This window comes from Aegilops tauschii, chromosome 4 (assembly GCF_002575655.3).
Source record: "Aegilops tauschii subsp. strangulata cultivar AL8/78 chromosome 4, Aet v6.0, whole genome shotgun sequence".
Lineage (NCBI taxonomy): Eukaryota > Viridiplantae > Streptophyta > Magnoliopsida > Poales > Poaceae > Aegilops > Aegilops tauschii.
Genome location: NC_053038.3, coordinates 525,006,348 through 525,078,436, shown reverse-complemented (window position 1 = coordinate 525,078,436; position 72,089 = coordinate 525,006,348). Strand labels below are relative to the sequence as shown.

Here is a 72,089-nt window from a genome sequence, read left to right as displayed (position 1 = left end):
CACACCCGATTGGACGCGGTTTGCCTGCTCCGCTGCTGTGCTCCGATCCGTACTACCGCACCATCGAATTTTCATCCAGCGGCTATGACACATTTCGTCCCGGGCATCAATCCTCAACTGGAGTACTTATGTACTATAGGTAGTACCCGCCGGTGTGGCCATCTATGCCTCGTAACGCCCCGATGCCCAGCTGTGGCACCCTCGCCACGGCCACGCCACCACTGGCCGGTTCATCTCGAACGAGTGAGTCGCGAGCCACGCCACTACCATGAGAATGGCATGTGGCCCAGCCGCATTTAAGGTCCGCATGTCATTGACTCATAGGCCGGGCACTAAGCCATTGAAGTTTGGTCCCGTGGGCCTCGAGAGGGAAATGTAACTCCTGCGGCAGGCCTTGTGGTGCTTCCACAGTACGAGCTCGTGCCAAAACTGGAATTTGTTTCTTACTACTACCAACTAGTACTAGTAAGGTACACGTGCATTGCACGCATGAGATTCTAGTGGTTTGTGCATTATGCTTCTACATGTGGAGTTTTCTAGATTCTAACATGTGTCAAAATCTGGTGGAATGTAAGGTTAGGCAAGTTTGATTAACTTAGGTGAGTGTTTGGTTCAAGCCACACCTTAGGCAAGCCACACTAAGGCCCCACATGACATACACACAAAAAATGTGGCAAGATTCCCTTAGGCTTGCCAACTTGTGGCTCTCATTTTGAAGAACTAATAACTTTGCCTAAGCTTAGTTGTGGCAAAGTTAGTCATGAATTAAGTTCAACCATGGAGTCTTCTAGATTATACATGTGGAAGAATCTGGTGGATGATATTCAATGGCCAGTAGTGCTCGGATTTGCCATCTTTGTACCGTCGGATTGGCTTCATCCAACGACCAACTTTCAAAGTTTTTCACACACTATATAGGGGGTATAGATATAGATGTGCCGATCCGTTGCAATGGATCCAAAGTATATCTATTTAGTGGAGTGCACTCTAAACACATTATCTATTTATTTTTCTCTAACCTTTCGTAGCCATGCAACCAAGCCACATAAGCTTCATGGGTGCCCCCCACATCATATTATTCATACTACGTTGATTGAAAAAAAAGATAAATCACCCAAAACAAGATCTTCCCGTTTTTTGTTCCTACGATGTTGTGCCGTGCACGTACCTACTAGTTGTATAGTGGTAGTACTAGTAATATAGTATTAGGAGTACAAACTTGGTACTAGTAGGAGTAGTTCTAGTACGGAAAGCTCCTACTCTATCAACGAGCCCCATCTGACACCAAATTTCTTGGCTTCCGTGCTCCAAACCGACGGCTGGCGGGGTGTCGGTTTGCTCAACGGCGGTTCCACATGAAAGTGAAAATGCTAGGCAACACGCCTTCCCTAAGCTATGTGTCGTGCCGGACGGGCCGTGGAGTACTCCTGATTCCCGGGCGTGTGGGGGTGCGGCGCGAACGCGGCCGGCCTTTTCCTTTTACTAGCAATGTGCCCGTGCGTTGCGACGGATCCAAAGTAGTAGAATAGTAGTATTTGTTCACAAACTTGAAAGAAATCACTATTGTTTTGATATACTCCTAATATATTACTCCCTCTGTCCCTAAATATTTGTCTTTTTAGAGATTTCAAATGGACTATCACATACGGATTATATAGACATATTCTAGCGTTTCTAGAAAGATGCCCGCGCGTTGCACGAAGTTGATGGAAAAGGTAAGCACAACTTATAAATTGACGGATGGAGTACTAGTTACAGTGATGCATATAATTAAGCAAAGGGATCGCACATGTCAGTATTGACTGGAACGAGAATGCAACAGCACAATAAGAATTAAGGCCACGATGATGTGATCGCAGTGGTGGTTACAGAAGGCAAGAAGAAAGATGGATCCATGAACGTACGACCTTCTCCTCCTCAACTTAGTGCGCCGGGCCACCGACTGGCGGCTAAGGAGCGGCGGCTTTTGTGGCGAGGTCGAGGTGCTTCTCAGCAAAGGCATCCAAGGCTTCCAACCGGTTGAGGAAGGCCAACGTCGTAGCGTCCTCACTAGCCTTGTAGATACCTATGTACACGATTTGCTCGTACACGTGGATGTGTAGGTCGACGAATTCTTGCAGGGCGAGGCGCCTCGCGGCGAGCGCGACCTCCAGGTGGACATTCTTCATGGCGTCGGCGGGCAGTCGCAGGGCCACCAGTGCTTGAAAGAGGTTCCGGCCATGGAGGCCGATTAGGGTGGCAGGCAATGAGGAGCCCGGGCGCGCGGGCTGGAGGAGTACGGCGATGTCGTCCGCGAGCTTCTTGAGGACGGTGAACTTGTTGCTGGTGGCAACGATCATCTGGTCCAACTGAGAGTCGTAGTTGGCGTCGACGGCGGCCATCCACCAGCCGGTCTCCAACACCGTCTGGAGACGATCCTCGGCGCCATGCCGCAGGCCGGCGTCGTGGACCATATGGCACAGCCGCTGGCCGCTCACGCGCATCGCTGCCATGGGTCTGGAGTGAGCTCTTTTGCGCTTAGTGTAGGTGCTTAGGCAAATGCTTAGGTGCGTACGATGTGGTAGATGCATTGGAATGGAGGGGCACCTTTATATGAGGGCAATGAGGGCAAACTGCGTTGCATTCACATCGTGCGGCCTCTTTTCCCGGACCTCCTCCCATTACTTCCCTCATGCATTAATTGAAGGAGGATGCATTGGCCGTTCAACATATCGGGAACCGCTACTCCCTCCCTCGTCTGCATTAAAGCCGTATCGGGAATTGCGCCGCCCGCTGTCAAATCGAATACTCCCTCCGTATAGGTGAGTATTAAGTCATCTTACGAAAACCAAATAGTAAACACATACTCCCTCCGTCTAGGTGAGTATTAAGTTTCTTATTTTTTGACATAAATAGAGGAATCAACCAATAAGAGATGTGGGGCTTGTATGCTTTTAATGACTTGAGACTATCAAACATGACATGAAGTGGTCAGTTCGTTGCACAAGAACAAATACAACCCACGTCAGCACACACGCATCTTATAGCATCACATCCAATGGCTATAAAAGATGAATGAGACCAAATTATATCTCATCTAGATGAGTTCTAGCAAAACTGTATTAATAATACTTAGTACTCCTGCGCCATGTATCATATAGTACTTTATTGCCATGTATGACACATAGTACTCAACTCTCTCTCTTTCTTCATTTAATTCTATGACACCTCATCAAAATTGCTAAGGCTAGTACCATTACAACTAGCCTTAGCAAATACTAAACATTAAGTTCTCTCATTTTCCTCTCCACCTTGGTCACCTAGACGGAGGGAGTATACTGTGCGGGCTTTTCCTGCGCGGTAGGCGGGGCAGTTCCGCCTAGTCGGTTTGACAGAGACGCGAGAAGACGAGGGAGTAGGCTGCTGCAAACATAGGGCTGTGTGATTTGACATCGAGTTACTGCTGGACAGGTGGGGCCCCGTGATTTGACTTGCCATTATCATTTTAACTGCGGCACTACGACCGGCGTGAGTCTCCCGATTCCTGACCACCTCCATACAGGTGCCTCTCCCAATGCTCCACCATGTAGTAGAGGCTGGCTCTTGCATCAGAGCCCACTTCTCCACTTTTTCCTTGCCTCTCTTTCCTCCACATATGCAAAAATGCCATGTAAAGCGCACTATTGTACTTACTTGCTCCTACAGGTGCTAAGCTTGCCACATAGGCATAAAGTCTGTTGTGGCAAGTTAATCAAGAAGAGAGAGACTAGTTTGGTGACCCAAGCAAGAAACGGTGCTAAGCACGTGTACCTAGGTGAAAAGACAATTTTGAGTCTATAGATAATTAAATGAAGCAAACTTAGCAACAAAAAACTAATAAGCACACCATTTCATTGGAAGAGATCACTCCTTGGCAAATGCAATAAATACTAGTACTCCCTGTGTCCCATAATATAAGAATGTTTTTGGCACTACACTAGTGTCAAAAACGTTATTATATTATGGGACGGAGGGAGTACGAAGAAAGAGATAGAGAGGAGTAAAAAAATAAATACACTTATAGCCAACCTTATAGCTAACCTTGTTGTAGTATGAGTGACTAAGTGATGACTATGTATGACATGACAACATCAGATAGACTAACGCACCGTGTTAAATCTCCAAGGGCGCGACCGCGCGTGCGACGCGACGGTCGTGGTAGGCGCGACCATGATACGGGCTGCTGGCAGCCCTTGGATCTGAGATCAAACGGTCGCATGCTAAGTTGCTGAAAATTTGCAGAATAACCCTCCAGGATAGGATATTCACCCATAGGTCTAGAATCACGCCATGCAACCGTTCGATCTCAGATCCAAGGGCTCTCGGAAGCCCGTATTATGGGAGAATGGAAAGCCACTACCCTGCCGTTCGCACGCTGGCAGTTCGCTCCTACTCATCCCCGCACGTCCTTTAATACTACGGCGGTTCGCTCCTAGTCGTCCCGTCCTTTCACATTACGGCAGTTCCACTAATCCTAACCCTCCACCCAAATCCATGGCGTCCCAAATCTCCACGATCGGCGGTGAGTACAAGGTTAGAACCATCACCGACGATGAGTTCGACGTCATCTACACCCGTTCTTCCGCGACAGTGAAAGGATGCCTTTCTCGCTTCAGACGCATGTTCGAAGACTCAGATGATGAGTGGGTCGCTGGGCTAGATGTTGAGTACACCACAGTCCTGGGACGAGAGAAGGATCTAAAGGACGAAGAGAGGAAGAAGCCCGCCGTGATCCAGGTTTGCGTGCATGACTTATGCTTGGTCTACCACATATGCCATGCCGACGTTGAATGCCTGAATTTTAAGGACTTCCTCGAGAGCAACCTAGTCAAATTCGTTACTGTAGACTTTGGTAATGACAAAGAAGTCCTGGGTCGGATAGGCCTCGTTGTAGGAAACACCTTCGACCTCCAGAAGAATCGGCTGGTGTCCCCTCGTCAGCCTTCAATGCTGACCCTGGCAGGAGCCATGGTTCATCCTTCGTACGGTAAACTGGAGAAACCTCCATACACGTTTCATCGTTATGCATGGCAGCGGAATGTACTAGATATAAACCACATCCACTACGCTGCAATGGATGGCTACCTTTGTTTCAATATCTACAAGGGTTGGATGAAGAGCAAGAGCCAAGTGTGCGGTTCAAGCAAAGAAGTATCGGCCAAGAGGAAGAGGGACAAGGACGAAGTCGAGGACGTGGACGAGGACTCCGAGTAAGGTGGCAGTGTCGTTTCTCATGGTGGTTCTAATGCAGTGTCTACCGGAATAGTTGCAAAGTTTAATTTCAGGTGTGCTTAATTTAATTTGAGGGGTGTGTTGTGCTGAGCCCCCAGCAAAACTATGTTATGTTTCTTCTCGTTACTTTAACTCTTCAGTACGTACATACTAGTATTTCTTACATTTCATCTTTTAGTTGGTATAGTACTACCACTCGTTTCTTCACATTATATCCGTACAATATATATGGCCAACATCATATAGCCAGCAGTTTAGTTGTCAAAGAATTTCAGGGTGCTTAGTTCTGTCAAAGAATTCCAGGGTGCTTAGTTTTATTTGAGGGGTGGGTTGTGCACTTGTGCTGGACACCATTATTGTGACAAGCCTTTTTAATAGTACTATATGCATAATTTGGCGACGAGCGCTCTCTATATGTACCACCTTTTTTTAATTTCAAGTTTTGCTCCATGGCGCAATCCATCGATACTACTACTGTACAAAAGTGGAGTATATACATTTTTTAAAAGGCTAGAGGGCGGGGCAGTCTAGCTCGGTCGGTTTCACGAGAGGCGAGGGCCTTTGTGATTTGACGACTCATTACTGCTGTCAAATCGAATAGTACTGCGCCGCCCGCTGCACGCCCGGCGCCTCCATTAAACCCCTCCGTTAAACCCGCATGCAAACCGAGAATCCTACTCCGGCCACACGTCCGTTCATGAGCGGGCCGGAATTAAACGCAACACCGGCCGAGCTCCTCTCGTCCGCCCTCAGTTTAAACGAGGCCAGACGCCGTCCAAGCTCCTACCGTCCACCCTCTATTTACACGAGGCCAGACAGACAGCAGGCAAGAATCGCACCCCTCCGCCGCTCCCCCATCTCCTCCTTCACCATTTTCTCCACTCTTCCGATGGCTTCCGATGAGCCGTTCTCCGGCATATTACCCGGCTGGGTGGCCCGCCGTGCCCTCCGGATACGGGCGAGGCCGCTCGGTGCTTCACCAACCTCGCTTGGCCCGACGGAGCCAGTTGTCGCCCCAAGCAGGCGCATGGTTTAGCAACTCGCCGCTCCAGTTCAGCTCGATGAGGAGTGGCGAGTTGCTCCACGCCGGCACAGCGGCGAGCACGCCGGTACGGGTGTTGTCGCTGCCGCGTCGTACCGCGCCACCAGTGTCTGCGGTGGCCGCGCCTCCCGTGTCTGTGGGTGCGCCTCCCGTGCCTGCGGCAGCGCCATGCAGGCAGAGACAGAAGCCGGGTGCGTGGAGAGCGATGAGTCGGTAGCCAGTTTCTCCGTGTCCGCCGCCATCATCGAGGTGAAGTAGAACACGGGAGGCCGCCGCCACTTGGGACCCATGAAGGCCACCGCCGAGGCGACGACTGCGGATTCAGGTGGTTTCTTTTCTGCGTCGTCTCTTCCGAGGACCTTCGTCGACCCCGCAAGTGTATGACGGACATGAGGAAGACAAAGGGATCCGCGGGCGGCCATTTAGAACTAAAATAAGTCTAGATACATCCATTTCTAGGACAAGTATTTCCGGACGGAGGGAGTATTAATTATACAAGAGAGCCGGATTGGCACCTCTTAGTTCATGTAAATGTAATGAAATCCATCATGTTTATATGAAGATCCGGCTTTTTATACGAAATCCTTCATGCTTATATGAAATCAGTCCGTCTTTGCATGAATTTCATCTGGTTGGTTTGAGTTGTAAAAATGTATGCCGCTGGCGTTTGATGTCGTCCTCCGCGGAAGGAAGCGGGAGGAAATTTGCCGGCTGCCGTTGGAGATGCTCTTTATGCTGGAAATAATAGAGTGACATCCAATCCATTTGAGTTAATTGCCTGTATGATTGTCCCTCTATAAAAAGTTAATTGCATGTACAGTGTACACATGACTTGCAGGGTGGCTACAGCTTCGTACAGAAAGTTAAAAAGAAACAAGTCCATCCTTAATCTTGTATTCTAAGTACTCTGTGGGTTCCACTGTCAGTACAGTAGCGAAAGAAGTATATATATTAAATAAGTAGAGTAATATATAATATAAAAATCTAAAGTTAAAAGACAGAATTCGAACTCATGTCATCGCGTTGCGAGCATCCGGCGCTAACCAGCCCAGCACATTTTTGTTGTAGACCATGCTGGAGATATATCTCCATGTCTACTCTTATACTCCATTCATTCCTAAATATTTGTCTTTTTCAGATTTCAAATGGACTACCACATACGGATGTGTATGTAGACATATTTTAGAGTGTAGATTCACTCATTTTGCTCCGTATGTCTTTTCAGGAAGGGGACAGATTTGTCCTTGATTTATTTATGAGGTATCCAGATGGCACTGCACCACCAAGAAAAGAGGGTATCATCAAAATTATGGACTACTTTTTTGAGTATGTTGGTAAGGTCCGGTCATATTCACTTGTTGAAATCTCTAAAAAGACAAATACTCCCTCCGTCCGGAAATACTTGTCATCAAAATGGATAAAAGGAAATGTATCTAGACGTATTTTAGTTTTAGATACATCTCTTTTTATCCATTTTGATGACAAGTATTTTCGGACGGAGGGAGTAGAAAACAGAGTTGGTGATGATGGTGTGCATGCCATCCTGCAATATAGGCCGTCGGATTTATATCTAACGGATAGGAAAGAAACTATGGCAATTTTGCAAAAATATACCCACACGTCTCTCCACGTTCGCAAATAAGGCCTTCCCTCATTCAGCCTTTTCTCTCACAAGATAAACTACTCATACAAATGCATCTTGATGTTCCGTGCAACGCATGGGCAGCTAGCTAATTTCTTTTAAAATAGTTGATGCGATAATTGGGTTGAAGTGATATATTTTATGTCTGCCCCGAATGATTTCAGATTCACTAGTAGTAACAAAGAAAAGGTTGCCTTGTTAATTAACAAAAAACATGGTGACTTGAGGCCGGTAAAAATAAGGCACACTGGGTTCAGCGTCATCGTCACTACAGCTGTGCGCGCGCGAGAAGTCTACATATCGAGGGGGCTACCGAGCGAGGCACCGAGACACAATGTTTGAGAGAGAAACCAATTGACAGATTATGATTAGATCGAGTTGTCACCCTTCTGCTGTCATTGTTGGGGGGGGGGGTGGGGAGGGAGAGAAAGACGTATCGAGAGTGTGCGCGGTAGGCACAGAGGCACAACTAGCGAGTGTGTGTGTGTGTGTGTGTGTGTGTGTTTGAAAGAGGAGTAGATAGATCATTATCAAGATCGATGTGCCACCCTACTCCTTCGGTGCCGGGTAGTGTGTGTGTGTATGTTTGAGAGAGAAGCCAGTCGATAGATTAGTATCAAGATCGAGGTGTCACCCTACTCCTTTGGTGTTGGGAAGTGTGGGTGTGTGGGTGTGTGTGTGTGGGGGGGGGGGGGCAGTGACACTCACATATATCTACTCTTATAAAAAAACAGAGTTGGTGATGATGGTGTTCCTGCCATCCTGCAATATAGGCCATCCGATTTATATCCGATGGATAGGAAGGAAACTATGGCAATTTTGCAAAAAGATACCCACACCTCTCTCTGCATTTGCAAATAAGGCATTCCCTCGTTCATCCTTTTCTCCCACAAGATAAACTTCTCATCCAAATGCATCTTGATGTTCCGTGCAACGCATGGGCATCTTGCTAGTAGGGAGAAGGAGTTTGTGTGACACATATCTAGCTATATTAAGGGATAGGTAGATAGCATATGTGTGAGAGACATTATTATACTTTGAGACATTAGTGGCTGTGGGTGGGCGGAATTACAGGGGTGGGCGTGTTAGACATAGAGAGCATGTGTGTTTCTGTGTGAGAGACTTGTAGGACGGGGTAGAAAGACGAATTTAACCCTGACGGAGGGAGAGCACGAAGTGCGCGTGTGTGATTCCGATGCCTACAGGGAAATGAGATATGTATGCGTGTGAGAGAGATTGCACAATTCATTCACGTATCACTATCTAGCGATCGTGGACGTGCATCGCTTGAACATAAGTCAATATCTACTTCGTATTGTGGCCAAAGGTACAATATCGATTCAACGCTATAAAGATTGGACACTCACATATCACATTTTTTTCTATTTAAATAAACCTTTTCAGTTGTGCATGCCAAAGTTACAATGATGTTTCTTCAAACAAACAATGTAGCTATCATGTACATGCACCATTGTTACTCTTGCATTCAAATTCATTAGTCTTGGATGATTTAAGTTTATATTTTGAAGTAATATATGTAATATTCATATATGAATTCAACGGGTACGCAATTTATGAAATGGAGGCTATGTAATCATATGAGGTAACACTTTTAAGTAGCTGACTACAATATCCATTTCTTTTTGTGCGCCTCTACACTAACACGTCAATGCATTATGTTTAAAGTAAATAATCAATGGCACTAAATTATCTATTTACACGAGAAATACATAGGCTGAGCGTTTGATCCCTCTTTTTGTGAACGCGCCACTACACCCGTACGATTGGCCGTGCCCGTGTGAACGTCCAAGTTATCGGCGCATCATCCCGAGTTGTTGTCTTTTTTTTTGGGGTGGACTTCACACCAGTTATTAACTACTGATGCATGCCCCGTGTACACAGTCTAGCATGACCTTCCCGCTAGCACGGTCCAAAATTAGTTGAAACTGGATACGAACGATCCCGCGGGCGGCAAAATCTCCCGCATCCTTCTAAAATTTCCGCCACCTTAGTCTTTAGCATGCGAAATCCCCCTTTTGTCCTTGGTGCACGGAGACCAACCGTTACAATACCGCCCTCATCTACATGATGATAGGTCGGGGCTGCTTTGGTAACTTCCGGTTCCCCCCACTACACGGCACCCCCATTTCCTCTCCCCCTCCCGCAAAAACGACTAACTCCACAGCACCAGAGCATCTTACATCACGCCGTCCGTACTTCATCGCCCTCTCTCCCCTCCCCTCTCGAAACCCTAGACTGCTCATCCACCGGCGTACCATAGCCCATTCACTGCCAGCGGCGTCCACCTCGCCGGATCTGCTTCTGCGGCCGCATCTACCCCTCCCACCTCCCCTAGAAACAAGTAGACTTCTCATCCACCACTGTACCACAGCCCAATCAGTGCCGGCCTTGTCCACGGCGCCGGATATGCTTCGCCGGTACTCTCGTCAACCGCCGTGCATCTGCAGCGGCTCATTCATACTCCCCACCGGAGACGCTTCGTCCACACCCCCCAGAGCCGCCCCACCGACACCACCGTCGACGGCCTCTGATCCTCTTCTCCGACACCTTCCTCAACCCTACCGGAGCCGCTTCGCCGACACCTTCCTCAACACTACCGGAGCCGCTTCGCCGACACCATCGTCAACCCTACCGGAGTAGCTTCGCCTATACCATTCTCAACCCTACCGGGGCCGCTTTACCAACTCACAAGTCCACGGCCTCAGATCCGCTTCCTCGCACCCTCATCCAACCTATCGGAGCAGCTTCTGACGCCCCGTCCACGGCCACAGATCCGCATCGTCGACACCACCCTTAACCCAACCACCGGAGCAGCTTCTGATGCCCTGTCCATGGCCGCAGATTCGCATCATCGACACCATCCTTAACCCAACCACCGGAGCAGCTTCTGACGCCCCGTCCACGGCTGCAGATCCGCATCGTCGACACCATCCTTAACCCAACCACCGGAGCAGCTTCACCTACGCCCTCGTCCACGGCCACAGATCCGCTTCGCCGACACCGTAGTCCACCCTACCGGAGCCGCTCCACAAACACCCTACTCGACGGTTCTAGATCTCCTTACCGGACCCCGACAGCCAGCGCAGCGTCATCACCCTTGACGTTTCTAACCTGATTCCCACCGTCTGGAGAGATGCCAAGCACCCGCCACAGCCTAGGTACTTGTCACCTTTAAACCCGTCCAGCATCACCTGCCCGATGTACTTCAAATATACTAACCGGTCGCTGTTACCTGTTATGCAGCTGGCAAAAACTATAAGGACGATGTTTCTTCTGGATCTAACAGCTTGGCCAACCAAGATCCTGGACTGAGGCATTGCTATGATCTTGTAAGCGCGTCTCTCTCTCTTGTATTGTTCTGTGCCTGCCAGCGTGCTTTGCTAGGATTTTCGACTAGTAATCCCTTTGTGCAGACAATGATTTCTACTACTGGCTGCTAAATTAGATATGTAGATGTCATACATGATACTACCTCGTACCTCCGTTCCTAAATATAAGTCTTTCTAGAGATTCCACTATAGGCTACATACGAAGCAAAATGAGTGAATCTACACTCGAAAATGCATCTATATACATCTGTATGTGGTCCATACTGGAATCTCTACAAAGACATATATTTAGGAACAGGGGCAGTACATTACACAAAATCGTAGGTGGCATGTAGGAATTCCAGTGCACTACATTAGGCTCCCTTAGAGTGCCTGCTAGTCCAGCATACAGAGTCATGGCTAGTTTATGGTACGCACACAATCGTTAATTGATGGTTTAAATATGCGCAAGGGATATGCAATGTAGTATCATGTAGAGATGTTTGAAATTAGCCGTGTCAACTTGCAGATAGGGTTACACAATGAAAAAGTACAAGATGTATGTGGCAATGCCATGGAACATCGCAAAAAAAGAAGAGGCAGCGGTGAGCCTATACAGTGTGCTATGGTACGTCACTCCTCCATTGCAATCATCGTGACATGTTATTTGTATGCCAGTTCTATTAGCCAAGTTTCTTAGGGACAGTTATTACGAGTTATCCTAAGAAAATAAGCACCTGTGAATATAAGCTCCATGTAATAAGCCAACCAGTTCTTTTCATTGCGTTTTCAGCTTATCTTTGGTATGATCAGTGGAAAGTCTAGATTGCATTTTTTTTTCATTTTGCTGCCCATATGGAAATTAATTTGACTTGCAAACATCACAAATTGAACCCAGTGCAGTAATTAATATGATAGGAAAACAGACCATCACTATTTTCTCAAAATGCAAATACAAAGATACCATCTACTTGGCACAATCTACTTTGGTCAATGTTTTCCATAGAGAACCCATTGCCTAGTTTAAACGAAGAACGCATGACCCACATTTAAAGGAAGAACAATTATTTATTGAAATTCGATGGTCCAAGTGGCTGGTTATTATCATATAGCAGCACCACCTGAAAGCATCATATAGCAGCAGCAGCAGCTCATAGCAACTCATCATACAGCAGCAGCAGTCTGCAATTCATCATATACCAGCAGCAGCTCATAGCAATTCATCATATAGCAGCAGCAGGAGAAGCTCATAGCAATTCATCATATAGCAGCAGCAGGAGCAGCTCATAGCAATTCATCATATAGCAGCAGCAGGAGCATCTTATAGCAACTCATCATATCACAGCAGCAGCAACTCATAGCAATTCATCATATAGCAGCAGCAGCAGCTCATAGCAATTCATCATATAGCAGCAGCAACTCATAGCAATTCATCATATAGCAGCAGCAGCTCATAGCAATTCATCATATAGCAGCAGCAGGAGCAGCTCATAGCAATGCATCATATAGCAGCAGCAGAAGTAGCTCATAGCAATTCATCGTATAGTGGATCGGAATGAAAATTTAGCAAAAAACAGAGGAGATCCTCACCTTGTTGGATGAGCTCATCCTTCAACAGCACCTCAAGGCCATGGCCTGGGAGGAGGGGAGGGGGAATAAGGTGCCTTCTGCCGCAGTGTGGCATCAGCCGTAGTTGTGCAGCGCCCGCCGGAGTAGTGCGTTGGACGAACCACAAAGGAGCAACTGCTGGAGACCATGAGAATGAGGGGCGGCGCCAGAGGGAGGAGCAGTCAGGGAGATTTGCCCCTACCCGCCAGCCATGTAGCCTAGCTGGACATAGCATCGTCGAGGACCAGGCCAGATGGGACCAGTGGCGATGGCTCGCTGGAGGAACCCTAGTGCTGCAGGCAGGGGATCGAGGTAGAGGGAAAGGGGAGAGGAGATGCAAGCGGGCAGGGCAATGAACGTTTGCGTGTTTGTTTTTACTTGAGGGTCAGGTGTGACACGGGCGTCAGCAGTTGCATTTTGAGTGTAATATAGGTAGACAACAGAGTCATTTCACTATTCCCCTTCCCTTCAATTTTTAGTGAGGTTCTACCCGAAACACCCCACTCCAAAGCGAAATTAGTTAAGCCCAAACCCATAACTCAAAAATGACTTCTTTACATCTTTTATGGCTTATTTTGACAATATGCCCTGAAAAGGCGGAATCGAACTGGTCCTTAACCTGCAATTCAATTGTGAGTGCAATGATGAATCACTCTTGCCTGCTATCTGTACATTTAGGCATCATCATACATGGCATAACCTAATACATGTGCATTCCATTGTAGAATCTGGAATATGCAATGTTTATGTTAGTTCATACATTGCACATGATGTTTAAATGCCCCTTAATCTGGTCAGTCAAGTGATGGTCTTTAAGCCTCCTTCTTTGCTTCTTTTCTTGATATGTAAGATTTGCTCACACATCTGTTCAATTGCTTGTTTGCATCAGCCAGCCATACTAGGACTGTTTGCTTTGATTACTTGCTGTTCTTGACCTAACACTCTAACATAGCTTGTCAACGATTTAAACACTAAGGGCTGCTGTAATGGGGCCTTGTCTAACTCATAGGTGACATAAAGGTTTGGCTGTACACTACAGTAGGCTCTCCAAGAGTACCTGGAGATCCAGTTCGAAGGTATGCCTAGTTTTTACATAGTGCAGACATAGTAAATGCTCATTTCATGTTGTGCAAGTGCAAGAGATGCGGCATGTTTCATTATGTGGTGTTGTTTTGTTATAATCTCATCCTTTTGTGTTCACAGACTGGAAAGTATGCATATTTATCTTCCAAGGAGACGAGTAACTAGTTTGTGTCACCTTGCAGAGGGGGTGCAATGAAGATAAGATTGAGGATTTCCAAGTACAAGATGTTAGGAAGGAGCCTTGCAAGAGAAGTAGGAGCTGCGCTGAGCCTCTTCAACCTGCTAAGGTAAGTCACTGTATGCAACTCAACAGTTCAATTCCTTGTTTGTTTCAGGCATAGTTAATTTGCTTTTTTCAATTGCTTTATTTGTCCTCAGTTAATGAGATGCCCAAATAATCATGCCTAATGTTCGGTACTTGTATAACTATTAGTTGACATAATTAAAGGCCTTACCATTTAATTACTCTGCCGAAGTGTGCCTGAAGCTTTGAAGTCTATTAACCAACTATTATTGCATGAGGCTCACAATCTAGTTTATACTACGCTAATGATTGCATAGTTTTGCCTGCTGTAGTATGTTTGTATGAAACCATCTGCTGTTCATTATGCTCCCTAAGACTTTAATTGAGCTACAGAATGGCCAACTGCTTGCTTACTTATACGCAACGTGCTGTCTAAATTTGTAACTTGTCTGTGTTTTCGATTGGGCCCCAACATCATGCTCCTCTGGTGAGCTAAGAGGGATTTCTGTATGCAGGCTGCACAGACTATCTTTTTTTATAATTTTTAAAATATCACCTGCTTATGCTGCATGACGTGTAACATTATTTTTTATGAAAGTGACGTGTAACATTATTGTTAGTCCTGTTTTGCCATGTAGTACAAAATAGTGTCTTGCTCGCTTCACTGTTGTAACTATATTTTTGCCCTAGTCATGTGTACTTACAAAAACATTTCAGGATGAAGTGACATCAACACAAAGATCTGCAAGTAGTGCGGCATGGCCGTTACCGAATAATTATGGATTGGAATTGGAATGTGCTGATGTTCTCGAGCATCAACTAGAGGTGGCAAGACAACATGTACATGATTGTCAACGTATAATCAACAAGTTGAGACTGGACATGCAGGTATTAGATGCAGGAGTCAAAAAAAAAATGAAACAAGACACTGAGGTAACCATGAAGGAATTGGAGATTTTGCAGACTGAAATTTGTGCTATCTGAATCCGGCCAATCGATTATAGTTCAAATGGAGTTAAGTTGATGCGCGTCCATGATGTATGAGCTGTATTTGCCCAGTGTATGTAATTTGCTGTTTGTGTATGCTTTATTATCACCTGTGTCGAACCATAATGCCAAGTGGGTATAATCGGCTGTAATTTCTTTATTGTATAGTGTAGGATTATTCTACCTTTCTGTGCCTTGATCTCTTTGTTGTATAGTGTATGCTTTTTAGAGGTGATAGTATTGAGTAGGATAATTCTTTGAATATGCTATATCGTTCAAACGGGGGCCAACTCGCCCGACCATGGCCCTTCTACGTCTCGTAGGATCCATGGGCCATGTAGGGGCCGTCGGATCCATGGGCCTTCAATGGGCCGTCGGATCCATGGGCCTTCTACGTCTCATAGGATCCATGGGCCTTCTACGTCTCGTAGGATCCATGGGCCTTCTACGTCTCGTAGGATCCATGGGCCTTGTAAGGGCCGACTCATTTATGGGTCTTGTACGGGCCTTTAATGGGCCGTAGACGGGCCTTTAATGGAAATCGTACATTTTATGGGCTGACCATAACGGGCCGTTAATAGGCCGTATTTGGTGATGCTATGAAAATGGCCCAACAGATTAACGGTCCACAAACGGGCCGACCGTAACGACGGGCTGATTTTGGCCCATAAGCAAAAAATGACAGTAACGAGCCGTAAGTAACCGAATGCTGCAAATGAGCCCAAGAATAAATGGGCCCTCAGAAGGCCGAAAGATAACTTGGGCTGGAAACGGCCCAACGGAATAACGGGCCGTTAATGGGTATAAAGTGATACACTGTTCATTACGGGCCAGTTTCACCACGGGCCGTTAATGGGTGTAAAGTGATACACTGTTCATTACGGGCCAGTTTCACCACGGGCCGTTAATGGGCCAATAGTTACAAAGGGCCTCATATGGGCCGAAAGACGTCATGGGCCATACATGGGCCAGAAGTGAAAACGGGCTGGAATCATATTGGATGGCCCAGATGACGCTATTGGGCCTAATTCAGATAGGGCGTAACGGGCCTTGGGTTAGCGGGCTGTAAATGGGCTATATGCGAACAGGCCGTTAACAGGCTTTCCATGGGCCGGCCCGCCACCTTTTGACCAAGTCAAACGGGCCGGCCTTTTCACAGGAATGGGACACTGTTGGGCCGTGCCATGTGTCGACGTATCATAGGCGCCTTCTGTCCAATGAGTGGATGACATATGTTCCAACGATGAGCCGACACGTGTTTCCTCCAGCCAATGATGATTTTACACATGGAAAATCCCCATTGGTCGGGGCTGTTAACGGGTTATCGGATCCAAAACCCGACCCGATAGCTTAACGGCATTCCGTTACGGTGGATGCCACGTGTCGGTCACCCTTGACGAAAGCACTTCTGTGACGCGCGATTTATCGTCATGGAAGTGGACACTTCCGTGATGATAATTTTGGTAATGTCATGGAACACTTCTACGACAGCATAGGTATGACTATCTTGATTCTGTCATAAAATCGTCATGGATGTACATGCATGACAAAAAACGCGACCTACTGTGACAAACGCGTATCATCATGGAAGTGTATTTTTTGTAGTGATTGTATACCCTACACTGAGTTTGACAAGGGAGTACAATAGTGATCTAGGAGTAGATCACTGGACAGCGGTCAAAATTATCCTTAGTGGAATAAGGATATGTTTCTCGATTATGGAGGTGACAAAAGGTTCGTCGTAAGGGGTTACGTCGATGTAAGTTTTGACACTGATCCAGATGACTCTAAGTCTCAATCTGGATACATATTTAAAGTGGGAGCAAATTAGCTAGAGTAGCTCCGCGCAGAGCATTGTTGACATAGAAATTTGCAAAATACATACGGATCTAAATATGGCAGACCCGTTGACTAAACTTCTCTCACAAGCAAAACATGATCACACCTTAGTACTCTTTGGGTGTTAATCACATGGCGATGTGAACTAAGATTACTGACTCTAGTAAACCCTTTGAGTGTTGGTCACATGGCGATGTGAACTATTGAACTATTGGTGTTAAATCACGTGGCGATGTGAACTAGATTATTGACTCTAGTGCAAGTGGAAGACTGAAGGAAATATGCCCTAGAGGCAATAATAAAGTTATTATTTATTTCCTTATTTCATGATAAATGTTTATTATTCATGCTAGAATTGTATTAACCAGAAACTTAGTACATGTGTGAATACATAGACAAAACAAAGTGTCCCTAGTATGCCTCTACTTGACTAGCTCGTTTATCAAAGATGGTTATGTTTCCTAACCATAGACATGTGTTGTCATTTGATGAACGGGATCACATCATTAGGATAATTATGTGATGGACAAGACCCATTCGTTAGCTTAGCATTATGATCGTTACAGTCTCATTGCTACTGCTTTCTTCATGACTTATACATGTTCCTCTGACTATGAGATTATGCAACTCCCGAATACCGGAGGAACACTTTGTGTGCTACCAAACGTCACAACATAACTGAGTGATTATAAAGGTGCTCTACAGGTGTCTCTGATGGTACTTGTTGAGTTGGATTTGTCACTCCGATTGTTGGAGAGGTATCTCTGGGCCCTCTCGGTAATGCACATCACTAAAAGCCTTGCAAGCAATGTAACTAATGAGTTAGTTGCGGGATGATGCATTACGAAATGAGTAAATAGACTTGCCGGTAACGAGATTGAACTAGGTATTGAGATACCGACGATCGAATCTCGGGCAAGTAACATACCGATGACAAAGGGAACAACGTATGTTTGTTATGCAGTTTGACCGATAAAGATCTTAGTAGAATATGTGGGAGCCAATATGAACATCCAGGTTCCGCTATTGGTTATTGACCGGAGACGTGTCTCGGTCATGTCTACATAGTTCTCGAACCTGTAGGGTCCGCACGCTTAATGTTCGGTGACGATCGGTATAATGAGTTTATGTGTTTTGATGTACCGAAGATAGTTCGGAGTCCTGGATGTGATCGCGGACATGACGAGGAGTCTCGAAATGGTCGAGACATAATGATTGATATATTGGACGACTATATTCAGACACCGGAAGTGTTCCGGGGGTTACCCGATAATTATCGTAGTGCCGGGGGGTTATCGGAACCCCCGGGGGAACTAATGGGCCAACATGGGCCTTGTGTGAGAGAGAGAGGAGGGGGGCGTAGGGCTGGCCGCGCGCCGCCCCCCTTGGGAGTCCAAATTGGACAAGGAGGGGGGGGCGGCGCCCCTCTTTCCCTCCCTCTCCTTCCTTCTCCCTTCCCCTTCCTAGTTGGACTAGGAAAGGGGGAGTCCTACTCCTACTAGGAGGAGGACTCCCCTCTCTCCTTGGCGCGCCCTAGGCCGGCCGGCCTCCCCCCTTGCTCCTTTATATACGGGGGCAGGGGGCACCCTAGAACACACAAGTTGATTTTTTCCAGCCGTGTGCGGTGCCCCCCCCACCATAATCCACCTCGGTCATATCGTCGTAGTGCTTAGGTGAAGCCCTGCGCCGGTAGCTTCATCATCACCGTCATCACGCCGTCGTGCTGACGAAGCTCTCCCTCGACACTCTGCTGGATCGTGAGTTCGTGGGACGTCACCGAGCCAAACGTATGCAGATCGCGGAGGTACCGTACTTTCGGTACTAGGATCAGTCGATCGTGAAGACGTACGACTACATCAACCGCGTTGTCATAACGCTTCCGCTTACGGTCTACGAGGGTATGTGGACAACACTCTCCCCTCTCGTTGCTATGCATCACCATAATCTTGCGTGTGCGTAGGAAAATTGTTGAAATTACTACGTTCCCCAACAGGAAGCACTTGCGCTGGCTGAAGACTTGCACATTTATCAGTTCATCATAGCTTCATATTCAAGGCAAGTGATCAACGACATAAACAACAGCTACAGAGGAAAGTATGGCGCGATTATCTCTGAGATTAACCATCGAGCCTCTGTTTTCAATTGTATTTTTACTTTCGAGGGCCGGGCGTCGAACGGCGATGCCAGAATAGCTAGATCATCGCTTTCTTTACAGCAGGGGCGCCATCTTTGGCTTGTTCATCCCCATGCAAATTGTATTCCACAAACTATGGCCTATGATCAATAAAGTTTGGTTTTACTCCTAAAAGAAACCACGGCTACAGTCTTCTAACAAAAAAAAAACACGGCTACAACAGCGGCGGCGGCGATGGGATCCCGGAGAGGAGGCGACGTAAGGCCAGGCAGGCAGGCAGGCAGGTAATGCCCGTTTCTCAACCGACCCACCCACCCACCCATCCCCTATCCCTCTCTCTATCGATCAATCTGTGCTCCTCGACTAGCTGCATTGCATCATGTACGTTCTCCTAATAACTGCTCCGTGTGAGAAGAATTTATGCTAGTTTTTTTTTGCAAAGGAGGTTATCCCGGCCTCTGCATCAGAACGATGCATACGGCCATATTATTGATAAACAAGGCGTTCAACAAAAAGTCTCCATGTCTTTAAAAATAAAAAGGCTCACAAAGAGCAAAACAAAAGGACAGCCGCAACCGGCGGGCACAAATTAAGACACGAAACTAAACACCTATCCTATTACACGACCGCCATCCAAACCGGTTGAAGATATCCTGAGCTACCATCTCCTATCGGATAGATCCAGTAACCAAGCGCTCCCTGGCCTCCGTCGGAGTGAGTAGCGACCACATACAAACTAGTGTAGTGGCCCGGAAGATAACCTGCAAGAAATGAATATTTGTTATTCTGTTAAAAACCAAATCATTTCTGTAGTTCCAAACTGCCCACAATAAAGCACATACTCCTACACGGATATTTCTCGTTGTTTCAGAATCTATCCCATCTAGCCACGTCCCAAATAATGTGTTGATAGTATTTGGAGGAGTAATATTAAATGCTATGTGGACCGACCGCCATATTTTTTTTTTGCCAAAGGGCAGTCAAGAAAGAGGTGTTTGATGGATTCATCACTCTCACTGAAACTACATCTTGTAGATCCTGTCCAGTTGCATTTTGCCAAATTGTCCTTAGTAAAAATGACTTGTTTATGGATAAACCACATAAACACTTTAATATTTAAAGGAACTTTGACTTTCCAGACATATTTCGAACGAGGAATAGAGCTAGAATTGATAACATCCAAATACATGGATTTAACCGAAAACTCTCCATTCTTTGTTAGTTTCCATCACAACTGGTCAGGCTGTTGAGATAGTTGAACATCCACCAATCTTCTCACAAGATGGAGCCAAACTTCCCAACGGTTCCCCGCTAACGTCCTCCTGAATTGAATATTAAGAGGATTGGACTGTAATACTGTTGCAACGTAAGCATCTCTTCGCTAAATAATATTATAGAGAGAGGGATATTGGAGTGCAAGGGGCGTCTCCCCTAGCCATGTATCCTCCCAAAATCTCGTGGTAGTACCATTTCCAACTACAAATTTTGTCCTATTAAAAAAACTGATTTCACTCTCATCAGTCCTTTCCAAAAGGGCGAACCAATGGGCCTTACCGTCACCTGCGATAAGGTTTTGGATTGGAGGTACTTATTACGCAGAATCTGTGCCCAAGTGGCATCCGTCTCTACAGATAACTTATACAGCAACTTGCTGAGAAGACATCTGTTCTTCACCTCTAAATTTTCAATGCCGAGACCCCCTTGGTCTTTAGGCCTACAAATGATATCCCATTTAGCGAGTCTATACTTCCGTTTTAGTTCGCCACTCTGCCAGAAGAAGCGCGATCGATAGAAATCTAGCCTTTTCCAGACTCCAACTGGTACCTCAAAAAAGGACAAGAGAAACATAGGCATACTCGTGAGTACCGAATTAATGAGAATTAGTCGGCCTCCATATGACAAGAGCTTGCCCTTCCAGCAGCTTAGTTTTTTTTTCAAACCGATCCTCAATGCACTTCCATTCTTTGTTGGACAACTTGCGATGGTGGATTGGTATACCCAAATACATGAAGTGTAAAGACCCCAATTCGCACCCGAACAATTGTTTGTAAGCTTCTTGTTCGTCTTTAGCTCTTCCAAAGCAGAACAATTCACTTTTATGGAAGTTAATTTTTAACCCCGACAATTGTTCGAACAGGCATAACACAAGCTTCATGTTCCTTGCTTTTTCCAAATCATGCTCCATGAAGATGATAGTATCATCAGCGTACTGTAGGATAGACACTCCTCCGTCAACGAAATGCAGAACGAGGCCACCTACCTGGCCTTCATCCTTAGCCCTTCCTATTAGGATTGTCAACATGTCGACCACTATGTTGAACAGAATCGGTGACATCGGGTCTCCTTGCCTTAAACCATTGTGTGTCTGGAAGTAATGACCTATGTCATCATCTACCTGGTTTCTCCAGGACTGATCGAAACCTTTCATACGCAAGGCCTGCTGAAGAAATGGCCATTTTACCTTATCGTATGCTTTCTCAAAATCCACTTTGAAAACCACCCCATCTAGTTTTTTCGTATGGATTTCATGGAGTGTTTCATGAAGGACTACCACCCCTTCTAGGATGTTTCTGTCCGACATGAAAGCAGTTTGAGACGGCTGCACCACAGAATGCGCAATCTGCGTAAGCCTATTAGTCCCAACCTTGGTGAAAATTTTAAAGCTGACATTAAGAAGACAGATTGGCCTGAACCGTTCAATCCGCACGGCCTCTGTTTTCTTAGGAAGCAAAGTAATCGTTCCATAATTCAAGTGAAACAGCTGCAACTGTCTAGAGAATAAATCATGGAACATCGGGAGCAAGTCACCCTTAATAATGTGCCAGCACTTTTCGTAAAACTCCGTCGGAAAACCATCCGGCCCTGGAGCTTTATTATTCTTCATTTGTGAAATTGCTTCAAACACCTCTTTCTCCGAAAATGGGGCAGTCAATACATTGTTCTCATCCGCAGCTAGCTGAGGAATATCCTCAACCCTCGACTCCTCCAAGGATACAAAATTATCCTCAGGATGCCCAAACGGCTGCTTATAGTATTTGGTGATATATAATTTTAGGTTCTCCTGTCCTACAATTGTTCCCTCATCTAGTTCGAGCTGAAAGATACTCTTCTTTTGATGTTTTCCATTCGCAATCATATGGAAGAATTGAGTGTTATCATCCCCTTGGACGATTTTGCGAACATTAGCTCGCAATGCCCATTTCAATTCCTCCTCTCGAAGCAGTTCTTTCAGCCTCATTTCCGCCTCCACTTTAGTTTCCAACTCACTGGTATCTAGAATGGAGAATTTGGCTTTTAAATCTAGGGATTGAATAAGTAGAAGGAGTCTTTCCTTCTCCACCTTACATATCCCACTCAAATGTTTGGCCCATCCACGTAAGAACTGTCGTAGGTGCCTTATCTTATTCTGCCATCTTTCGACATACGACCTCCCTCCTGAATCTTTAGCCCATTCTCTTGCTATCAGATCCAGAAACCCTTCTCTTTCAAACCACGCTAATTCGAAAGAAAAAGTGTTCTTATTTTCCACATGCGTTGCTTCTCCAGAGTCAACCAGCAATGGGGTATGGTCGGAGATTGCGCGTGATAATGCTTGGACCATCACAAGGGGAAACTTCTGCTCCCATTCGACGCTAGCGAGGACTCGATCCAGCTTCTCAAACGTCGGGATTGGTAACATATTGGCCCAAGTGAATTTTCTACCGGAAAGCTCTATCTCTCTAAGATCCAAGCTTTCAATGATTGTATTGAACATAAACGACCATCTGCCGTCAAAGTTATCATTGTTTTTTTCCTCTCGACGTCGAATAATGTTAAAATCACCCCCAACCAAAATTGGGGGCTGTTCATACCACAAATACGGTCTAAATCCGCCAAAAAATCTGGTTTGAGTTCAGGTTGCGCGGCACCATACATCGCCACCAATGCCCAATTAAACCCATCGGCCGTTGATCTGACCCGAAACTTAACTGCAAAATTACCCATAACCACATTCCAGACTTCCAACGTATCGCATTTAACCCCAAGTAAAATCCCACCGGATCTTCCTCTTGGAGGCAAGCAATGCCAATTGAAATCAACACCTCCCGATAAAGTACTAAGAAACTGGGGAGTAAAATTGTCCCTTCCAGTTTTGGAGAGGGCGATAAAATCCAGCTTGTGTTCTATAGATGCATCCGCTAGAAACCTTCTTTTAGCCAAGTCTTTAAGACCTATGCTATTCCTAAAGATTCCTTTCATATTTCATCATGATTTTTTAGTGGTGCGGATTCTAGCACTTCTACGCACAACTGACGCCGGATAAATCTTACGTTTCCACTTGCGTTTAGGCTTGTTTTGTTCCTCTACTCAGTCCTCACAACTGAGCTTAGTGGACCTAACCACCGAGGTATCTGCAAGAGTGGAATCCCTTGGGGAAATCGAACACTTATCCTCCTTCGTCTCAGGAAGTGAGGGTGCAAGATCCGCACAAAAGCTATCTAGTACCCTAACTCCCAACGCATCAATATCCGAATCGTTCATAGGTTTGACTGCCGCTAAGTTTCGAAACATTTCTAAGGCGCGCTCCGATTCCAGATCCAAAATATCATTAACAGATTTAGAAATTTCACTACCATTACTACTGAGTGAAACTCCCAACCGATTTGCATTATGTATAATCTCATCACTAGAAAAATGCAAAATAGAATTGGAGGTATTGACTGACATACCAGTAGTGACTTCAATGTCACGAAGCTTGGCCGCCCATGGCGCACCTTAGCTGCATATCATCAACATCCGGCTGGTCCTAGAGGTGGCAGCTCATCCGCCGACCTTTGGACACGGGATCCGGAATCCCTCCAAAAGTGATGATCTCGTCCCACGTGGCCCCGTTCGGGGTGGGGCCTCCTGCCCGACCCCCAACAAGGCTCAACTGAGCTGAAGCCGCCGGGGCGCAGCCAGGTGACGTCGCCTGGACCGCTGAAGCTCCCCCAGCCACCCCCGTCTCGGGGCCCTGCGCGCCTAGCGGCGACGGCCTGGGTCCGAAGCCAGGGGTAGCAGCAGAAGCTGCCACCTTCGACGGCGCCAAGTGATAGGTAGGGGCGGAGGCTGCCTGCCCACGCCCCCCTCCCGACTCGGCACCTCCTCTAGCGAGCTGCACGATCGCAGCCGTGTAAGGCGTCGCCAAGCGCCTCATCTGGTGCGAAGCACAACGTTGAGCGTGAGCAACGGGGGAGCTAGGGGCCGCCTGCCCATGAGCCTCCCCACCCTCGACACGAAGCTCGGCAACCTGGCCGAGCACTGCCGCGGGAACTGCGGAAATAGGTGCACTCTCCATAGAGGTCACGACCGCTGAAACAAAGCCATCCGAGCAATCACCAACAGCTGTGTCATGAACCGCAAAGTCAAGAGGAGGAAGCGAGTGCTCAACCAAGTCATCACACTCCACCCGATCACTCCACAGTCTAGGAGGAGCGGAAGCAGGCTCAAACGAGCCAAATCACAGCGAGTTCATAGGTGCAGAAGTTGGTGGCGGAGCCCCCTTCCCAGGCGCCACCGAGGCATGTTTCGAACCTGGGGTACTGGACTTATCTCGTCCACGATCATCCTCTCGCATCTCCTTGTTGCCGAGCCGTCATTCTTATCTACCATGTCCACATCATCTCCACCAATGGCCTCAGTGAACAAATCGGTGTCCTCAGACTCAATCTCCAAGTTGTAAATCATTCCGGCATGCGTCCATCTAACCACATCCGGGACGAACTCAATATCCAAAACACTCACAAGCATCCTCGCCACCCCGTTGGCACGGGTAAACCGCATGTCCACCCGCTCGGTCTTTCCAACAAGTTTGCCCAAGCTAGCCACGACCCTCACATCATTCAGAGGCTTCGAAGGCGCCCCCGAGAAACGTAACCATACTTGAGTGAGAGGTTTACCCTTCGGCTCGACCTTCTTTCATTCGTCAAACTCGAGAATGCTCTCTATGCCGGGCACTCTACACATCCCAAAACCCAGAACTTATGCTAGGTACTCGGCAAGAATTTATGTGGATGCTTGTCCGCCTTGCATTGCATTCTATACAGGAACGGGCAACCACCTGATTACACTGGTTCTGAAGTGGTGCCTAGAGATGATAACCCAGCACGATCTGTCACCGGTCAGAGCGGTGATTCAAGAATTGATCTGCACTATCGGTTTGAAAATTGTTAGTTTACGCTGGAAAGCTGCAACTTAGTTGCGCTTGCGGCATATGGCCGTTGTGTCGACGCTGACTTGAACTTGATGTGAACGGCGTGCATCCTGATGTAAGCGTGTTAGTGGCGAGCGATTTTTGCACTTTACGCACTAGTTGATGCTATCCATTGCTTACTGCTTAGTACCACTTCGAATGGAAATTGGGGGTGAAAGCCCCTGTCGGTCCATTGATCTTTGATCCGATTGTTACACTACTACTACTTGGTTTACTTTGTGATGGTGTACTAGTAATAGGCTCATATGTAAAGAAATTACTATATAATTATTACATATTTCTAGCAAGTTATGTGTTGCTGTTGATACCATTACCTTGTGTGTTGAATGTGGATCTTGAACAGAATGACTTGCAGGACTCCAGGACCTGTTTGGACATCGTTGACTCAGATACAGAGCTACTTACCTATACATCTGTTCAAAAGCATTCGGTTCAGCTTGTGCGTGACGTTGATTCTCTCAATTGTTGATTTGCATCCATGCCTTTTTTTTGGTTAATACTGCTAGATACATACTCCCTCCGTTCCGAATTACTTGTCGCGGAAATGGATGTATCTAGAACTAAAAAATGTCTAGATACATCCATTTCTACGACAAGTAATTCCGAACGGAGGGAGTACAACCGAATGAAGCTAGAAATTGTGTAAATCTTAGTCGAAAACAATGAGGATCGGGACGACATGGCAAGAGACTAAGGAGCAGGGCTAAGAAAACGGAAGCAAAGCAAGCTTATGAGACCCTTTTTGTAGAGGAGGATGAAACCCGTGGACTCTGCAAGTTTATGAGACCCTGCGTTAGAAAGTAAGATATGGAATTTTCTTCATATACTTGGAGCGAGAATAAGCGAAGTCACATAACATAAAGGAGCAGAAGCAGTTTGCGGAAAACAAGGCAAGAAGAAAAATGGTGGAATCCACGAATGCAGAAATGGATCATGCATGACTTGGGGCCGGGGAAAGGGCCTCCTGGAAAGTACTAGTTAGAAACATATAAACCCAAGACCCAGGGGAAGACCTGGCAGGAGTTCGGCTCATGGTGGGCCGGCTTGACGAGGAGGGCCCAGGTGAAGGATTCTCCTAACTTGTGAGGCAAGGCAAATAAGAGTTAGAATACAATACGGGTCAGCATTGCGACCCGGAATCTGTTGTAAATCCAGGGACTCGAGCTATTATATAAAGGGGAGCCCCTAGGATGGAAAGACTTAAGTTGCAATCTCCCGAAAGCTAGGTTAGCGATTCCGCACCCTTGCAATGGAAATTTGGTTCGGTGTGAAATGTCACAAATCGTAAAGTGGTGGTTTTCCACTAACTGTGACACGAAAGTGATGGTCTTGGTGTATATTGCAGAAAACCACCACTTTGAAGGCTAGGTTTGCAGAAAACACTACGCTACATTTTTGTTGCAGAAAACACCACGTCTTGTGTAATCATTTTGCAAAAACCACTGATCGGCGGACTAGAGCTCTTTAAGCATGTTTAAGATGGGTCCCTCATGTCAGGAGCTGACTTGGCAAAAACACGCCACGCGGGCACTTTGACTAGTAAAAACGCCACATCGACACACCCCACCCAGCCCACTCTCTCCTTCCTCTCGCCCAATCCCCATTCAAGCCACCGCCGCTGCCCCGACTCCCTCGGTGGCTTCAGCCACAGTCCTCACGGAGGGAGCTCCGAGGGCCATATCGTGCACTGGTGGGGAAGGGAGGGATTGGGGAAACAGAAGAATTCGAAGGGGCTCCTCCCCGTGGCCCGTCAGATCGGGGGTGAGGCTGGGTGCTACCTGCCATGGTGGAGCTAGAGATCGCGGGGAACGGGGATGGCACACTGAGGGGAGGCACTTGGTGGGGTGCAGGTGCGGCCTCCACATTGACGAGGTGGGTGGTGGTCCAATCTGGTGCTGTCCAAGGTAAAGAAGAAGACAAGAGGTGTGAGGAACCCTGTCGCGAGCCGCCAGCACCGCCAAGCCGGGCTCGTATACTTCCCCGAGGACGACCGGTAGCAGAGGACAGGGGGCAGCTCCTCCCCGAGGGCGCCTCTGCTTGCACTCGGCGAAGCTCGATCCAGATCGAGGATGTTGGCGGCGGGGCGGAGAAGAGGACAGGGTGCGGCGGCGCTCGCCCGTGGCGTTGTGTTTTGGGCGGCGGCGACTCGAGGCCAATCCGGGCGGCCGGGAGTAGAGGAAGGGGAGCGGGGCCGGATGGGCCGCTGGGCGCGTCGGTGGTGCCGGTGGTGATGGCACAGTCCGTGTGGGTGGCTGCGCGTGTGGGAGAAAATGATATGACTTTTTGTTTTGGCTAGAGAAGACCAGTCAAAGTGCTCGTGCTCGTGTGGCATGTTTTTGCCAAGTCAGACCCATCAGTTATAAACGTACTTAAAAGCTCTAATGTGCTAATCAGTGGTTTTTGCAAAACGATTACACAAGACGTGGTGTTTTCTGTAACAAAAATGTAGCGTAGTGTTTTCTGCAAACCTAACCTTCAAAGTGGTGGTTTCCTGCAATTTACTCGATAGTTTTGTGCATTTAACTCTCTTAGGACTTAGTTTGCATAGTAAAACATCAATTTTAGGCAATATTTTCGGCAACAATCGTGCCGTGACTCATCTAGTTTCTTAGGCAAACTACACCTCAAGCGTCACACGATGGCATTATTAAGTACTCTGAGCTCTCGCTCCTGCACCAAACGAAACAGACGATTTCATGACCGAGTGGCACATACCACACACGTACAAGCTGGACGAACTTACACATGGGCGATTCAGGTCACACTGGATAGAACGCTGCATGCATCGATCCTACAGCCATGGCATCCATCTCACTGACCACCAGGAGGACAGATCTGCAGAAGAACGGTGGTGCGCGGATGGCATAACTCTTCAACCAGGGGGTGGTCCGGGAGAATGCCCAACTCAGAGTAAATCCGCTCACCAATGGTCTTTCGGTGTGTAAACAGATGTTCAATGACGCTCTTCCCAGTTACCGTTTTTACCGAGATGTATATATGACCTACCTGACAAGCACGGAGGCGCAGCACAAGAGTAAGGGTTGAATCATTTTGCACGTTGTAGTCATCCAAGGTGCGGCCATCCTCCAGCTGATTCCCTTTAAAAATGAGACGTTGTTGGCTCGTACAAACGCTGAGTTCATCAGAAACCTTTTCCTTCACACCAAAAATGGTATAATCTCCATAAACCCGAAAAGTGACGGTCAACCCAGTCAAGTGCTCGACAAAAATACGCATCCCGCGTCTTCTTCGGAGGCACGACTCAACATGAAGGGTAGATTCATTTTGCACGTTATAGTCAACCAAGGTGCGGCCATCCTCCAGCTCATGCCCAGCAAAGGTTGATGGTTTTCAAGGCTGTGATCTCTGTATTCTCTTGCTGAAACTCAACACATGCACATGAGGTAGGAGATGAGCAACGCAGTCACACGGAGAGAGTTTTGCGTCTTTTCTGTTTTCCTTTCTTATTCTCTTGAGCAGCACGTACAATAGAATGTGGCCGATTACAACGCAAAGCCTCCGCACGATCCTTTTTACCCGCGCCATCCCATTGAGAATCGTTCGGGAGCTGACCAAGCTAGCTGCGACTCAATCTATACCAGTACATGCACACACACGTGACATGCCCAGTTATTTTCTACATGCAAACTAATTAAATAGAAAGCCAATGCATGCACATGCACGTACTGACTAGCCTATACTGAACTAATGCAATGAGCTTCAGACTAATGCAATATCTGACAAACCTTATAACAAGATTAGCACCAACAAAGATGAGACGTTGTCTGAGGTGGACACGGTCCGGGCCGGTCCGGTCCCTAACCGAGCCGCGCTTTGGACCGGTCCGGACCGAAGTGCCCAGCGGGCCTGTTTTCCTGAACCGGACCGACGTGGAGAAAGCTCGGTCAGGACCGAGGGACCGAGCGATGGCGGGGGAGCGTGAGCTGTGTGTGCGCCCCGCGCCTGTGTGCGTGCCCTGCGTGTGTGCCTAGCGTGCGTGCGTGCGTCCGTGCCGTGCCCTGTCCCTGAAGAGCAACTCCTCCGGCTTCTTGCTCTAGACAAAGAGGCAGTTCATCTATGGTACTACTATGGTAGCGTCTCTACGCACACCAAGCTCGTCCCGGGGAGCTCCGACCGTCACCATCAGCACACACTAGGTGTGTACATCGTCGCTTCCAATTTCAGATTACTGGTGAACTTGTACTGCAATCATGGTGTGCAACAATTGATTGCAAATTCAGACATGAGTTGTGGTGGGGGACGACCATGACGAGATCGACGTGTTTGTCAGCACCCGAGGTGCCCTTGGAACGAACACACGCGAACGAGAGATTGCTCAAGGAAGAAGGAAGACACCGGTGTTTTGCTCTGCACACACTCCACAGATTTTCTGTTCTACAGTATTTCTCTGCTTTTTATTCAGACTTACAGAACGAGAAACATGGCTTCGTGGCCCCTGACTTTCGCCGTCGTGATTCACAGCACTCGTGCCATCCCAGGAGCAGACCGACGAGGCACGAGACTCGCTAAGGCAGTTAGACCCGCGAGCTAAACCTGACGAAATTTTTACCGGTCCATAACGGGCCATGAGCCGGGCTAAAAGCCCGCTCGTCACGTCCAGGCTGACTTGGGGGTATGCCGGTTTCGTCGAAAACCTTTGCCTTCACACTGTATATGCTATCTTCTCTCTCAACCTCAATTGTCATGATTTTTCCTGTCAATGGCCTGACAAAGATACGCATCCCTTGGGGGACGAGGTCAAGGGTGAGGGTAGACTCCTCCTCCATGTTGTAATGCTCTAGGGTGCACCTGCCCACCAGCAACTCGTTTTCAAATTTGAGTCTCTGATGGCATGCAGGGATGTCCTCCTTTGCCTGAATCTTAGCCTTGACATCAGAGATCTTATCTGATCCTGTCACCTTGAGAGTGATAGTCTTGCCATTGAGTATATTGACAAAGATCTGCATTTGTTCAATGATCACACAAAACATTAGCATCTTAGACAAAAGGCTTTCATTAGATTAACTAAACGCAAACGACCAAAAAGCAAATCAACACTTTAACCACAATAGACTGACAAATCCCAGTTGTCGTTGCATGGGATAATACATCTCTTTCAGATCGGAACGACTTGGAATGATTACACTAGCATAATAATGAATACATAAATAAAAATCAAGACTATCTTTGTGCTGTTTTTTCCAGTCCTTCATAGATGTAAAATAATTATTATTAGAGACATATTGTGACAAAGTCATTCTGTTGGAGAATCCTACAGATGAGTTATTCTTCATCTAACCAGTCCTAAGATCCGATAGGTCATATGAGATCAACTACATATATGATGTGTCACCTTCCAAATTAATCCACAGCGTGTAAATAAGAAAAAGGCAGCTTGGTGCACATATCTCCCACATGCGCAGGGTCTGGAGAATGGCCCGACCACTTTAGGTCTTTTGTACGTAGCCTTTCATTGCATTTCTCCAAGGGGCTGTTTCCAGGACTCAGAACCCGTAACCTAATGGTTACAAGGCAACAACTTTACCGCTGCGCTAAAACTCCACTTCAAACCACAGATTGTAAATACAAAAAATAAAATGAAATATTACCTAACAAACACATTTAAGATCACAACTCTATATGTTGTGAACTCCACTAGGGATTGAGACAAATATATGTATTATGATTTAGAATATCATTTCTTAAATTCATGTTTGACCGAGAATATGTCAATAATTTGCAAATTAGATGATTCACTTGCCACAAACAAGTACCGGTGTATGTTAAGTGCTGAACATGTGCATGAAGATCTTGAGGCCGGTGCTATAACCATAGAAGGATGATCATGACCAAATTCATCATGGAGTCTTCCAGCAACTCTACAATTTTGGATCCACTCAGATGACAAAAAGAAAAATAATTAACTATCTTATAAGGACTATGAACACTTCGATGCATTCGATTTCTAGAAAAGGGGTCACTGCAAAATGGTTTAGATGCAAATTAACCAACAAAATGGACTAGATCTGGAGGAGACCAGTAACAAAAATGCTTGATCTGGGATGCATCGAGAAAGATGGATAAGCGAGGGAGAAAATGCGAGTAATTAGACAGGAGTCACGTCTTACTGGAAACTCAAACCAATAATTAGGAAGACTTACCTTGCACTGTTCAAGATCCATCTCATCAGTATCCTGACTAGTCTCCTATTACAAAACAAACTTTAGCTATTAGCACTCCGCAGAACCGGATTATGGGAAGCAAACATAATTCCTAGTTATTGGTTTTTGTTTACAGTAACACATGACTCGTGTGTGCAAGCTGTCAAGAATCAGGATGCTTGTACGTTTTGAGAAAAAAATGTTATGCAATGGTGCACAGAGAAATATACAACACTGGAGAAAAGGCAACTGAAAGGAAGACTCACCGTGCACGGTTCAAGATCCATCTCATCTACATACTAGCCTCCTCTTACAAAACGTACTACGATCTATCAGCCCTTCCCAGAAGCAGATTATACTAGTACATAGATATCATGTTAGCAAACCTACTTCCTAATTATTGGTTTGAGTTTCCAGTAAGATGTGACTCCTGTTTGCAGACTATCAAGAATTGGGTGCCGATACCTTTTGAGCAAAACAAAAAAAAGGTGCAGAGAGAAATTTGATGCATGGCTAATAAAGGAGACTAGACAAGCATAACGGTATAATCCCATGATGACACATCATTAGGTGATGACTTAAAGTGCGAATAGTGAATTTGGATAGAAAGTACATTTAATTATGGTTGTTGATCAAAGAGGTTTACTTAGACACGACAATTTCCATTGATTCATTAACTATATATGTTTGTATGGCAAGACGGGGCAACCATACATACACTATGAACAAGAAACCATGGTTTAGTATGAGCTGGCCGTATACATGGAGATGAAGAACTTACAATTGATATAGAAGAGGCACATTTGCGTTTCCTACGCTTGGGTTGCCCATTTAGTTTTTGTATTTCATTGTTCTTCCCTTTAACCAAGGAATGCTTTTCCAACAGCTTACCCTCGAGAATCAGTACCCTTTTTCTTGCTTTAACAGCTTCTGCTCGCAATCTATCGTTCCCATCAGTCTTACTTTGGACTGCCACTTGCAGCACCTCCATATTCTGCTGAAGCTTTTGTTCCGCCTCCACTTTGTTTATCTTAAAGAGCTTCGCCTCTGCTCGCAATCTGCCAATCTCATCATCCATGTTTTGGACTGTGACTTGTAACGCCTCTACATTATGCTGAAGCTTTTCTACCGTTTTATTAGCTAGTGCTGCCTCCACTTTGTTTATCTTAAGGTTCCATGGGAAATCATTCAATGCAAGTAGTGCAGAAACTTCCTTATCCTTGTGTGAGCTGAGGGTCTCATAAGCTTGCACTAGTAGAAAAAGAGGCTTCCATACGCCCCCATTAGTCCCCAAAACAATCGAACCGCGACAAAAGGGGCCTTTAGTCGCGGTTCGGGAGGAGACCCGCGACCAACTATCTGGGCCCAGCGCGCTCGGTCGACAGCTGGCGGACGGGAGGGGCTTTAGTCCCGGTTGGCCTGGCCAACCGGGACTAAAGGTCCCCGAAGGCCTTTAGTCGCGGTTGGCCAGGCCAACCGGGACTAAAGGCCCATCCCTATATATAGGACTCAGCTCACTTCACAATTTTCAGAAGGGGGTGGTGGGTTTGCTTTTGATTCCTCCTATGCACAGAAGGTGTTCGATGAAATGCCCGAGAGCCTGAAACAAACATGATATGAAGTGTCCGAGCCACACTTGAGCTTTCTCATTTATTTTTCCTCCGCGGTCGCGGTTAGCAACTTGAACCTTTCATGTGTCATTGATAAAATATGCATGTGTGTAGTTCATTGTTTAATTTGTATTATTTCTAGCTAGTTAGTTTAACAAATGCATGATGGTTAATTATATACTTTATATAATAATAATGCAGATGAATCGGCAATGGATGTACGGTCCCCGACTCTCCGGCGAGTTCACTACGGGTTTGAAAGATTTCCTCGTAGTGGCAAATGCGAACAAGCAGCAAGGTTTTATTATCTGTCCATGTGCTGTCTATAAGAATCAGAAGGGTTACTCCTCCTCAAGAGACGTTCACATGCACCTGCTTCGGCACGGTTTCATGCGAAGCTATAATTGTTGGACCAAGCATGGAGAAAGAGGGGTTAGAATGGAAGAAGATGAAGAAGGGGATGATATCGATGACAACTATCATGATCATTTCGGTGATACTTTCATGGAGGATGATGCTGAAGGTGGGGAAGGGTTAGGTGAAGGTGAAGAAGAGGCACATGATGAGCCCGCTGATGATCTTGGTCGGACCATTGCTGATGCACGGAGACGCTGCGAAACTGACAAGGATAGGGAGAATTTGGATCGCATGTTAGAGGATCACAAAAAGTCGTTGTATCCAGGATGCGATAATAGTCTGAAAAAGCTGGGCTGCACACTGGATTTGCTAAAATGGAAGGCACAGGAAGGTGTAGGTGACTCATCATTTGAAAATTTGCTGAAAATGTTGAAGAATATGTTTCCGAAGAATAACGAGTTGCCCGCCAATACGTACGAAGCAAAGAAGGTTGTCTGCCCTCTAGGTTTAGAGGTTCTGAAGATACATGCATGCATTAACGACTGCATCCTCTACCGCGGTGAATACGAGAATTTGAATGAATGCCCTGTATGCACTGCATTGCATTATAAGATCAGAGGCGATGACCCTGGTGACAATGTTGAGGGCGAGAAACCCAGGAAGAGGGTTCCCGCCAAGGTGATGTGGTATGCTCCTATAATACCACGGTTGAAACGTCTGTTCATGAACAAAAAGCATGCCAAGTCGTTGCGATGGCACAAAGAGGACCGTAAGTCCGACGGGGAGTTGAGACACACCGCTGATGGAACGCAATGGAGAAAGATCGACAGAGTGTTCAAAGATTTTGCAGCTGACGCAAGGAACATAAGATTTGGTCTAAGTACTGATGGCATGAATCCTTTTGGCGAGCAGAGCTCCAGCCATAGCACCTGGCCCGTGACTCTATGCATCTACAACCTTCCTCCTTGGTTGTGCATGAAGCGGAAGTTCATTATGATGCCAGTGCTCATCCAAGGTCCAAAGCAACCCGGGAACGACATCGATGTGTACCTAAGGCCATTAGTTGATGAACTTTTACAGTTGTGGGCCAGACCTGGTGTACGTGTCTGGGATGAGCACAAAGGAGAGGAATTTAACCTACGAGCGTTGCTTTTTGTAACCATCAACGATTGGCCTGCTCTCAGTAACCTTTCGGGACAGACAAATAAGGGATACAATGCATGCACGCACTGCTTACATGAGACTGAAAGTGTACGTTTGGTTAATTGTAAGAAGAACGTGTACCTGGGTCATCGTCGATTTCTTCCCCGAAATCATAACGTAAGAAAGAAAGGCAAGCATTTCAACGGCAAGACAGATCACCGGCCGAAGCCTGCGGAACGTACTGGTGCTGAGATATTTGAGATGGTCAAGGATTTGAAAGTCATCTTTGGAAAGGGTCCTGGCGGACAATCAGTTCCGCGGGGAGTTGACGGGCACGCACCCATGTGGAAGAAGAAATCTATATTTTGGGAGCTAGAATATTGGAAAGTACTAGATGTCCGCTCTGCAATCGACGTGATGCATGTTACGAAGAATATTTGCGTGAACCTGCTAAGCTTCTTGGGCGTGTATGGGAAGACAAATGATACAAAGGAAGCACGACAGGACCAGCAACTTTTGAAAGACCCAGATGACCGGCATCCGGAATGGTTTCAAGGTCGTGCCAGCTACGCTCTTACCAAAGAAGAGTAGGTCATTTTTTTTGAATGCCTGAGCAGTATGAAGGTCCCGTCTGGCTTCTCGTCGAATATAAAGGGAATAATAAACATGGCGGAGAAAAAGTTCCAAAACCTGAAGTCTCACGACTGCCACGTGATTATGACGCAATTGCTTCCGATTGCTTTGAGGGGGCTCCTACCGGAAAATGTTCGAGTAGCCATTGTGAAGCTATGTGCATTCCTCAATGCAATCTCTCAGAAGGTAATCAATCCAGAAGATCTACCACGGTTACAGAACGATGTGGTCCAATGCCTTGTCAGTTTTGAGTTGGTGTTCCCACCATCCTTCTTCGATATTATGACGCACCTCCTGCTCCACCTAGTCGAAGAGATTTCCATTCTCGGTCCTGTATTTCTACACAATATGTTCCCCTTTGAGAGGTTCATGGGAGTATTAAAGAAATATGTTCGTAACCGTGCTAGGCCAGAAGGAAGCATCGTCAAGGGCTATGGAAATGAGGAGGTAATTGAGTTTTGTATTGACTATGTTCCTGACCTTAAGCCGATTAGTATTCCTCAATCGCGGCACGAGGGGAGACTAAGTGGAAAAGGCAAGATCGGAAGGAAATCCACGATATGTATGGACGGTCATTCTATGACTGAAGCACACCACACAGTTCTGCAAAATTCCAGCTTTGTGGCTCCGTACTTCGAGCAACACAAGAATATTTTACGCTCGGACAACCCGGGGAAGCCTGAATCCTGGATTAGAAAGGCCCACATGGAGACTTTCGGCAGTTGGTTGCGAAAACATTTAATGAATGACAATGATGTTGGAGATCAGCTGTACATGTTGGCCAAGAAACCATCTTCGACTATAACGATTTTCCAAGGGTACGAGATAAATGGGAATACATTTTACACCATCGCCCAAGATAAAAAGAGCACCAACCAAAACAGTGGTGTCCGCTTTGATGCAGCAACCGAGAATGGGCGAAAGGTCACATATTATGGTTACATAGAGGAGATATGGGAACTTGACTATGGACCCTCCTTTAAGGTCCCTTTGTTCCGGTGCAAATGGTTCAAGGTAACAGGAGGTGGGGTAAAGGTGGACGAGCAATACGGAATGACAATGGTGGATTTCAACAATCTTGGTTACCTTGACGAACCATTCGTCCTTGCCAAAGATGTCGCTCAGGTTTTTTATTTGAAGTACATGAGTAGCAAACCGAGGAAACGGAAAGATAAGAAAACGATCAGTACATCATGCGATGATCCAAAGCGCCACATTGTTCTTTCAGGGAAAAGAAACATCGTGGGAGTGGAGGACAAGACAGACATGTTAGAAGATTATAATATGTTTGGTGAAATTCCGCCCTTCAAAGTGAACACTGACCCAAGCATTAAGTTAAATGATGAGGATGCTCCATGGATACGGCACAATCGTAAGCAAGCAGGGACACAAGGGAAGAATTGATGTGTAATAATTTATTGTACCAAACTTTGTATTTGGTCGATGAACTGAATGATGTATCAAACCTTTTGTCAAACCTTCAAGGGATCGATGAACTGAATTTTTTGATATATTATTTGTATTTTTAAGATTTTAAAATGAATTAGTTTTATTTTTCTGATTTTTTGATATATAATTGTATTTTTAAGATTTTAAAATGAATTAGTTTTATTTTTCTGATTTTTTTGATATATTATTTGTATTTTTAAGATTTGAAAATGAATTAGTTTTATTTTTCTGATTTTTTTGATATATAATTGTATTTTTAAGATTTTAAAATGAATTAGTTTTATTTTTCTGATTTTTTTGATATATTATTTGTATTTTTAAGATTTTAAAATGAATTAGTTTTTTTTTCTGATTTTTTTGATATATAATTGTATTTTTAAGATTTTAAAATGAATTAGTTTTATTTTTCTGATTTTTTGATATATTATTTGTATTTTTAAGATTTGAAAATGAATTAGTTTTATTTTTCTGATTTTTTGATATATAATTGTATTTTTAAGATTTGAAAATGAATTAGTTTTATTTTTCTGATTTTTTTGATATATTATTTGTATTTTTAAGATTTTAAAATGAATTAGTTTTATTTTTCTGATTTTTTTTGATATATAATTATATTTTTAAGATTTTAAAATGAATTAGTTTTATTTTATATGAAAAATGACCTTTAGTCCCAGTTGGGGAGGCGGACCGCGACTAAAGGGTACCCTTTAGTCGCGGTTGTTGTCCCCAACCGCGACTAAAGGCTCTTTCTGCGCGGGAACGAAAGCGGCGCCAAAACCCTTTAGTCCCGGTTGGGGAGGCGGACCGCGACTAAAGGTACCCTTTAGTCGCGGTTGGTGTGGCCAACCGCGACTAAAGGGTACCTTTAGTCGCGGTCCGCCTCCCCAACCGGGACTAAAGGTATGTCTATATATACTGCACTTAGCAGTTTCCGCCACTTCCCATTCTCCTCTCTCGACGCCGAAGCCCTGCCCCGACGCCGATCGACACCGAAGCCCTGCCCCGACGCTGACGCCGACGCCGAAGCCCTGTCCCGACGCCGACGCCGACGCCCTGCGCGCCGCCGCCCCCGTCCCCAGTGAGCGCCGCCGCCGCCCGTGCCCTGCCCTTAGCGCTCCGCCGCCGCCGCAGCGTGCCCCTGCCCTTGCCCGCCGCAGCCCCTGCCCTTGCCCGCCGCCCGACGCCCTGCGCGCCGCCGCCCCCGTCCCCAGTGAGCGCCGCCGCCGCCCGTGCCCTGCCCTTAGCGCTCCGCCGCCGCCGCAGCCCGGCCCCCTGCCCTTGCCCGCCGCCCGCCGCCCGCCGCCCGCTGCCCCTGCCAAAGAAACCAAAAAGTAAAAGGAAGAAGAAGAAAGAAAAAGGAAGAAGAAGAAAGAAAAAAGAAAGAAACCAAATGAAAAAAGAAGAAAAGAAAGAAGAAAGAAAGAAGAAAGAAAAAGGAAGAAGAAAAAAGAAAGAAGAAGAAAAAAAGGAAGAAGAAAAAAAAGAAAACAAAACAAAAGAAACCAAATGAAAACCAAAAAGAAAGAAGAAAGAAAACCAAATGAAAACCAAAAGAAAGAAGAAAAAAAAGGAAGAAGAAAAAAAAGGAAGAAGAAAAAAGGAAGAAGAAAAAAAGGAAGAAGAAAAAAAGAAAGAAGAAAGAAAGAAGAAAGAAAAGGAAGAAGAAAAAAAGAAGAAAGAAAAAAGGAAGAAGAAAGAAAAAGGAAGAAGAAAAAAAAGGAAAGAAAACAAACGAAACCAAATGAAAACCAAAAAGAAAGAAGAAAGAAAACCAAATGAAAACCAAAAGAAAGAAGAAAAAAAAGGAAGAAGAAAAAAAAGGAAGAAGAAAAAAGGAAGAAGAAAAAAAGGAAGAAGAAAAAAAGAAAGAAGAAAGAAAGAAGAAAGAAAAAGGAAGAAGAAAAAAAGAAGAAAGAAAAAAGGAAGAAGAAAGAAAAAGGAAGAAGAAAAAAAAAGAAAACAAAACAAAAGAAACCAAATGAAAACCAAAAAGAAAGAAGAAAGAAAACCAAATGAAAACCAAAAGAAAGAAGAACAATATAAATTAGCTAATAACTATGTTTGAGAAACTCACATAGCGGTAGAACTGGAGGCGTATCAACAAGGACCCAAATGTCCATATTGTCTTGCTCAATTTCAGGATCACCAAGATCCATGGTGACAAGCATACCCTCATCAAAATCATACATCTTGCAAAATGCTTCCCAATTTTTGCAACCAAAATGGGTTACGCTCTCAGCATTATACAGATTTAGTTCAAAATCCACATCATGATGGGTCCTTAGGTGAATTTTCTTCGTTTCAAAATTTTCATGGTCTTCAAAATCCATCCTCTTCATATATATGTGGTGGAACTCTCCCTCACTGATTCCTCTCTGACATTCGCGACCGCCGGTGATGGCAGCTCCTCCTTTCGTTCCCGAGTGCATTACACCAAATTGTCTAGCACATGGGAACGAAGGAGAAGCTACCCCCACGACAACAGTCGGGATTCTTCGTCCTCTCATATATGGTGGAGACTCAACAGACTTAAAGTCAACCCGAAATATCGTTTAATTATCTTTCTAAAATAGGATTTGGCTGGTCTCACCTCGATGTCGGAGGGGGTCGGTGACGGGGACGACGGCGGGGATGATGGAGGGGCCGGGGGCTCCTAGATTTCTGCGAAAACAAAAACCCTATAAGCTATCAACTAATCATATGCATATGCCTTGTATAGTGCTCTCCAATTTTAGCATTCAAAGTAGGAGTAGTTTTCCAATTTGAGCATTCAATAAGCAAAATCAAATCACAAAATAAAGTAGTATTCAAATTAGGATGCATTCAATTATAAGCAAAACTACATCATCTCCATGCGTCCGTACATCGTCGAATATTATCACTAATACACCTCGAATACTATCATACATATAGCATCGCCAGTACAGCTAGAACTGTACCGCCCGACAGGTATCGGCGCGGGCGGTGGACACCCAAAGGGAAGGAACCATCACAGGATCATAGCTCCAGTGAGATCCCTGAAGAACCTGCCAGGTATTGTCGAACCTGCCCTCCAACGTAACCATGTAGCGACGGACGTGCTAGTCCTCCTCGCTGACACGGTGACGTACCACCTCCGCGGTGTCCGGAAGCCTCGGCACCGTCACTGGCCCACGCGACCGCCACCAAACAAGGATCGGATCAACGACGGGCTGGCTCCTCACCAACCTACGCCCCCGGAAGGTAGCACCTCCCAAAACCAGCCCGGCGGAGCCCAGTCCCGGACATGGTCCCTCTGATCAAGCCGGCCTCCTCCGCCGAGTCGACGACGAGGATGCGGGATAGGCATCGTCGACGTCGATGCGGGAATTATTGCTTTAATTAAAAAAACTAGTTCTATTAATTTCCTTGCTAAAAATAAACTACTTCTACAGTAAAATAAACTAGTTTTGTTAAATCAGCTAGTTCAACTACTAATTAAGCACTTACTATAAATAAAATAAAGTAGTACTTACTAAAAATAAACTACTTCTATATATAGTAAAATAAAGTAGTTTTATTAAATCAACTAGTTCAACTACTAAGCACTTACTATAAATAAAATAAACTAGTACTTACTAAAAATAAACTACTTCTATAGTAAAATAAAGTAGTTTTATTAAATCAACTAGTTCAACTACTAAGCACTTACTATAAATAAAATAAAGTAGTACTTACTAAAAATAAACTTGTTTAACTAGTTCTATTATTTATCGACCCCCCCCCCCTCATGTTGAAGTTATCGGGGAGGGGGTATATCGACAACGACATACCCGATAAAAAATAAGAAGAGGAAGAAGAAGAAAAAAAAGATTAAAATCTATTTTTTCTTCTTCTCCTCTATTCCTTCTTCTTCTCCTTTTTTTTCTTCTTCTTCGTCCTCTTCTTATTTTTCTTCTTCTTCCTTCTTCCTCTTTTCTTCTTTCCTTAATTTCTTTCGTCGATGACCCTAACCCTAAACAGTACAACTAACTACAATGACTTCGCTTGCATACATATGAACAAATATGATCGATCATCTATGAACAATATAAAAACATCATATGATATATGAACAAAAAAAATCACATATATGAACAAAAAAAATCATCTAATCATATATTTTTTACGGCGGCGGCGGCGGGGGGCATGGCAGGGGCGCGGGGGCCGGGGCTCACTGGGGCGGCGTCGGCGACGACGTCGGGGCAGCGGCGGCGCGGACCGGGGCGGTGACGACGCGGGGCGGCGCGGCGACGGCGTCGGGGCAGGGGCTGCGCGCGGCAACGACGTTGGGGCAGGGGCGACGCGGACCGAGGCGGTGACGACGCGGGGCGGCGCGGCTACGGCGTTGGGGAAGGGGGCGTTGGCGCGGCGACGGCGTCGGGGCAGGGGCGCGCGCGGCGACGGCGTCGGGACAGTGGGAAGAAGAACTGAACCGAAAATTTCACAAGTGTGCCTTATATAGACAGACCTTTGGTCCCGGTTCGTGGCACCAACCGGGACCAAAGCACACCTTTAGTCCCGGTTGGAGCCACCAACCGGGACCAAAGGTCGCTTTTCAGCAGCCCAAAGGGCGGGAAGCAGAGGCCTTTGGTCCCGGTTGGTGGCACAAACCGGGACTAAAGGGTGCGCATTGGTACCGGTTGTTGGCATGAACCGGTACCAATGTATGCCTTTAGTACCGGTTGGTGGCACCAACCGGGACTAAAGGACTTGTGCTGCCCGCATCGCGGCACGAAAATTTAGTCCCACCTCGCTAGCTGAGGGAGCTCGAGAGTGGTTTATAAGCCCCACTCCCGCTGCCCTCTCGAGCTCCTCTCAAATGCAGGCTTTCGGGCCTAAACACACTGTATCTGCCTGTGGGCCTATTGGGCATTCTACGGGCCTGAATCCTGGCCCATGGGTGGGTTTCTAGTCGTATTCAGGCCGTGGTGGCCCAGTAGGTGGCTTTTTTTATTTGTTCCCAGTTTATTTATTTTCCTTTTTGCTTTATTTATTTTATTTTGTTTCTACTTACAAAAAAATACTTATTTATTTTATTTTATTTTATTTTGTTTCTAATTACTTATTTATTTTATTTTATGATAATTCTTTTTGCTATTAAAGTTTCTAACAAAAAAGTTCTTTATGAAAATTCTTTTTGCTTTTAATGATTTTGAACAGAAAAAACTTTGATAATTTTAGTTGCATCAATTTTATATAATTTTAGTTTCAGTAATACTAGAGGTTGCTTATAATGTTTTGAACAGAAAATACGTTGATAGTTTTAGTTTCATAAATTTTATTTATGTTATTAAAGTTTATTTTATTTTGTTTCTACTTATATATTTTATTAAAGTTTATTTTATTCTGTTTCTAATTACTTATTTATTTTTTATGATATTTGTTATTTTCCATGCATTTACTGATTATTTTGAGCTATAAGACCCTGAAATTGAAAAGCACTAGAAATGAACTTTGAAAAGGTTGAAAGTTGGCATGGTATCATCATTTCACCCACATAGCATGTGCAATAAAGTAGAGAGGGTTACGACAAAAACTGGATGCACTTTGTGTACAAAACGGGCAATCTCTTTCGAAGTATCAGGGTTTCATACGGAAACTCGTCTGTTACAAAGGGATTTCATTTTTTAGAACTTATTTGAATTCCATAGTTTTTCTGTGTTCAAAATGCACCATTCAAAGCCACATCATCAATTTTCAACCATTTCTGACTTCATTTGTTATTTCCTTCTCTTCTTTGGTAAGAGCGTATAGCTGGCAGGACCTTCATACTGCTTTGGAGGCATGCCATCTTTTTCGTGCAAACGTTGCAGGTCCTCCCGTGTCTCAGGTGTATCTTTTGTCCTCCCATACACGCCCAAGAAGCCTAGCAGGTTCATGCAAAGGTTCTTCGTCACGTGCATCACATTGATTGAAGAGCGGACCTCTAGGTCTTTCCAGTAGGGTAGGTCCCAAAATATAGATTTCTTCTTCCACTTAGGTGCGCGTCCCTCAGCGTCATTCGGAACAGGTAGTCCACCGGGACCCTTTCCAAAGATTACGTGTAAATCATTGACCATAGCAAGTACGTGATCACCGGTACGCATGCCGGGCTTCTTCCGGTGATCTGCCCCGCCTTTGAAATGCCTGCCTTTCTTTTGACATTGATGATTGGTCGGAAGAAATCGATGATGGCTCAGGTACACATTCTTCCTGCATCTGTCCAGGTATATACTTTCGGTGTCAGCTAAACAGTGCGTGCATGCGTGGTATCCCTTGTTTGTCTGTCCTGAAAGGTTACTGAGAGCGGGCCAATCATTGATGGTCACGAACAGCAACGCCTTTAGGTCAAAGTCTTCCCCCATGTGCTCATCCCACGCACGTACACCTGTTCCATTCCACAGCTATAAGAGTTCTTCAACTAATGGCCTTAGGTACACATCAATGTTGTTGCCGGGTTGCTTAGGGCCTTGGATGAGAATTGGCATCATAATGAACTTCCGCTTCATGCACATCCAAGGAGGAAGGTTATACATACATAGAGTCACGGGCCAGGTGCTGTGATTGCTGCTCTGCTCCCCGAAAGGATTAATGCCATCTGCGCTTAAAGCAAACCATACGTTCCTTGGGTCACTTGCAAACTCAGCCCAGAACTTTCTCTCGATTTTTCTCCACTGCGACCCGTCAGCGGGTGCTCTCAACTTCCCGTCTTTCTTACGGTCCTCACTGTGCCATCACATCAACTTGGCATGCTCTTTGTTTCTGAACAGTCGTTTCAACCGTGGTATTATAGGAGCATACCACATCACCTTCGCAGGAACCCTCTTCCTGCGGGGCTCGCCCTCAACATCACCAGGGTTATCTCGTCTGATCTTATACCGCAATGCACCGCATGTCGAGTATGCGTTCAAATCCTTATACGCACCGCGGTAGAGGATGCAGTCATTAGGGCATGCATGTATCTTCTCCACCTCCAATCCTAGAGGGCATACGACCTTCTTTGCTGCGTACGTACTGTCGGGCAATTCGTTATCCTTTGGAAGCTTCTTCTTCAATATTTTCAGTAGCTTCTCAAATCCTTTGTCAGGCACAGCATTCTCTGACTTCCACTGCAGCAATTTCAGTACGGTACCGAGCTTTGTGTTGCCATCTTCGCAATTGGGGTACAACCGTTTTTTGTGATCCTCTAACATGCGATCGAACTTCAGCTTCTCCTTTTCACTTTCGCACTTTTCCCTTGTAGCAACAATGACCCGGCGGAGATCATCATCGGGCACATCGTCTGGTTCCTCTGGATCTTCAACTTCCTCTTGATCTTCAGCTTCCCGCGTTGCAGCATCACCGTATTCAGGGGGCACATAGCTGTCATCGTCCTCCTCTTCTTTGATGTCTTCCATCATAACCCCTATTTCTCCGTGCTTCGTCCAAACATTATAGTGTGGCATGAAACCCTTATAAAGCAGGTGGGTGTGAAGGATTTTCTTGTCAGAGTAAGACCTCGTATTCCCACAATTAGGGCATGGACAACACATAAAACCATTCTGCTTGTTTGCCTCAGCCACTTCGAGAAAATTATGCACGCCCTTAATGTACTCAGAGGTGTGTCTGTCACCGTACATCCATTGCCGGTTCATCTGCGTGCATTATATATAATTATGTGTGTCAAAAGTAAGAAAATTAGACAAGTATCCATCTAAAGTAAGATTTTTTTTCTTTCACAAAGAAGATAAGAACAAGAGGCTCACCACGGTGGTGCCGGCGACGAGATTGGCGCGGGCGATCGATGGCGGTGAAGACGAGGACGGGGCGTGACGGACCGCTAAACCTAGACAAATCTCGGAAAAAATGGAGCTCGGAGGTCGAGCTTCGAGAGGAGAAAGCTTAACTAATGTGGCTCGGGCATTTCATCGAACACCTCATGTGCATAGGAGGTGAGCTAGAGCACCCAATGCCCTCCCCCTCACCGGCCAACAAAAAACAGAGCACTGTGGAGTGCTCTGCTCGCCGGCGATGGGGTATATATAGGCAACTCATTTGTCCTGGTTCGTGGCTGGAACCGGGACTAAAGGCCATCCTTCTGTCCCGGTTCCTGCCACGAATCGGGACCAATGATTGTGGGCCAGGAGCGAGGCCCATTGGTCGCGGTTCGTGCCAAGAACCGGGACAAATGGGCCCAGACGAACCGGGACCAATGCCCACGAGGCTCCGGCCGCCCCCCCTGGCTCACGAACCGGGACAAACGCCTCCATTGGTCCTGGTTCGTAGCAGAACCGGAACTAATGGGCTGGCCAGGCTCGAACGAAAGCCCCCTTTTCTACTAGTGGTGAGACAATGACGAGAAAATCACGACTTGCAGAAGCTGGAGAGAATGCTTTTGAACTATGGGGCTGATGTTTGCATAAGTACCTTCAGTTGTGAATTATCAGCGTCAAAGAAAGGCTCAGCGCTGCTGGAATCCTCCATGTCACTTTCTTGAAGTACTACATTGAAGACAATGGCAGTGTGATACCAATAAGGCAATAACAACTAGGAGTATAGAGTAGTAATAAAATAATTCAATAGACATTGGGAGCTTGGTTCTACAAGTCAAACTCGGCCAACCAAAATCGTTATTGAGAAGGTCACATTAGTTAAAATATCAAGTAGTACACACATGGTTTTTGATTAGCAGTAAGGCAGCCAAATTATTGAGAAGGTCATAGAGCTAGATAGAAACTCCGTGTAAGATCGAGCCGAAAGAAAACAATGATGCAAAGTTTGCCACCCAAATTAATCATCCAAAGGCCAAAGCAAACCGGAGAAGAAGAGGATTGCAGTTTTATTATTAAGAGTGTGGCATTTTAATTATTAATAACATAATAGTCTTGTTATTTAAAAGAGATAGTTTTTATTTGAGAGTATGAAAATTTTATTATTTTAGGCATGATAATTTTTTTATTTAGAAGATGCAAAAAAATATTTGCATGTATTTTTTCAACGGAATGACATGTTTTATGATTTTTGCACAGTGAACCAAATAAATAAGAAGTTTACAGCATGGCATTTTGCTTTGGTCCATTGCAAAAATAAAGAAAAAAATTCTCCAAAACATGACATTTTTCGCACAGTAAAACATCTCCATGTAAAAATTCATAAAAAATACATTATTTCACCCTAAAAAAGAATAATAAGCCGGGCGGGCAGTCGGAGTGACCCCGCCACCCGCTCCGCGCCACCCACTCAGCAATGAGCATGCATGGTGATGGTGCCATCGTCGGCCCGCCACCTTCGGCGCGCGCGACCCGACCTTCTCCGCCTAAAAATAGCCGGCGTCCCTCGCATATAAATACGACGGCGAGGCCCTTCCTAGCCACACCACCGCCATCTCCATCTCTCAAGCCAACGAGCATCCATCCATCCATCCAAAGCTTAACCCAACCAAGCCAAAGCCAAGCCAACAATAACAATGGCCCGCGCTGCTGTCTTCATCGTCGCCCTCCTCCTGGTCGCCGTCGCCGTGGCGCCATTCGCCGACGCCAAGGGCAAGAAGGCCAAGGCCGAGAAGAAGGCCGAAGCGCCGGCGCCCTCCGCCAGCGCGCCCGCCGACGCGCCCGCTCCCGACTCCCCAGCCTCCGAGCCCTCCGCTGCGGATGCACCGGAGCCCAGCAGCTCCAGCACCTCCGACTGAACGATGACCCATCCATCCACCCGGACGCCGGCCAGAGATCGATGAATGATCCATCCGTCCGTCCGTCCGTCGCCATGGTCTCTTTCCCTCCATCGAATCGATCAGTTGTAATATAATAAACTAATAATGCTTGGAGTTAGCAGCAGAAAGTAGGCCGTCAATGTAGGCCGTCTTCCACCTCTTGCTGCTCGCCTCCGCCTTCCGCGCCGACACGATAATTAACCAGCATCAGGCGCATGCAAGGACGATAAATAGAAACCCTAGAAAGGACTCGTGGTTGGTAGGTGGATCACCTGTAGGAGGCGCGCATGGAGGGTGCTGTTCACCTCCTCCAGCCGGGCGCGGTCGGCAGCGAGCACCTGGATCCGAGACAGCAACGGCTCGAGCCACTCCGGCGAGGCCGGCCCCGAACCACCGGTCATGGAGCCGTACGTGTGCTAGCAGTGACTAGTGACGACCCTGGACTGTAGCGGAGAGCTTGTAGACGAGACGTTGGTGGACGGAAGATTGTCAGACGGGGAATCTGATTCGCGTGAGGGGATTAGGGTTCCTCCGAGACAAGTCCGTATATATAGGTTTGGAAAGTTTGGAGAAAAATCGCAGCCGCGCGCGCTTGTACTGCTTTTTAGAGGGTGCTTGGATCCAAGGGACTTATTTTAGGGCGTGTTTGGTTCAGGGACTTTTTAGTCCCAGAGACTAGAAAAAGTCCCAAAAAAGTCCCTATGAACCAAACGGGAGGGACTTTTTCTACAGGGACTAGAAAAAGACTCTATTAGAGAGTCTTTTTTATTAGTCCCTAGGACTAGAAAAAGTCCTAGGACTTCTGAACCAAACACCCCCTTAGTCTGACTAAAAATAGTCTCTTTAAGAGGCTAAAGTTCCAAGCACCCCTGACTAAAGAGGGACTAAAACTAGTCTTGAGACTAAATTTTTTTAGTCAGGGGTACCCCTAGTAAAATGTGGATTAGTCCTCTCTCTCCTCATTTAACTTCTCTCCTTTAACATGGGCGAGTTCTGGATTGGAGGGTTTGAAGGATAATAAATGCTCATTAACTTGATTTTAGTCTCTTTAGTACTTGAATCCAAGCATGGGTGAGGCTAGTAAGTTTTAGTCCCACTACTTTTAGTCATGAGACTAAAACGTATCAAGCACCCTCTTATATACACACGTACCACAAGCAATCAGACCAACCCTAAGTGGAAAGGAAAAGCTTAAATTTGGCAGGCTGATAACCCGTGGCACCTCGACCGCCTCCACACCCGCCATCGAATCTAAGTTTGATCGGGCGACGGTACCCATAGGCCGGGTGATAATCGGATCACGTCGACCGCCTCAACAGCTGTTGGATGGCGCGCCGGACAGCTGTCCGATCCCGTCCACAACATGTCTCGTATTGCGTTCATGTATCTTTAGGCCCCCTCTGCTACTACTGCCCCCTACTTTTGCAATATGGACCATATTGCAATCCTAGGCTGAGCTCCCACATGGAAACACATTGAGAGTGGGTTTTCTACACACAAGCTCGGTGCATCCCCGCTACACCCCTGAAAAAAATATAGCAAAATATTTCAAAAAAATCTGAAAGTTTGTGGGAATGATATTGAACAAATGTTATGGATGCTTGCAAAGTTTTGTGGTCAAATGACATCCAAGCTCTATACAAAAAAATTGCTCAAAATTTATCCAAACGTACGTGCACTTTTGAGCAGATTGTACTTTTTTTGTACAGAGCTCTTCGGATGTCATTTGACCACCAAACTTTGCAAGCATCTCTAAAATTTGTTCATAATCATTCCCACAAGGATTCAGATTTTTTTAAATTGTTTCAGTATGTTTTCTTGCGGGGTGTAGAGGAGGTGCACTGACTTGTGGCGTCGTCCTTCTTCTTAAAGGCGCTATCTTACTCGCTTGTGGTGTCCCCTATTTTGGTTTTGGAGATGTTGCTGCTCTTGTTGGTTTGACATTGCCGCCCTAGCTTGGGTCGGGCTTGGTTGGTTTAGCTGTGTTACATTTTCCATTCGGGCAGAGCATCCCTTGTCTCTTTGCTCCGGACACCATATTCACGCCTGTCTGCGTTCGTGTCATGTGTTGTACCCTTATCTGTACTCATTCTATTCCTTCAATCAATGCAATGATACACAAGCTTTACGTATTCGTGAAAAAGGAAAAAAAGTTTAAATTTAGATACCCTCGTTCGCTTACCTTCACGTGGAAAAATATCACATGTAGCATGCGTTACAGACTGCTGACTAGACTATGTTGTAAGCACTCGAGGACAAGGTCCACGAAGCCGCCGCCACGAGATCGACCGTACAGCACGGAAGGAGGCCGAGCCTTGCCAGTGGAGTGCCCCACGTGGCCTCCTATGGCAGCGAAACGGGAAGTAAATCTGATGGAGATGAGTGGCGGCTGAGATGGGATCCCTCGAGTCGCCAGTCGCAGGTCTATCCTCGAGAGGCTCTTGCAAAGGCTCTTGCAACAGATCGGCCAAGCACTCCAAACGTGCATGTTTGGCAAGACAATGAGCAGCCGTACCTCGATCTCCCTGTACCTTAACTAGGACAAGCTCCCTCTCACTACACAGAAATTCCTTCACCTCCTTTACTAGAAATCCAGGCCTGGAGTGGACCAGTCCTCATTTGGTTCCCTCAAAATCTTCAACAAGTTTGCACAATATGTTTCAAGGATGAACGCCAGGCGAGGATGAGACTTTCTTTAGCTGTCATAAGCTCAGCTTCCAGAGCATCATCACACCTAGGCAAGAAGCTACTGGTTGCCAAGATGAACTCACCCGTAGAATCACAGAAGAACCCATCCCTGTCGATCAAGATAGCCAAGCTCCCCTTCTGGCGGCGCCGGCCAACGGTGGTCATTGGTTAACAACTGAACATATTAAGTACTCCCTCCGATCCATATTACTTGTAGCAGCTTTAGTACAACTTTGTAGTATGTTCATGTTACAGATGCATGTGACTCGCGATGTTTGGCCTGGCAGGCTGTGTGCGTCACTCGATGCAGAGCCGAGGATTCCATCTTTTCGGAAGAAAAAAAAACAGATATTTGGCTTGGCTATGAGTCTACCAAAGCTATGAATTCGGACGGTGCGCATTCTTTGCCGTCACACTCTACCCTGCTATCTCCACCAGAGGTGGGACGGATACCAATGAAGAATTATTCAAAGACATGGACATTAAACAGACCATTCTTAAGTGTAGACCAGGGTTTATGTGGTTCGTGTGCAAATGTTGAAGAGTCTTGCAGATCATGCACGGCATACTTTCTGGGTCTTTGTTTTCATGTGGCCAAACGCGAGTGGAGTTATTGGATGGGACCGGTAATGATCGTAACATCTGAACACCACTACATGTATTTCCTTGAGACGTCAACACCCAACGAATTATTCCTGGCAGAAGGGGGAGACAATATCCTCAAGTTATGGGTGGTCGCCGTGACTAGCAATTGCCCTTATAGTGTGCATATTCCACACACACACACACACACACACACACAAGAGCATCCAGCAAGCCTGTCTTAGCACGGTGCATATTTCACACAAAGCAGCAGCCACCAGCAAGCCTATCTTCCTTACCAACATAGTAGAACCGAAACCATGAGCTCTGCCAGTGTGATAGGTAGCATGTTGCTCCAGCTCATCTGTTTGGCAGCTTCACCATGGGTCTCTGGAGTGGCCGGAGGGATCTTGCATATACCCTCTGAAGCATCCCTGGCTCACTGTCCCTCCAGCTGCGGAGACGTGGACTACATCGCCTACCCATATGGGATTGGGCAGGGATGCTTCCGTCCGGGCTTCGAGCTCACCTGCGACAACACCACTATGCCTCCCAGGCTCCTTCTGGGAGGCAGAGGCAGCAAAACCGTGATCACCGGCCTTAATACCATCTATGCTTGGACACCTATTGGCTTCAACATTACAATGAGACCAGGCACAAAAACCCACAACGTGTCTTGGGAATCCCCTGCCAAGGGCACCATCAATCTCCAGGAGCGCTCTAATACTCTGTATGTCATCGGCTGTGGTGTGGAGGCATTCTTGTACGATCACGACACCGGCGATACACTCGGCTCATGCATGAGTACATGCACATCCAACATGGAGAAGGAAGCAGAAGGCTGCGATGGCGTCGGCTGCTGCCGGATCCGCATCAAAAGGGAGTTGGGAGGCTTTCAGTTAACACTTGCCCGCCTCGACGACTTCGTCCAACAATCAGATGAGCTGCTGTCTCATGTCAAGGTCTTCGTTTCAGAACTAGGGGATTTTGGTTTTCGTACAAGTGATCTTTTCTCAGGCTGGATAAACACAAGCAGATGGCACTATGAGGATGCGGAACTCCGGGGTTCTATAACGGACCAGCCTAGCTGCCAAATGGCATACAAGAATAAGGCCTATGTTTGTACCGCCAACAGCGATTGCCGCAATGCATCGCACGGCTACTATTGCTGGTGCTCCGAATATTATGAAGGCGGCAATCCTTACGTTATTGACGGTTGCATCGAAGGTACTTTTTCTTCTTCTTTGTGCAAGTGTTATTAGCATTTCCTTCATGAGTCACAGAACCTGTCCAAATATATATTGATCTCTGCGTGAGGTAGATACTCCGTATTTTGACCAATAAATTACCATGTTAGCTTTGGAGTAGTATGAAGTAGTGTCTGTTCATGATGCGGATATCTTTATAAACAAGTTAAAATACAAATCATTAGGCATCCCTTAGTGCCATCTTGAGCAATTTGTGAATGCAAAAGAAGATTTGATAACAGAAGGTTTTGACCTCTACACCACCCATGTTTATAGTCAGCATTTTTGTCGTGCAGAGGCCGTGTGTACAATCATAAAGCACCCTTTATCGGAATAAATTTTTTATAGCCAGCATAACATTAAGATTATTACAATTACGACCACCAGCTACAAAAAGAAAAGAGCTTACAAGCCATATGAAAGTGTGAAATGAGACTCAAAACTCACCCAACATGTTAGTAAGCTAGCACCCAAGTTTGATGAAGAGCATGTGGATCCTCACATCCAAAGTACTGAAGACAGTGATCACCCAATTTCAGTTCTCTTCCTGCTGCTGAAGTATGTTGACCAAAAGGCACTAGTAGAAAATAGGGCTTTCGTCCAAGCTCAGTGTACACATTAGTCCCGGTTCTATTATGAACCGGGACTAATGTGAGCATTAGTCCCGGTTCGAGCGGCTAGGGCGTCGGGAAGGCATTAGTCCCGGTTCAAATGGGACCTTTACTCCCGGTTTGAGACACAAACCGGGACTAAAGGGTGCGATGCCCTTTAGTCCCGGTACGTGTCTCAAACCGACTAAAGATTAGACCTTTAGTCCCGGTTTGAGTGAGGAACCGAGACTAAAGGGTGCGATGACCTTTAGTCCCGGTTCATGTCTCAAACCGGGACTAAAGGGGTTCTGAAATTTGTTTTTTGTTTTTTCATTTGTTTTTTGTTTCTAGTTTCTGTTTTAAATTGCTTATATCTTTTAGGATATTTGATTTTTTGGAGTGATTCTTTTTGCATTAGATTCAAAACTTTGTCTAGTTTCTGTTTGTGCCATTAGTTTTCATATTTGAATAAATTTAAATATGATTTTTTTCAAATTTGCTTCAAACCCTAGATTGTGAATAATTTGAGTTTAAAAATAGTTTTTATTTTAATTCTTTTTGCTCCTAGTCACATGTGAGGTTGTTGTCACAGTAAGATTTATTTGGTTATTTTTAGAATAATTTAAATTCGGATTATAATTAAAACAGTACTGCTTTGCTTATATGGTTGTTTTAGTCCTTTAATTGTTGTTTTCAATTATTTTTAGTTAGTTCTTTCTGTAGATTTTAACATGTTGTAGTATGCTTCTGTTAGACAACAGTAGATAAATTTTTATAATTAATTAATATTAATTTTGCTACTGTTTGTATTAATAGTTGTTTAGCCTTTAATAATAGTTGATAGAATTAGTTTTGCTATATTAAAAGGTAATTCTTTTTGCCACTTTAATAGAACGTGACTCTAGCTTGGTTAACCTTAGTTGTGACTCTGGCTGGGACGGTGCTAGCAGATGTAGTCGACGGTAGGATTGGACGGACACCATCCCGGACTAAAGGGGTTCAAACTCTACCCCCCCCCCCCCCCCCCTTATCGCCATTTCAGTTTTGAAAAAAAAGAAAATGATAAAAGCTTCAAAAATTAAAATCCTTCGAGATGTAGTTATGTTACTACATCTACTAGTTAGGAAAATTAAGAAACTTAAATTTGGACATGTTTTGCAAAAAAACAATTATGAAAACGCAAAACGGCTATAACTTTTGCATACAATGTCGAAAAAAACGTATAATATATCAAAATGTTCAGCACGAAAGTCCGGTTTCGATTTCGACCGCCGTAGGCCGTTTGGCAACATTTAGAATCCTCAAATTTATAAAGGAAAAAAAAGTTATCCTCAAATTTATGTTTTTTGAATTTTTTGTCAAACTGTGGTCAAACTACTTATTCAAGAAATATTAGTGTGACTAAATAATTATTGGTTTTAAGAATAATAGTTTAAAACTCAAACGGTGAAACGTGTGACTTCATGCTCAAGTTGAACTCCTAAGGGTTAATAGGATTTACAGCTTACTGTTGTCAAGAAAACAACAAGTGCAGACTTTGAAACGAGGGGGAATAGAACTCAGAAGTTAGGTGTGCTTAGGCTGGAGTAGTGAGAGGATGGGTGACCGGCCGGGAAGTTAGACGATTTGGAGTGATGAGGGGTGATTAGAGATTAGAGATTAAATTGAGAAGTGATGAGGGGTGATTAGAGATCAAATAATTTAGAAATTTGAAAATCGGGATTTTTTTTAAATAACTTTTTTTGGGTGTTACCAACCGGGACTAAAGGTGGAGCTCTAGACATCGGCCACGTGGAGCCCCTTTAGTCCCGGTTCGTAAGCGAACCGGGACTAAAGGTTTTAGGCTTTAGTCCCGGTTCCAGAACCGGGACTAAAGGCCCTCTGGAACAGGGACTAAAGGCCCGTTTTCTACTAGTGAGGGGAGCGAGATGATACATATATAAAGGTAACCTGCAAGGAGCAAGAAATACTTCAGTTGCCAAAAACATTATTTTACATAGTCATCCATGACTGGTTGGGGCGGCAGGTGTCGATGCTTCCTACTGTGGAGGCGTGGACCTGGTGGTTGATGCCGGGCAAGGAGTGGCAGGAGATGCCTACTACTCTTCCTACTAGGGTTGAAGTGTTGTGATGTGGATGGTTGGCGAGATCTCGAGGCTTGGATGCCGGGGCGGTAGCCCTGGATGGTGGTCCCCATGTTTGGCTCTCCAATGGGCATCATGGCAGCGGTGGTGGCTATGTCTCTTGGTCGTGGGGGCGGCGAGGGATGTAGTGTAGATGGCTCGGCACTCTGTGGTGGCGCCCCAACCTGGATGTAGGCATATGTACCCATCGCGCTTGTCCAGGAGTCCTCATGGTGACATGAAGGTGTTGTCGGGTGAAAGCTCCGTGCTTTGTTTCCGATGATGGCGACGCTCGCGAGCGCCGCTCACTCTTGAAGACATCGTGGTGGTGCTCCTCTCTGTGTCTGTGTTTCAGCTGAAAACCTTTGTCCGACGGACTCGGCAGCGGCGACGCTTTGCGCCGTTCTCCCTCTTGAGGGTGTTTCCGTGGAGCTTAGGTGTTCTAGGGTGTAGCGTTATGGTATACTCAGATCTTCCTATGTTAACTTTAGGTAGCGTAGTCGCATGCGTTCTGGGTGATCCGGTTATCCTAGGATCGGCCGTGTAAGAGAGCTACCTCACCACATTGTATGGGTCGGCCATGTATTTTGTTCAGTTGTTGCTTTACTTATAAAGCGGGTCGAAAGCCTATTTCGAGAATAAAGTAATGCAGACCAAACCAAAGCATGAGGTTGAACAATGTTCCTGGCCCTTCTCAACCAACTCCCAAAAACAAACAAATGAGGAACATCAGTAGGTTGCTTTAGGCAAGAAGTTATGTGGATTACATGTTCTGCAAAATGAGCACGATTCCATATTTGATCGGTGCCTTCATTTTTTTATCGCTTTTACTAGAATGAAGGAATATGTGTATATATGGTCTCACATATAATATAGCTATTAAGTATTGACAACCTTTTTTTTGTTTATTGAGCAGGTTACAATCCAGTTCCTAAAAAGGATTGCTCAAGATCATGTGGAAACACAAGCATTCCTTTTCCTTTCGGGGTCGAAGAAGGTTGTTATGCTCATGAAAAGTTTGGGCTTAACTGTACAACGGATAATGTCACCGTACTTGATCGGGGAGTAATAAAATATCATGTGTACAATGTATCAGTGGCCGATGGTTATTTAAGTGTAAGAAATATACCGAACGATACAGCATACAACTTCCAAGAGTTCATGGTACCCACCAAAGATGGTGAAGAAGCGATGCAAGATGGTGCCCGCAATGATATATTTGAGTTGTCTCAAGAATATGACATGCAAATGTGGTGGGCTGTTAGGAATATAACTTGTCAAAAAGCTATGAAACATAAAGCTACGTACGCATGCCGCAGTGTCAACAGCAACTGCCTTCTTGTCAACCATGGGAAAAAACAGCTTGGCTATCGGTGCAATTGTTCCCAAGGATTTCAGGGAAATCCGTATATTGAAGATGGGTGCAAAGGTAGTTTCTCTCACCATACTCGCTGCGTGGATTTCATTATATATATATATATATATATATATATATATATATATATATATATATATATATATATATATATATATATATATATATATATATATATATATACACTAATGCTGATTACATTACTAACATTTGCAGACATCAACGAGTGCTTACTGCCAGATTCTTGCAGCGGTATATGTCACAATTTTGATGGAGGTTACTATTGCATGAGTTGCCCACACGGAAAAGAATTTGATGCAACAAAAAGGAAGTGTGTTATGTCAGTAAAGCAACGCAATATTCTTATAGGCAAGTCATACCGCAATTTCTTTATTGCACTTACTATTCAGAACATACAGTATTGTACTTTGCTCGTAATGATCACAAGATTGTTAAGTAATATGAACAATCTCACTGCCACACGACCCAGTGGCCGAGGCAGGAATTTTGGTTTGGGTGTAAATAGTTTTAAAATTGGTGTTCTAACTAATTAATTATAGGATTAACTTAGAGCTATAAGCTCTTCTTTCCCAAATAATGGGTGTACATATGTACACGCATGTCCTTTTGCTGGCTCCGCCCATGCACGACCCCCACCCACACACTCGCGATGCCAAAAAAAAGTCCATTATTATTATTTGAAATGGGTGTCCATGAAGGATGGGGCTAGGCAGCTACACGCAAAGACTGGTGTCAATTGGCACCATTAAGTACCTATTTGGTTCTAAGGAATTGCATAAGAATTTTTAAGGATTCCATTCGTTAGGACTTTCTTTCTTTTTTTTAGAAAAAGGAGGATGACCCCCGGCCTCTGCATCTGGGAGATGCATACGGCCACGTTAGGACTTTCTTTCTGTAGAGTTCGTTTCATTCGTTAGAAATGTTTTTTTTGCATCCTCCCTGCTGCCCCTCTTTGGCGGTGATAAATACAACATTGTCCCCAAACGCTGCATATTAACAAGGCAGACATGTTCCCCTAAAAAAAACAAGGCAGACATGTATCATCTATTGGTTGGGTGAATCCTATTATCATATATTCACCGAATGGCCAACAATTGTCTACTATATGAGTAATTTTGTAACTGCAATGAATGAATGCAGGAATTGCAACTGGAATAAGCTGTGGCTTTGGCTCAATAATTCTAGGGCTGAGTGCAAGTGTACTCGCTCATAAGTGGAAGCAAAGCATTCAGAAAAGTACTCGAAGAGCATGGTTCAAGAAAAATCAAGGCCTACTATTGGAACAACTAATTTCAGATGAATGCAGCACAAGCAAAACAAACATATTCACCTTGCAGGAACTTGAGGTGGCGACCAACAATTTTGATGCTACTCGTGTTCTTGGTTCTGGAGGACATGGCACAGTTTACAAGGGGATTCTATGTGATCAACGTGTGGTGGCCATTAAAAAATCCAAAATTGAGAAGCAAGCTGAAATAGACCAGTTTATCAACGAAGTTGCTATCTTGTCTCAAATCATACACCGCAACATCGTGAAGCTATTTGGTTGTTGTCTAGAATCTGAAGTGCCCTTATTGGTCTATGAGTTCATATCTAATGGCACGTTATATGATCTTCTTCACACTGGTGTTGGGTGTTTGTTATCATGGGAAGATCGTATTAAGATTGCAGTAGAGGCTGCAGGTGCTATTGCTTATCTCCACTCAGCTGCAGCAATACCAATTTTTCATAGAGATGTGAAGTCTTCCAACATACTCCTAGATGGCAGCTTCACCACAAAGGTGTCTGATTTCGGTGCTTCAAGATCTATTTCTCTTGACGAGAGTCATGTGGTGACTAAGGTCCAAGGCACGTTTGGTTACTTAGATCCAGAGTATTACCATACCGGCCAACTAACTGAGAAAAGTGATGTGTATAGTTTTGGGGTGATACTCGCGGAACTTCTCACAAGAAAGAAGCCGGTTTTTAATGATAATTCAGGCATAAAACAAAGTTTGTCTCATTACTTCGTTGAAGGACTTCAAGATGGAATGCTTATGGAAATCATCGATCCTCAAGTTGTGGAAGAGGCAAACAAAGAAGATATTGGTGAAATTGCCTCGCTTATAGAAGTTTGCTTGCGTCTCAAAGGAGGAGAGAGACCTACTATGAAAGAAGTAGATATGAGGCTGCAATTCCTAAAGAGTGGGAGGCTAAGAAAGCTCCAAGCTTGCAGAGATGATGGAGAGAGCAATTGTGTGAACGCTGTCATTGTGAAATCTGAAGGCAATTCTGGGTGCTACAGTTTGGAGCAAGAGTTCCTGTTATCGGCCAGTTTACAACGTTAATTACAAGTGTACAATGAAGCAACCGAATACCCGTTTGGATTCTGTAAGATAATGTATTTTTCAAATAACTTTGTTGGGTCGCAGTTCATCTATTTAGACCCGAGCATGACATTTACCGTCCGATACATTTGGATAATGTACATGTAGTCCATGTTGGTTGTGTACTGTTAAAACTACGGAAAAAACTGGGTGGCCACGTGTAGTCCCCTCTGTCGTAGGATTTCCATTGCATTGGGATCCATGGCACAACTATTTAATGGTTCATACATTTATGCACGCTGTATGTCTAGACTTCCAACCATAGTAATGATCCAAATTTATATGGATATATACATTTACATAGCAGTTACTCGGAAAATCAGGGTGTTTACCTCTGCAGCGAAGTGACAGGCAACAAGATCAGGATGTCCATATGGTCTGCTTGAAAGGGGTGTCGTCCCTGATGTGCCTCGTGCCCGGCGGTTCTCCTTGCTGAGGTTATTCAGGTTGGTGGGATCATTCGATAGGGTTGCCATGTGCACTTTGCCTAAGATGAAGGAGGCTAGTCGTATTCAACAATATCGTCCGATTTGCCTTCTGAATGTAAGTTTTAAAATCTTCACGAAGGTCGCAACTAATCGGTTGAACGGGGTGGCTCACCATGTCGTGAAACCCACTCAAACAGCATTTATGCAAGGCCGCAACATATTAGATGGAGTGGTCGTCTTGCACGAAACTGTACATGAGCTTCACCGAAAAAAGTTGAATGGTGTCATTCTTAAAATAGATTTTGAAAAAGCCTACGATAAGGTTAAGTGGCCCTTTCTGTTGCAAACTTTGCGCATGAAGGGGTTTTCACAAAAATGGTGTCGTCGGGTAGAGAGCTTTGTCTCTGGAGGCAGTGTGGCTATAAAAGTTAATGATGACGTTGGCAGCTATTTTCAGACAAGGAAGGGGCTTCACCAAGGGGACCCCGCTTCTCCTATTTTGTTTAACATTGTGGCCGACATGCTAGCTACCCTTGTTGAGCGGGCTAAGCTAGACGGTCAAATTAGTGGTGTCATTCCACACTTGGTAGAAGATGGTCTATCTATTCTACAATATGCGGATGACACTATTCTATTCATGGATCATGATCTAGATAAGGCAAGAAATCTCAAGTTGCTCTTATGTGCTTTTGAGGAACTTTCTGGTCTCAAAATTAATTTTCATAAGAGCGAACTTTTTTGCTTTGGCGATGCTGCAGAATCAGCACCTGAGTATGCTGAGATTTTTGGATGCCAGCTCGGGCAGTTTCCGATTCGATATCTGGGTATTCCCATACACTATCGGCGCTTAACTATCGCTGAGTGGAAACATGTGGAAGAGAGACTTGAGAAATGCTTAGCCAGTTGGAAGGCCAAGCTCTTGTCTTACGGGGGACGATTGATCTTGATCAATTCAGTTCTAAGCAACATGGTTTTATATATGTTGTCATTCTTCCACCTACCGAAAGGGGTTCTCCAGCGACTAGACTACTTTAGATCCAGATTTTTTTTGGCAATGCGATAATGAATCCAAGAAATATCGACTGGCTAGGTGGAGCGTATTATGCAGACCTAAAAGTCAAGGGGGGCTGGGAATCCAAGACCTTGAGATTAAAAACATTGCTCTTCTCAGCAAGTGGGTTTACAAACTACTCACTGAGAATGGAGTATGGCAGGAAATCATTCGCAACAAGTATGTGGGATCCAATGCCGTTTCTCAAGTTCATTGGAAACCTGGGGATTCGCATTTCTGGAGTGGTGTGATGAAGGCCAAGGAATTCTTTTTCCAATTTGGGACCTTCTCAGTTAGGGACGGTTCTCAGGTTCGATTCTGGGAAGATATCTGGCTAGGGAATAACCCACTAATGGTGCAATATCCGAGCTTGTATAAGATTGTTAGACATAAATTCGTCACAATCAAACAAGTTTTAGGACAAGAAAACCCTGATATTTCTTTCCGTAGGGACCTTTTTGGCCCTCGCCTGGCAGCATGGAATGAATTACTCACTCGCCTGGAGGACATTCAACTGTCAGGTGAGCCGGACATTTTTCGATGGAACTTGCATCAGAATGGCAAATTTTCAGTAAAATCCATGAATGATGCAATGGTTCATTGTGATGTTCCAGTTGATAACAGGAAATTGTGGAAGCTCAAAATCCCTCTAAGAGTGAAGATTTTCCTCTGGTTTCTTAACAGAGGAGTCATCCTAACTAGAGACAATCTGGCACGACGAAACTGGCATGGTTCCAAGACATGTGTCTTTTGCCAACATGACGAGTCTATTAAACACTTATTTTTTGAGTGCAAGTTCGCTCGGGCAGTTTGGGCCATAGTTCAAGTAGCTTCGAATCTATACCCACCACGTAGTGCACGGAACATGTTCGGCAACTGGTTGCGGGGTATTGATAAACAATTTTCTGCACATATTCTTGTGGGAGCGGCGGCCTTATGCTGGGCACTGTGGCTTACCAGGAATGATGTGATTTTTAATAACAAATGTGTCTCATCTCCTATGCAGGTTATTCATGTGTGTACACGATGGCTCCGTACTTGGTCTATCCTGCAGAGGCCGGAGGACAGAGACCTTTTTATGATGGCGTCTACACGGCTGGAGCATACGGCCAGGGAGGTTTTCTACCCCCATGGATGGCGGTGTGACCTACGGATAGGATCTGCCACTCCTTAGGCTGGACATGTTTTTTTGATTGGCATTGTATCAAATTATTTTTTGCTTTTAGGGTACTCTGGACTTTTTTGGCTGTGTGCATCTAGCTATGCAGAGGCCGGGCTTTCTTTCGATGCGGTTGTATCACCTCGATATATCTATTCAATGAAATGTCCTTTATCAAAAAAATGTGCAGCGGTCAGTCATTCAGTTTTTCAGCGATATGCGGCAGGATGTTTGCTAGCATAACTTTGAAAAGCAGAGGCTGCGCCAAACAAAACTGAGGTGCACAGCTGTGCAAATCATTGAGATGAATGAGTGATAGGATTTGCACTCTGAACCGAGGAAACAGAGAGCTAGGCTTCAGATGACTCGGTGGCAGTCAGAAACCGTTCTGGTTGGCCAGCATGTACAACATCGCCCATGGGCGATGTACATCTTAACTAGATTGGCTATCGCCCATCGGTGCATATTCAACTCCAGAAACGACATCCACATTAGTTCACATATCAAGTACTAGTAATACCCAAAAGGCAGCAACAACAGCTGTTTACCCATCCGACGCCTGCCTAATACTGCCACCAAAAGCAAAGAACCAATGTCCATCAAACTCTACTCTAGACTAGAGGCGGAAAGGGATGCTGGATTGCATGCACCAGGACACAATATACATCTTACTCACTGACCACCAGGAAGGCAGAGCTCCAGAAGGAGGGAAGTCCAACAGTCCCTCACCTCCCGCATGGTGCAGCCATTCTCCAGCTGCTTTTCGCGCCACGAAAGGCACTGCTGGTCCACGGGAATGCCCAACTAGACATAAATCCTCTCCTTGAATTCGCCGATGGTCTCTGTGAGCATGCAATGGCATTCCATGACGGTCCTACAAGTCGGCGTGCTCACAATGGTGAACGTTCTATCTCTCAGCATCGGACTGAAGGGCATCCAAAGATGAAGGGTAGAATCGTTTTCTATGTTGTAGTCCGCCAAGGTTCGGGCTTCCTCCAGCTGCTTCGTAGCAAAGGTGAGGCGCTGCTGGTCCGGTTTCATAGAATATCTTTGCCTTTACGCTGTATACGATATCTGTATTTTCATCTCGAGGGTAATGATCTTGTGACCATGCCGTGGCTGCACAAATATATGCATCCCACGAAGGACAAGGTGAAAGGTGGACTCATCCTCAATGTCATAGGTATCCAAGGTGCAGCTGCCCACCAGCACACTATTAGGGAAAACCTTATACACAGAATCTTAGCAGCAGCGCGGTTTAAAAACAAACGCTACTGCTAATTAGCAGTAGCGAGCTTCAGGAAACCGCGCTACTAATAGCCCAGTAGCAGTAGCGCTCTAGGTGAAACAAGCGCTACTACTATAATTGCCACGGTGTTGCCTCCAGGCTAGATATAGTAGTAGCGCCCTTCTTCTGGACGCGCTACTGCGAAAGTACTTAGTAGTAGCGTTTTTCTTCAAAACTCGCTGCTGCTAAGTATCACCCCCCTTGCAACTAATTAAGTTTAGTCCCATACTGCTAAGCGAACAAGGTGTTTACCATCTTAAATATGTTACTTCTCAAACTATCTCGAGCACTTGGTCTTCATTGAACTATATGTGTAGGATTTGTGGCTGCAATATGAATCTTCACCAGTGCCTATACAGGTACGGTGAGGATTCATGTTGACTATTTAGATTCTACACAAAAAGATCAATGATGACCAATATATATTTTTGATGTTTTTACATTGCTTAGACTTAGCAGTAGCGTTTTTAGGACAAAACGCTACTGATATTGGGCTTAGCAGTAGCGCGCTCCCTGTACCCGCGCTACTGCTAAAGCAAAACAAAACACGCGGCCCGGCCACCCCCCCCCCCCCCCCCCCCCCGCACGGTCGTCTCTCAATCGTCCCCCTGATCCGCCCGACGCCGGCAGCTGCGGTTAGGGTTTCTCCTCCGCCACCACCGCCGCAGGTAATGCCCCCCCCCTCTCGCCGCCCCTCCGCTGCTCCTCCACCCTCTTGCCGCCCACTCTGTCGCTGGCCGCGAGCTCTGGTCGGGCGCCTTTGGCCGACCGCCCTCGATCCCCTCGCCCCCTCTCGTAGGGAAGTCACCGGCCTTCCCCTCGTCAGCACTCCCGACCGAGGACACCATGCCTTCCCCTCGACAGCACCCCCCGAGGGCTGCCTTACCTAGATGCAGCGAGGGCTTAGGAATTTCTTCCTGTTACATTTTGATTTAGTAGGCTAGTTCATATGCAACATTTTGATTTAGTTGATATGATTTAGTTTATTTAGTAGGCTAGTTGATTTATAACATTTTGATTTAGTATGCTAGTTGATTTAGTAGGCTAGTTGATTTAGTTGATTTAGTAGGCTTGTTGATTTAGTTGATTTAGTAGGCTTGTTGATTTAGTTGATTTAGTATGCACCATTTTATTGTTATTTTTTCTGTACATGGATAGCTAGATGCTTTTGTTTTTTCTGTAATAACTTATTTTTTGGCAAAATGTAGGTGCCAATTTAGTTAAATTTGCCACTTGTTTTTTAATCAATTATCTTAGGCAATAGAGGCCAAATTAGATGAAATGTCTTGGTAGGTGGTACCCTGATTTGGTAGATATTTGTGAAAAGTTTTTTCGGCAATAGGTGCCACTGAAATGCTTTGGTAGGTGGTACCTTGTCATCTAATATGTTACTAGATCTTAGGATTATAATTGTCCATCAAATTGCTTCTCGCGGAAGGACCAAAAATATCACATGCTACTGTTTTTCTTTCTTGTGAAGTGGATCGTTAATCATTTGCTCATATTGCTTTAGGAAAATGGTGCCACCACCACCACCACCATGTCGACTGTGCAAGTCAAGGTGCGCCAGTAGCCTTGCAACTGGCAAGTTGTTCGGCATCTACTTCCAGCCGAGTTTTCATCATGCGGCGGTAAGAAATTAGATGAAATGTAATAACTATTTTATTTTTAGTGTTGGCATTACTGCATTGTGTCATTTTGCTTTTTTTACACAGATCGTCCCATGCAATGTGAGGTTGAAATTCAACAAGCTGACAGGAGACACTGTGACATTTCAGACTCCTGGGGGGCCGTACACTATGGAGGTCGACAAAGGACGCAATATGTCGCAGATTGGAGGAGATGGATGGGCCCGTTTCCTCGCCCGCATGCGTCTTACTGGTGGTGAGTTGATCAGCTTCTCCTTCAGAGCAGGAAGACCCAAGCTGGCTGTCATTTATATCAACCTGGTGGAAGATGATGAAGATGACGAAGATGATGAAGATGACGAAGATGATGAAGATAATGAGGACCCACTCGATGAAGATGATGAGAACCCACTTCATGAAGCCATCGTAGCTCAAAGAATGAGGCTGAGCGAGGAGGGGGTGTGCAACCTATGTGACATAATTCCGCCACGTGATGACTTTGTCGGGGTGCCATTCGTGACCCGCTTGATAAGTACCATGGTCGATCGGCATGAAATGGTATGTTATACTGACTGTAGTAATTTGATGATATATATATATATGCTTTATTGTTATACTTACAAATGCAAATTATCCGATAATATGCTTAGAATACGATGATATGCTTAGTGTAGAGTCCAATGATATGCTTTGTGGAATCTAGTCGATGATATACTTTAGTGTAGAGTCTGATCACATACTTATTACTGTAGAATCCAAGAAACTATTAATAGTGTAGATAATCCATATATACTTATTAGTAGAATTAATGCTTAATTAGTACCAATGTGTAGTACTGTGTCTTTTGATAGTGTAGAAATCTATACTTAATAGAAATATATTTGCAAGAGTATGTGTGAGGCTATTTATTAATTGATATGTTTTTCTTATTCAGAAATTGCCAAAGAAGCTATCTGTGAGTTGTGGTATCGAGCCTGATGAAGAAGGCTCAGCTGGACTACGCCTTACCGCAAGGGGCTCCGTCACCACCTGTACTTACCGCATGGACACAGACGGTCGCACACACTTAAACTCGGTTGGGTGGAAGAGATTCCTCGTTGGTAAGAATCTTCGTGTTGGACAGGCCATCCTAATTACTACCAGGAACACCCACCGCCCAGACTTGAGGATGATGACCATCGTCGATATCATCTAGAACTACATATGTGTGTGTGGCTATATCATCTAGAACTACATATGATGATCATCGTCGATATCATGTAGAACTACATATGATGATCGTCGTCGATATCATCTAGAACTACATATGATGATCGTCGTCGATATCACCTTGTACTGCTTGAGGATACTTGTTGACTATATATGAAATTGTTATGTAGTACTCCCTCCGTTCCAAATTGTTAACTAATAGCAGCGTGTTCTGGAAAAGCACTGCTGATATAGTCAATAGTAGTAGCGCGGGTACAGACCGCGCTACTACTAACAGTTAGCTGTAGCGCCTTATTAGTAGCGCGGCTGCCCGCGCTGCTGATAGCCTCAAAACCCGTGCTTCTACTAGGGAAACCCTAGTAGTGGTAGCTCATCATCAAACATGAGTCTCTGGCTCTCTACTGGCTTGCAGGGATGCCTTCCTTCTCTTGAACTTAGCCTTGACAGCATAGATCGTATCAGATCGTATCACCTCAAGAGTAGGCGATCCCCTTGGCGACGGCGAGCATGATCTGATGCCCAAAGTGCTCATCTCCGCGCGGAACTGCTTCTCGCCTTGCCGGAGCCCCCCCAGCTGCTTGACGGCAACGCCGGTGTTATCAGTGAACTGGCCCTTGAACACCGCACCGATCTTGTCGGTGAAGTTCTTGGTCAGGGGCTGCAAGTCCCAGTGGTCATAGTTCGAGTGAATTGCAAAAAACATCGACAATGAAGGCCAGGGTTGCAAAAACCACACTTCTATGCAATTGTGTCAAAAATCACTAATTCTAAGGCTATTTTTTTTGCAAAAATGCTAGTTGCCCGATTTGCTCGATTTACGCTCGTTTATGACAGGTGGGACCTGCTAGACAGGGTGACATGGCAAAAAAAGACAATTACATCTCGATACATTTTTTTGCAAAAAGACCCCTGAAAAAAGCAATTGGACAAGGAGGAATGGACATCGATCAAAAGGTATATTGCTCCATGATTGGATCCCTCATTTACCTTTGTGCATCTACGCTTGATATTATGCTTAGTGTGTGCATGTTTGCGAGATTTCAAGCAAATCCGAAAGAATGTCATTTGATGGCCGTTAAGAGAATTTTTTGATATTTAGTGCACACTCCTAATCTTGTCTTGTGGTATCCTAAAGACTCCACTTTAGAGTTACTTGGCTATTCCGATTCGAATTATATCGGTTGCAAAGTAAACCAAAAGAGTACTACTAGGACTTGCCAATTTATTGGCCGGTCTTTGGTGTCATGGAGCTCTGAGAATCAAAACTCCGTTGATTTGTCCACCGCCGAAGCCGAGTATGTGGTGGCTGTTGGGAATCGTAGCATAATTTAAAATTTTCCTACGCTCACCAAGATGCATCTATGGAGTCTACTAGCAACGAGGGGAAAGGAGTGCATCTACATACCCTTGTAGATCGCGAGCGGAAGCGTTCCAATGAACGTGGATGACGGAGTCGTACTCGCCGTGATCCAAATCACCGATGACCGAGTGTCGAACGGACGGCACCTCCGCGTTCAACACACGTACGGTGCAGCGACGTCTCCTCCTTCTTGATCCAGCAAGGGGGGAGGAGAGGTTGATGGAGATCCAACAGCACGACGGCGTGGTGGTGGATGTAGCGGGTCTCCGGCAGGGCTTCGCCAAGCTTCTGCGAGAGAGAGAGAGAGAGAGGTGTTGCAGGGGAGGAGGGAGGCGCCCAAGGCTGTAGTTTGCTGCCCTCCCTCCCCCCCCACTATTTATAGGACCCCTGGGGGGGGGGGCGCCAGCCCTTGGGAGATCAGATCTCCAAGGGGGGGCGGCGGCCAAGTGGGGGGGAAGGGGTGCCTTGCCCCCCAAGGCAAGGGGGAAGCTCCCCCCTAGGGTTCACAACCCTAGGCGCATGGGGGGAGGCCCAAGGGGGGCGCCCCAGCCCACTAAGGGCTGGTTCCCTTCCACTTTCAGCCCACGGGGCCCTCCGGGATAGGTGGCCCCACCCGGTGGACCCCCGGGACCCTTCCGGTGGTCCCGGTACAATACCGGTAACCCCCGAAACTTTCCCGGTGGCCGAAACTGGACTTCCTATATATAATTCTTCACCTCCGGACCATTCCGGAACCTCTCGTGACGTCCGGGATCTCATCCGGGACTCCGAACAACTTTCGGGTTTCCGCATACACATATCTCTACAACCCTAGCGTCACCGGACCTTAAGTGTGTAGACCCTACGGGTTCGGGAGACATGCAGACATGACCGAGACGCCTCTCCGGTCAATAACCAACAGCGGGATCTGGATACCCATGTTGGCTCCCACATGTTCCACGATGATCTCATCGGATGAACCACGGTGTCGAGGATTCAATCAATCTGTATGCAATTCCCTTTGTCAAACGATATGTTACTTGCCCGAGATTCGATCGTCGGTATCACAATACGTTTTTCAATCTCGTTACCGGCAAGTCTCTTTACTCGTACCGCAATGCATGATCCCGTGACTAACGCCTTAGTCACATTGAGCTCATTATGATGATGCATTACCGAGTGGCCCAGAGATACCTCTCCGTCACACGGAGTGACAAATCCCAGTCTCGATCCGTGCCAACCCAACAGACACTTTCGGAGATACCCGTAGTGCACCTTTATAGTCACCCAGTTACGTTGTGACGTTTGGCACACCCAAAGCACTCCTACGGTATCCGGGAGTTGCACGATCTCATGGTCTAAGGAAAAGATACTTGACATTGGAAAAGCTCTAGCAAACGAAACTACACGATCTTTTATGCTATGCTTAGGATTGGGTCTTGTCCATCACATCATTCTCCTAATGATGTGATCCCGTTATCAACGACATCCAATGTCCATGGTCAGGAAACCGTAACCATCTATTGATCAACGAGCTAGTCAACTAGAGGCTTACTAGGGACAAGGTGTTGTCTATGTATCCACACATGTATCTGAGTTTCCTATCAATACAATTCTAGCATGGATAATAAACGATTATCACGAATAAGGAAATATAATAATAACCAATTTATTATTTCCTCTAGGGCATATTTCCAACAGTCTCCCACTTGCACTAGAGTCAATAATCTAGTTCACATCACCATGTGATTAACACTCACTGGTCACATCACCATGTGACCAACATCTAAAGAGTTTACTAGAGTCAACAATCTAGTTCACATCACTATGTGATTATCACTCAATGTGTTCTGGTTTGGTCATGTTATGCTTGTGAGAGAGGTTATTAGTCAACGGGTCTGAACCTTTCAGAACCGTGTGCTCTATGTCATCTTTGTGGATGCTACCACGCGCTATTTGGAGCCATTTCAAATAATTGCTCTACTATATGAATCCGGTTTACTACTGAGAGTCATCCGGATTAGTGTCAAAGTTCGCATCGACGTAACCCTTTACGACGAACTCCTTTCCACCTCCATAATCGAGAAAATTCCTTAATCCACTAGGTACTAAGGATAAGTTCGACCGCTGTCATGAGATCCTTTCCCGGATCACCATTGTACCCTCTTGACCAACTCATGGCAAGGCACACTACATGTGCGGTACACAGCATAGCATACTATAGAGCCTATGTCTAAAGCATAGGGGACGACCTTCGTCCTTTCTCTATCTTCCGCTGTGGTCAGGTCTTGAGTCTCACTCAATACTCACACCTTGTAACACAGCCAAGAACTCCTTCTTTGCTGATCTATTTTGAACTCTTTCAAAATCATGTCAAGGTGTGCTGTCTTTTGAAAGTATCATCAGGCGTCTTGATCTATCTCTATGGATCTTGATGCCCAATATGTAAGTAGCTTTATCCAGGTCTTCCTTTGAAAAACTCCTTTCAAACAACCCTTTATGCTTTCCAGAAATTTTACATCATTTCATATCAACAATATGTCATTCACATATACTTATCAGAAATGTTGTAGCGCTCCCACTCACTTTATTGTAAATACAAGTTTCTAACAAACTTTGTATAAACCCAAAAACTTTGATCACTCCATCAAAGCGTATATTCTGACTCCGAGATGCTTGCTCTGATCCATGGAAGGATCGCTGGAGCTAGCATACCTTTTAGCATCCTTAGGATCGACAAAACCTTTCTGATTGTATCACATACAACCTTTCCTTACGAAAACTGGTAAGGAAACTTGTTTTGACATCCATCTGCCAGATTTCATAAATGTAGCTAATGCTAACATGATTCCGACGGACCTAAGCATCGCTACGGATGGGAAAAAAACTCATCGTAGTCAACTCCTTGAACTTGTGAAAATACTCTTTGCCACAAGTCGAGCTTCATAGACGGTAACATTACCGTCCATGTCCGTCTTCTTCTTAAAGATCCATTTATCTCAATGGCTTGCCGATCATCGGGCAAGTTCACCAAAGTCCATGCTTTGTTCTGATACATGGATTCTATCTCGGATTTCATGGCCTCGAGCCATTCGTCGGAATATGGGCCCACCATCGCTTCTCCATAGCTCGTAGGTTCATTGTTGTCTAGCAACATGACTTTCAAGACAGGATCACGCATTACTCTGAAGTAGTGCGCATCCTCGTCGTCCTACGAGGTTTGGTAGTGACTTGATCCGAAGTTTCATGATCACTATCATAAGCTTCCACTTCAATTGGTGTAGGTGCCACAGGAACAACTTCCTGTGCCCTGCTACATACTAGTTGAAGCGATGGTTCAATAACCTTATCAAGTCTCCACCATCCTCCCACTCAATTCTTTCGAGAGAAACTTTTCCTCGAGAAAGGACTCGTTTCTAGAAGCAATTACTTTTGCTTCCAGATCTGAAATAGGAGGTATACCCAACTGTTTTTGGGTATTCTATGAAGATGCATTTATCCGCTTTGGGTTCGAGCTTATCAGCCTGAAACTTTTTCACATAAGCATCGCAGCCCCAAACTTTTAAGAAACGACAACTTAGGTTTCTATAAATGGTGTCGTCTCAACGGAATTGCGTGGTGCCCCTTTTAAAGTGAATGCGGTTGTCTCTAATGCCTAACCCATAAACGATAGTGGTAATTTGATAAGAAACATCATGGTATGCATCATATCCAATAGGGTGCAGTTATGATGTTCGGACACACCATCACACTATGGTGTTCCAGGCGGTATTAATTGTGAAACACTTTCCACAATGTCTCAATTGTGTGCCAAACTTGTATCTCAGATACTCATCTCTATGATCATATCACAGACATTTTATCCTCTTGTCACGACGATCTTCAACTTCACTCTGAAATTACTTGAACCTTTCAATAATTCAGACTAGTGTTTCATCAAGTAAATACACTCAGCATCTACTCAAATCATCTGTGAAGTAAGAACATAACGATATCCACTGCATGCCTCAGCACTCATTGGACCGCGTACATCAAAATGTATTACTTCCAATAAGTTGCTCTCTTGTTCCATCTCACTGAAAACGAGGACTTTCAGTCATTTTGCCCATGTGGCATGATTTGCATGTCTCAAGTGATTCATAATCAAGTGAGTCCAAACGATCCATCTGTATGGAGTTTCTTCATGCATATATACCAATAGACATGGTTCGCATGTCTCAATCTTTTCAAAAACGAGTGAGTCCAAAGATCCACCTACATGGAGCTTCTTCATGCGTTCTACACCAATATGACTCAAGTGGCAGTGCCACAAGTATGTGGTACTATCATTACTATCTTATATCTTTTGGCATGAACATGTGTATCACTACAATCGAGATTCATTTTAGGTGCAAGACCATTGAAGGTATTATTCAAATAAACAGAGTAACCATTATTCTCCTTAAATGAATAACCGTTTTGCGGTAAACATAATCCAATTATGTTCAACGCAAACACCAAATCTCGATGGTAGAGGGAGCATGCGATGCTTGATCACATCAACCTTGGAAACACTTCCAACACATATCGTCATCTCACCTTTAGCTAGTCTCCATTTATTCCACAGCTTTTATTTCGAGTTACTAACACTTAGCAACCGAACCGGTATCTAATACCCTGGTGCTGCTAGGAGTACTAGTAAAGTACACATTCATATACGTATATCCAATATACTTCTGTCGACCTTGCCTGCCTTCTCATCTACCAAGTATCTAGGGTAGTACTGCTTCAGTGACCGTTCCTCTCATTACAGAAGCACTTAGTCTCGGGTTTGGGTTCAACCTTGGGATTCTTCACTAGAGCAGCAAACGACTTGCTGTTTCATGAAGTATCCCTTTTGCCCTTGCCCTTCTTAAACTAGTGGTTTTACTAACCATCAACAATTGATGCTCCTTCTTGATTTCTACTCTCACGGTGTCAAACATCGCGAATAGCTCAAGGATCATCATAACTATCCTTGATATGTTATAGTTCATCACGAAGGTCTACTAGCTTGGTGGCAGTGACTATGGAGAACTATCACTATCTCATCTGGGAGATTAACTCCCACTCGATTCAAGCGATTGTGGCACTCAGGCAATCTGAGCACACGCTCAACGATTGAGCTTTTCTCCCTTAGTTTTCAGGCTTAAGAAACTTGTCAGAGGTCTCATACCTCTTGACGTGGGCACTAGTCTGAAATCCCAATTTCAGTCTTCGGAACATCTCACATGTTCTGCGACGTTTCAAAAACGTCTTTGGTGCCTCAATTCTAAACCGCACTGAACTATCACATAGTCATCAAAACGTGTATGTCAGATGTTTCGTAACATCTACAGACGACGCTGAGGTTCAGCACACCGAGCGGTGCATTAAGGACATAAGCCTTCTGTGCGGCAATGAGGACAATCCTCAGTTTACGGACCCAGTCCGCATAATTGCTACTACCAACTTTCAACTAAATTTTCTCTAGGAACATATCTTAACCAGTAGAACTAAAGCGCAAGCTATGACATAATTTGCAAATACCCTTTTGACTATGTTCATGATAATGAAGTTCATCTGATTATGAACTCCCACTCAGATAGACATCCCTCTAGTCATCTAAGTGAAACATGATCCGAGTTTAACTAGGCCGTGTCCGATCATCACGTGAGACGGACTAGTCAAGATCGGTGAACATCTCCATGTTGATCGTATCTTCTATACGACTCATGCTCGACCTTTCGGTCCTCCGTGTTCCGAGGCCATGTCTGTACATGCTAGGCTCGTCAAGTCAACCTAAGTGTATTGCGTGTGTTTCGAGGCCATGTCTGTACATGCTAGGCTCGTCAACACCCGTTGTATTCGAACGTTAGAATCTATCACACCCGATCATCACGTGGTGCTTCGAAACAACGAACCTTCGCAACGGTGCATAGTTAGGGTGAACACTTTCTTGAAATTATTATAAGGGATCATCTTACTTACTACCGTCGTTCTAAGCAAATAAGATGCAAAAACATGATAAACATCACATGCAATCAAATAGTGACATGATATGGCCAATATCATCATGCTCCTTTGATCTCCATCTTCGGGGCACCATGATCATCTTCGTCACCGGCATGACACCATGATCTCCATCATCATGATCTCCATCATTGTGTCTTCATGAAGTCGTCACGCCAACGATTACTTCTACTTCTATGGCTAACGCGTTTAGCAACAAAGTAAAGTAATTTACATGGCGTTATTCAATGACACGCAGGTCATGCAAAATAATAAAGACAACTCCTATGGCTCCTACCGGTTGTCATACTCATCGACATGCAAGTCGTGATTCCTATTACAAGAATATGATCAATCTCATACATCACATATATCACATATATCTTCTGGCCATATCACATCACATAGCACTTGCTGCAAAAACAAGTTAGACGTCCTCTAATTGTTGTTGCAAGTTCTTACGTGGTTTGTAGGTTTCTAGCAAGAACGTTTCTTACCTACGTATGACCACAACGTGATTTACCAATTTCTATTTACCCTTCATAAGGACCCTTTTCATCGAATCCGTTCCGACTA

At 45.3% G+C, this 72,089-nt stretch overlaps 2 protein-coding genes across 2 annotated transcripts; one reads left to right on the top strand and one right to left on the bottom strand.

Moving 5' to 3' along the window:
- Window positions 1-28,201: 28,201 nt before the first annotated feature.
- Window positions 28,202-32,629, bottom strand: LOC109768241 (uncharacterized). Its single transcript, XM_073497963.1, has 4 exons — window positions 32,333-32,629; window positions 31,552-31,596; window positions 30,014-30,351; window positions 28,202-28,511 (listed from the first exon to the last, which is right to left on the bottom strand). Exons 1-4 carry the CDS (start codon window positions 32,627-32,629, stop codon window positions 28,202-28,204), a joined length of 990 nt encoding a protein of 329 aa, XP_073354064.1.
- Window positions 32,630-49,872: 17,243 nt separating this feature from the next.
- On the top strand, window positions 49,873-57,636 carry LOC109739349 (wall-associated receptor kinase 3). The gene is made up of 4 exons (XM_020298437.4): window positions 49,873-50,907; window positions 54,557-55,069; window positions 55,232-55,384; window positions 56,177-57,636. The coding sequence occupies exons 1-4, from the start codon at window positions 50,001-50,003 to the stop codon at window positions 57,361-57,363; spliced, it is 2,760 nt and encodes a 919-aa protein (XP_020154026.1). The 5' UTR covers window positions 49,873-50,000; the 3' UTR covers window positions 57,364-57,636.
- The last annotated feature ends 14,453 nt before the right edge of the window (window positions 57,637-72,089 follow it).

Coding starts and splice junctions, on each gene's coding strand:
- LOC109768241 (XM_073497963.1), bottom strand. CDS start 32,629: ATGGATGATGAGATTGGCAGATTGCGAGCAGAGGCGAAGCTCTTTAAG. Junction 30,352..31,551: donor TGGATCTTGAACAGTGCAAG/GTAAGTCTTCCT, acceptor GAACAAATGCAG/ATCTTTGTCAATATACTCAA. Junction 28,512..30,013: donor ACCGGCATACCCCCAAGTCA/GCCTGGACGTGA, acceptor CGTTTGTACGAG/CCAACAACGTCTCATTTTTA.
- LOC109739349 (XM_020298437.4), top strand. CDS start 50,001: ATGAGCTCTGCCAGTGTGATAGGTAGCATGTTGCTCCAGCTCATCTGT. Junction 50,908..54,556: donor TATTGACGGTTGCATCGAAG/GTACTTTTTCTT, acceptor TTTATTGAGCAG/GTTACAATCCAGTTCCTAAA. Junction 55,385..56,176: donor GCAACGCAATATTCTTATAG/GCAAGTCATACC, acceptor GAATGAATGCAG/GAATTGCAACTGGAATAAGC.